Below are 72,089 nucleotides of genomic sequence, written 5' to 3'. Positions count from 1 at the left end.
CTCCTTTGAATCATAATCCTCGGGATTCGTATATATTATGCACTTCTTTAGCCGAACAATGCTCTGTCGCTGTTGGCTCTGTACAAAAGAGCGTCCAACAACTCCAACATTTTCAATTCCATTAAATCCCAACTTTTAAAAGGAATAAGCATGCGCAACCGAAAATCCCCGGCCAGGCCTCCATCACGAATGTTTTGGTTGCGGATTTCCTCGTTGCTGATATAGAACTCCACGCAGCCACATGGAAGTCCATTCTTTCCTTGTATTTTCACCCTGTGAAATACTCTGAGGAGTCAGGGGTACCTTCCCAACGGGTCTCGTAGCCTGTGAACAAGCTATACCCCTTGGTGATAAGTCTCAGTTTGGGACACAAAACCTGGCGAAAAACTGTCCAGTCTTCAACCCCATAGTCCACTCCTAATGTCTGGTCAGTATATTCTTCTCCTTCGGCTACCCTATAGAGGTTCACTCTACAGGCAAAGTAATCAAACAGATACCCCCATTGCTGTCCATTAGACATCAGCACTTGATCTTTCAGCGCAGTTGCGGTCGGTATCTGGGTTCTATACACACTTAGAAACCGCTTTTTTGGAGCATCGTATATTGCGGCATTATACTTGGCCCTTTCTTTATGTTTCAGCCGCAGTCCTGCTTCAGTTGTTACAGTCATCACAGCTTTGCCACTGATCGCAAAATCCATGTTTAAAAATCTTGTTTACTGTTCTGGGATTGCATGCCTTGTTCTGGACATTTATTTATAATGTGTCTGCCACAGCCAATACCCCGGACATTCCTGCTTCATCAGATAACAACCATAAGGGCAATAAAACTGGGGGCTGGGGGCCATACATGGTCAAAAGTTCAAACACTGAACCCCCCCCCCCAGTTCAACCAGGTCCCTAGACATCAATCAGCATGACTACTTCAAAGAATATAAGATAACACACCCTCTAACACGTGACCACAGGAACAGGATGGCCTGGCCGGAGGCCCATATTTGGACATGTACACGTCATCATGGACACAGGGTCATCAATCAAAATTTTGACCCGTGCCGTCTACTTTATTCTCTCTTATGGTATCATAAAGTAACCAAAAAAAGTGTTAAACAAATCTAAATATATTTCATATTTGAGATTCTTCAAAGTAGCCACCCTTTGACCTTGATGACAGCTTGGCACACTTGGCATTCTCTCAACCAACTTCATGAGGTCGGCACCTGGAATGCGTTTCAATTAACAGGTGTGCCTTGTTAAAAGTTCATTTGTGAAATTTATTTCCTTCTTAATATGTTTGAGCCAATCAGTTGTGTGTTGACAAAGTACGGTTGGTATACAGAAGATCGCCCTATTTGGTAAAAGACCAAGTCCATACTATGGCAAGAACAGTTCAAATAAGCAAAGCGAAATGACAGTCCATCATTACTAATGAAGAAAATTTCAAGAACTTTTAAAGTTTCTTCAAGTGCAATGACAAAAACCATAAAGTGCTATGATGAAACTGGCTCTCATGAGGGCCACAGGAAAGGAAGACCCAGAGTTACCTCTGCTGCATAGGATAAGTTCATTAGAGTTAACTGCACCACAGATTGAAGCCTAAATAAATGCTTCAGAAAGTTCAAGTAAAAGACACATCTCAACATCAATTGTTTAGAAGAGACTGCGTGAATCAGGCCTTCATGGTTGAATTCCTGCAAAGAAACCACTACTAAAGGACACCAATAAGAAGAAGAGGCTTCCTTGGTAACAGCATGTTTGGTTCCCGCTGTAAAGCATGGAGGAGGAGGTGTGATGGTGTGGAGTTGCTTGCTGGTGACACTGTCAGTGATTTATTTAGAATTCAATGCACATTTAACCAGCATGGCTACCACAGCATTCTGCAGCGATACAGCGATCTGGTTTGCGCTTAGTGGGACTATCATTTGTTTTTCAACAGGACAATGACCCAAAACACACCTCCAGGCTATGTAAAGGGCTATTTGACCAAGAAGGAGAGTGATGGAGTGCTGCATCAGATGACCTGGCCTCCACAATCACCCGACCTCAACCCAATTGAGATTAGTTGGACCGCAGAGGGGGAAAAAACCAGCCAACAAATGCTCAGCATATGTGGGAACTCCTTCAAGACTGTTGGAAAAGCATGCCAGGTGAAGCTGGTTGAGAGAATGCCAAGTGTGCAAAGCTGTCATCAAGGCAAAGGGTACCTACTTTGAAGAATCTAAAATATATTTTGATTTGTTTAACACTTTTTTGGTTACTACATGATTCAATATGTGTTATTTCATACTTTTGATGTATTCACTATTATTCTACAATGTAGAAAATAGTCAAACAAAATGAAGAAAAACTCTTGAATGAGTAGCTGTGTCCAAGCTTTCGACTGGTCCTGTAGGTCTAGATAGTGTTTTAACCTTTATGTGTTTTAACTTTTTCCAAATTGTAGGCTACTACCTTTAGCACATTTTATTGTTCAAATATTTTAATTGTTTTTTAAGCACTACCTCACTGCTTTAGCACACGGCCACCTTCACATGTTCCAACGTGAATCCTTTAAGAGATGGGTGGGTCTAAGGCTTTAGAGGGTGTGAAAGATGCTAAAAGGTGCATAAACAAAGAACAGCACTGTAACTGTTCAATGTGAAAGGTTATCTTTATTATACAATGGCATAGGGTTGTGAAGATGAGCATCAAGGCACTGGAGTGATGAACCGCTATTGCTGTCTCTGCCTGGCCAGCTCCCCTCTCTCCACTGAGATTCTCTGCCTTTGCCCCGATTACGGGGGCCGAGTCACTGGCTTTTTCCCCTCCCAGAGGACCTGAGCCCTAGGACCATGCCTCAGGACTACTTGGACTGATGACTCCTGGCTATCCCCATCCCCATCCCCAGTCCACCTGGTAGTGCTGCTGATACAGTTTCTGCTATTTTGCCTGTGGCTATGGAACCCTGAACTGTTCACCAGATGTGCTACCTTGTCGTGCCGCTGCTCCAGTTTCAACTGTTCTGACAGCAGCAGCTATGGAGCGCTGACCCACTCACTGGACGTGCTACCTTCTACCGGACCTGCTGTTGTTGACTCTCTCCCTCTCTCTCTACTGCACCTGCTGTCTCAACCTATTAATGCTCATCTATGAAAAGCCAACTGACCTGTTGCACCTGCTATAACCCTGCAGGTCATCTATGAACATCTTGAAAAACCATCTGGCCTTAATGGCCATGTATTTTTAGAATCTCTATACCCAGAAGAGACCACTCCTCAGAGCCTGGTTACGCTCTAGGTACCTTCCTAGGTGCCTGCATTCTCTCTAGTTTTTCCTAGCCACCGTGCATTGCATCTGCATTGCTTGCTCTCTGGGGTTTTAGGCTCAGTTTCTGTATAAGCACTTTGTGACAACTGCTGATGTAAAAGGTCTTTATTAAATAACCAGGTCTTGATTTCAATAAAAACTGTAAGTCAGCCACCCAGGAACATTCAGTCTTCGTGGTAAGCAACAGCAGTGTCGATTTGGACTTGTATTTTAGGTTATTGTCCAGCTGAAAATTGAATTCCTCTCCCAGTGTCTGGTGGCAAGGAGACTGAACCAGGTTTTCCTGTAGAATTTTGTCTGTGTTTAGCTCCATTCCATTTATTTTTCATCCTGAAAAATACCACAGTCCTTACAAGCATACACATAACATGATGCAGCCACCACTATGCTTGAACCTATGGAGATTGTACTCAGTAATCTGTTACATTAGATTTGCCCCAAACACTTTTTTTCAGGACAAAAAGTGAATTGCTTTGCCACAATTTCAGCAGTATTACTTTATTGTCTTGCAAACAGGATGCATGCTTTCGAATAGTTTTATTCTGTGCAGACTTCTTTCTTTTAACTCTGTCAATTAGGTTAGTATTGTGGAGTAACTACAATGTTGTTCCGTTTTCTCCAATCACAGCAATTAAACTCTGTAACTGTTTTAAAGTCCACATTGGCCTCATGGTGAAATCCCTGAGTGGTATCCTTTATCACCGGCAACTGAGTTAGGATGAATGCCTGTATCTTTGTAGTAACTGGGCGCCCAAAGGGATATTCAATGTCTTCTTTTTTATTTTTTACCCATCTACCAATAGGTGTCCTTCTTTGCGAGGCATTGGAAAACCTCCCTGGTCTTTGTGGTTGAATCTGTGTTTGAAATTCACTGTTCGACTGAGGAACCTTACAGAAAATGGTATGTATGGGGTACAGAGAAAAAAAATTGTCACTACTATTAGTCATTTAAAATCATGTTAAACAATATTATCCATGCAATTTATTACGTGACTTGTTAAGCAAATGTTTTACTCCAGCCATAAACAAAGGAGGTTGAATACTTTTTTTATTAATTAGTAAAACAATTGAAAAACATAATTCCACTCTGATATTATGGGGTATTGTGTGTAGGCCAGTGACCAAAAAAATCAATTTATAATCGGGCTGTAAAACAAAATGTGGAAAAAGTCAAGGGGTTTGAATACATTCTGAAGGCACTGTATGTTGAGTATGAAGAGTTGAGGGTACCAATTTATACGTTCTTATCACCATAGAAGGAGAAGAATAATGGTACCTGTGTGGTTACATCTGATTCATCCAAACAATCTTTTTTTTATATATATAAAACTCTAAAAGTAGGTCACTTTGTTCTAACAAACCAAAAAATGTCTGGCTCCCTTCCATCAACAAACTATCTTTTTCCGCTGGCAGTATTAGGATGGAGAATTTTATACTGTCAAACAGGTTGCTACAACAGTGAGCAAAGTGTCTGTATATACTTTATGTCTAACTTGTCAAGGCTCCTGGATTTTATGTTCTTACACCTTCTCGTGTAGCCCGGTTAAACCAGACTGAACGTTATGAATGCATTGAACAAGGCTTCCATTTGCAGCAAACACGTTCCCCAGTAACAATTTTCAGTTGGATGATTTGAATGAGTTTAGACCCAAAACAGACACCTAAGTTCATCACACACTACCTTCTCAGACTGTTAGCTAACACAAAACAATGGAATATATTTGCTAAGGTTAGCCTGAACACTGTGAACGCCAGACTGAAGCCAAGGTTAAACCAGACGGAACATTGTGAGCGCAATGTTCAGTCTGCTTTAACCAGGCTTCCTCATCAGATCAATGACTGTAAGGTTACAGGATATAATTCCATTGAGGACAATGCTATAGCTGTGGTATTTTATTAGGTAAGATACCGCAATGCATGTGATATCCTAATAAAGGCTAATGATGAAACAGATGAGGTAATGTACTTTAGACAGACTCTTAAAGACACGATAAGAGGACGTCATATCAAGACATTCCTTATCTTAGAGATGAATGTTGTTCCTTCTCTCCATCATGAAAAGACACTTTAAACTGAAAATAAACTATTACATTATAGTTTAATACAGATCATGTCTACAGAATTAGTTCATGTCTTTGGGGGGGGGGGGGTTCCAGCTAGGACCGGTGTGATGAGATAACTGGGAATGTGGAACAAGATGGTACAAGTGCTAATTGCAAAGAGCGCACGTAAACCACGCCCAAGTGGGCAGATCTACAGTAGGCATGATGCACTGGGACACATTTTAATATGGAGATTGACCTCTCACTTCAGAATGGGTCCACAGTGGTTCTGTGTAGTTATGCTAATATATTTGAGACAAGTTTGCAGATAATTTTGTCTTTGACTTAATAAGTAAAATATCTTTGGGTAGGGTAACAGGGTTGGTTATGTTTCCTCTTGCCTCTAAAGAAATGTGTATTTAATATTCATGTATTTTTATTGGTAGGTTCAATTCCGATGACAATAAGGCGTGTTATTGGCACCGCTTGCATATAGTGGGAGATCGCGAACGTCAAGTCTCCCCAGTATGAAAATGTGATGCAAGGGGTAGGTCACGTTCTGAATACTGTATTATTTTGATATATTTTACAATGAGTACAAGTTTGCTGTACATTCCTGATTTATACATGTGTGGGTATATGGTACCTGTTAGGGATTGAGGGGCTTTTTGGGATGTGCTTTGTTATATGATTGCTGTATATGAGTGTTAGCTAGCATGCACCGATGTAACGGTCACATAAGCTCACTGCTATAACACAGTTGTTTACATGCTACAGATTTGACCATCGACAGCCATCAACATGTGAAGCAGCACAAATATTGGCACAGACCCATGCATATACACACACACAAACACGATAACATACGCACTATACATACACATTGATTTAATACTGTAGATATGTGGTAGTGGTGGAGTAGGGGCCTGAGGGCACACAGTGTGTTCTGAAATCTGTGAATGTATTGTAATGTTTCAGAATTGTATAAACTGCCTTAATTTTGCTGGACTCCAGGAAGAGTAGCTGCTGCTTTGGCAGCAGTTAATGGGGATCCATAATAAATACAAATACAAACAGCATTAAGCCCTGCAGAACTAATTTTACATTTTGAATATGCCCAGTATGAAAATGTGATGCAAGGGATTTTACCATCGACAGCCATCAACATCATTAAGCCCTGCACAACTAACGTGCTGTTTCCTATTTAGCTACAGATAATAATAATGCTCAACTGCGACCACTGGCTGGGGTGATTCCTTTGAACAAAAGTATGATTAACATCTGTTACACGATAGCAAACAGTGAAACAATGAGATCCAGACAGTTCACGCTAGAACATTTTCTGGGTGAGGAGGGTGTTGTTTACTGCCTGAATTAATTGGGGTGGCAGGGTAGCCTAGTGGTTAGAGTGTTGGACTAGTAACCGGAAGGTTGCAAGTTCAAACCCCCGAGCTGACAAGGTACATATCTGTGTGATTCGTTCTGCCCCTGAACAGGCAGTTAACCCACTTTTCTTTTCTTTTTTAATTAAAAAATATTAATTGGGATTATCTGGTTACCACCAGTGTTTGGAATAAATTGTGCTTGTTGATAAAACAGACCTGGGGTGCCTTTTCACACAGATATTTATTTGACAAAGGTCCACAGTGGGTCTGTGTATGCAGTTTTATATTGGAGACATGTTTATAATTGCAGTGAATGTTATCTATTAATTTACTCTTAGGCTATAGTATTTCTGAGTAGGAACCATTGGTAGCAGCTAGGGAAACAACAACTTGTTCTCACTTTAGAGGATAGAACATTCCAATTTATCTGCATGACTGGCGCACTTTACCTGAATATTTGGGATCATCTTGACAACACTACTTATTTTGCTTGACTAGAGGTTGAAATAAATGGTGTTTCTTTGAAAAAAATTGGCCTGGCTGAGAATAGAACAATCAGACATAGAACAAGTCTTGTTCCACGGCCCGAGTTATCTCATCACACCGGTCGCAGAGATAGCTTATTTGTATATGCATCCATTTTCCAAATTAAAGTGAAATTCTTACCACAACAGTGAAATCACTTTTCTGGCACTGTCTCTTACTGTAACAAGTGATGTAGTGGTAAAAAAATATAGGTGGGTAAAATCTTATAGATGGGTGAAAAGTAATGCTTCCTACAAAGGTAGGTAAACTTTTTGGCAAAAGAAAAAAGGTGGGTAAACTTTGTTTACTTGCGTTTACCCTCCACTACTCCATTGACTGTAACATGCACTTACTCATACTGTCATCTGACGTTTGCCACTGTTGCCAGGAAACTATCCACGTACCTTGGAGCCGAGTGCAGAGAGAGAGAGCCAGGCAGGAAGCTACTGGGTCTGTCTCCTCAGATAGTTTGTAAAGGTGAGAAGGATTAAATGTCCTGGTGACGAAGTCTCTCACTCAAAACCCTTTTCTTTCCTCACTACGATATCTCAAACATAGATGATGTTGATATGATGATGACACCCGGTTATGTTCAGCCCAAATCAAACTGAGGTCATTGTCAGCTGCTGACGTCTTCAATCTGACATGATTATACTATGAGTAATTCTATTATGATTTATAGGAATCAACATCAGACTTCTAAAGGGACCATTGTATTGTATCAACACAGTAGCCTGGTTCCAGATCTGTTTGAGCTGTGTTGCCAACTATTATCGTCTTTGGCATGACAATGACCATGGGAGTTGGTTGACAAGACAGCACAAACACATCTGGGACCAGTGTCTTCTCAGGTCAAAATCTCCTGGCTGCTTTGGCTGTGTTTTAATGAAAAGTAACAATATTTGTGTAATAGACTTTTAACCTGATATACTGGATCCAATTGAGTATTTCTCCAACATTTCATAAACTACAGTATAATTTCATAACACCTATCAAGGTTTCAAATTGATTTCAAACAGATGTTAGATAATAAACATTTGGATCACATATCATGCTTGATTTATAGGGAGCTACTTTTGTGGGCTTCAAGCTCAACTGGCACAATGTCTTTTCCATTGTCACAGAGGAGCGGTGTGATTTTTCATGAGGACAATTGTCCTTTATTTCGCTTGACAAGGATTAAGTATCTCATAACTGTGTCCTAATGTTGCTGATAGGCCAAGCCCTGTGAAATAAGTGATAGGTTATATATATATGTTGTTGTATGTTCCATTCTTTCATGAGTAGTATGCTCAGAGATTTCTCCATTGCTGTTTTCCATTGCACATTTGTTGTGTGATGTGATCATTTGCGACGATCTGACACAAATGACAACATCACACAATAACAGTGATATTTTCCAACAGATCTGAATTTGTAACTGGGGGTGTGGTTGGTGTTGGAAATCTAGAGAGCTGCCCTTCTAATCAAGGTGAGCTGCTGTCAACAATACAGGCAATTACAGTGCCGTCAGAAAGTATTCACACCCCTTGACTTTTTCCACATTTTGTGTTACATATATATTTAATTGTCATAGAATTATTATTTTTTAAACACTAATATATCTTCATTACATAAGTATTCAACCATTCAACCATTGGAAGTGACTGCAGCTGTGAGTGTTTCTGGATAAGTCTCTAAGAGCTTTGCACACCTGGATTGTACAATATTTGCACATTATTCTTTTAAAAAGTCTTCAAGTTTTGTCAAGTTGGCTGTTGATCATTACTAGACTTTGAAGTCTTGCCACAGATTTTCAAGACGATTTAAGTCAAAACTCTAACTAGGCCTCTCAGGAACATTCAATGTTGTCTTGGTAAGCAACTCCAGTGTATATTTGGCCTTGTGTTTTTGGTTATCGTCCTGCTGAAAGGTGAAATTGTCTGTTGGAAAGTAGACAGAACCAGGTTTTCCTCTAGGATTTTGTCTGTGCTTAGCTCTATTCTGTTTATTTGTATTTTTTATTTATTTATCTCCAGTCCTTGCCAATTACAAGCATACCCTTAACATGATGCAGCCACCACCATGATTGAAAATATAAAGAGTTGTACTCAGTGGTGTGTTGGATTTGCCCCAAACATAATGCTTTATATTCAGGACATCGAGTTTATTTCTTTGCCACATTTCTTGCAGTTTACTATAGTGCCTTATTGCAAACAGGATGCATGTTTTGGAATATTTTTATCCTGTATAGGCTTCCTTCTTTTCACTCTGTCATTTTGGTTAGCATTATGGAGTAACTACAATGTTGTTGATTCATCCTCAGTTTTCTCCTATTACAGCCATTAAATTCTAACTGTTTTAAAGTCACCATTTGCCTTATGGTAAAATCCCTGAGAGATTTCCTTCCTTTCCGGCAACTGAGTTAGGTAGGACGTGTGTATCTTTGTGGTGACTGGGTGTATTGATACACATAATTAATAACTTAACCATTCTCAAAGGGATATTCAATGTCTTCTTTTAATATACAGTGGGGCAAAAAAATATTTAGTCAGCCACCAATTGTGCAAGTTCTCCCACTTAAAAGGATGAGAGAGGCCTGTAATTTTCATCATAGGTACACTTCAACTATGACAGACAAATTGCAAATGTATTTGCAAATTATGGTGGAAAATAAGTATTTGGTCAATAACAAAAGTTTATCTCAATACTTTGTTATATACCCTTTGTTGGCAATGACAGAGGTCAAATTTTTCTGTAAGTCTTCACAAGATTTTCACACACTGTTGCTGGTATGTTGGCCCATTCCTCCATGCAGATCTCCTCTAGAGCAGTGATGGTTTGGGGCTGTTGCTGGGCAACACGGACTTTCAACTCCCTCCAAAGATTTTCTATGGGGTTGAGATCTGGAGACTGGCTAGGCCACTCCAGGACCTTGAAATGCTTCTTACCCATTCCTTTTTTGTCCTCCAAACACGACGAGTTGAGTTTTTACCAAAATGTTTTATTTTGGTTTGTTCTGACCACATAACATTCTCCCAATCTTCTTCTGGATCATCCAAATGCTTTCTCCTTTCCTCTGGTGAGACTGACCAGAGAGAGGGAACACGTCTCTCACGGTGCCTGCTCTCTCCTTTCCTCTGGTGAGACTGAACAGAGAGAGGGAACACGTCTCTCACGGTGCCTGCTCTCTCCTTTCCTCTGGTGAGACTGACCAGAGAGAGGGAACACGTCTCTCATGGTCCCTGCTCTCTCCTTTCCTCTGGTGAGACTGACCAGAGAGAGAGGGAACACGTCTTTCACTTGATAGCGAAACTCGAGTAGCACACATTACTTCTGCTTCTTGCACAAATTCATGTTGTTCCTATGACCAAAGAAAGTGAAATATTCCTCGATATTAAAATAAAAACAATGAGCTGCTAATTTTTAAAAAATTCAGGCCTATCGATACACTTGGCTTCTCATTAATTGCAGATGCAGAGCTGGATGTAGCACGAGTGGCAGTAGGTAGAAGTGCATTTTATGTTTTGTAAAAGTGCTGAATAAGTGCTCTTTGCTGTATTCTTTCATGATTTTAAACGTTCTGAAACATCACTAAGGCTAGTATCAAACTTTGCTGTCGGGTCATGGAAACTGTAGGAATGGTGATTTGAGCTATCCGATTGGCCTGCACAGTAGGCACACTTGATTTAGCCCTCCTGGTTCACCGGGTAGGCAGAGTTAGTCCCATCAGACAAATTAAATGGTTAAAAATGGGAACACTTTGCATACCCGGCATGCAGGCCTTCTGAATAAAGTGCACCTACCGCCAACTGCGCAAGACAAATTCCAAAGGCTTTATCGTTGGCTTTTATACAGAAATGTTTGGTGATTGACTAGGAATGCCTTGAAGATCGATCAGTCGATCGATTGACCGGTTGGTGACCACTGTCCTAAAGATGCAATAATAACCACCAGATGAAATAGGGCTCAGTTTCTAATGTTGCGGGGACTTCCATGTAACTTTCATGTCACCAACTTCCTTGACATCTTCCTTCTCTACCAGCAACCCCAGCAGCTGATAGACGAGAATGTATAAAATGATACCCATTAAAACCTATCACTTATTTTTTGCTCTGAAAATAACTGGAAATGCCAAACCCCAAAAAAAGTCTGTCTGACTATTAAATGTTGAGGGGGGGGGGATTTAAAAAATACAGAAAATTTAAATATCCCTTATTGTTCTCTTTTTAAAGAGACAAATACTTTGTTCCATCAAAGGAGCGAGTCAATATTTGAAGAAAAAGAAAGGAACAGGTGCACTGTACCCAGTAGCGGTGCGTAGGTAAAAATCACTGGGGAAGCCAGAAAAAAAAGCTATATTACAACCTGTGTGATAATTGCATTGTTGTTCCCTCTATCTCTGCCCTCAGGTTCATAACATTCTTAATCTATCACTCAACTTCTTCAACACCATCCCTCAGCTAATTTTCACCCCCCAATAAACACTCCCTGATCCTGTCACATAAATACACTATAACCCAGACAGGGGCCAACATAATCCTTACTCAGACAGGGGTTGTCACGAGTTCGACCAAGGGTGTTTCCCCTTCCCGGGCGGGTGGAGCTCGGCGGTCGTCGTCACCGGCCTATTAGCTGCCACTGATTGTTTTTCCTCCCCCTCCTTGTGTGTTTAGTGGTAGCACCTGATTTTGTTAATTAGTTTGTCTTTATTAGTCAGCCAGCCCGGCTGGTTGTTGTGCGGGATTATTTCATTGTAACCTTCGGCTCTGTTGTAAAGGTACGTGTTAGTGCCTGGTCGTGTATTTTTCCATTGTATTTTTTGATTCCCTGTGTTTTGGGAACGTAACTTTTGTGAACACCCTGTGGTGCGTTGGTGCTATTAAAAGACGCACAGCATTGAACTCTGTCTCCTGCATTTGACTTCACACCCACGACACCCGGAGCATTACAGGGGTAATGCAAAGATGGACCTTGTCATGTGTGTCCTTGTCTTACACCCAAAATAATAGCACAAGATCAGTAGCGTAGTGAAGGGTATATGCAGGTATACACCGCATACTCACTTATTTTTCAGTGGGCATTGTGTATACTGACTTCTCAATCCCAACGATATGTATCAAAGTAATCAATTAATAATGCAGATGTAACAAATCAGAATGTTTAGCTTAATATGTTAATAAACTATTATTTCTTCACATTTTAAGTACAGAAATGTGCACACAGCAGTAGGCCTACAAGCAAATGTTCCAAAATGCAATTAGTTGGAAAACGCCGTTCTAAATTGCGCACTACACATGCAAACAGTTTCATGGACAGAGATGGAACAACTTCATGGGTTACTAATATGACTTGGATAATGGCTTTGCCTGCTAGACAATGAAAGAAAGTTGATTTGAAAACCAATAGAACAGGAGACCGCATCTGAGGAAGTCTTTATAAAATGATTGCCTCCATATTTCTATGGTGGGATTTTGTCTAGGCTACATTGAAGCGAAGATATTCCTCATAGTAAAACGTCCAGGTTTCAAACAAATAAGGAACAGGAAAAATATAGTGAGGCTAATGATAGGCCTAACCGTCTTCTGGTAGATGGAAAGGCTTTCCCAAAAACATTCTCAATTAAATGTTAACTAGCTACAAAGTAGCCTATGCTTACCTGGCAGAATAATATCATGATTATTAACATCGACGTGGACAGAAGTGGAGCGGGTCAAGAGTTGAGTTCCTTGGTGTCCACATCACCAAGAAACTATCATGGTCCAAACACACCAACACAGAGGGCACAACACATTTTCCCACTCAGGAGACTGAAAATATTTGGCATGGGTCCCCAGATCCTCAAAAAGTTCTACAGCTACACCATCCTGACTGGTTGCATCACCGCTTGGTATGGCAACTGTACGGCGCTACAGAGGGTAGTGCCAGTACATCACTGGGGCCAAGCCTCCTGACATCCAGGACCTACTGTATATATTAGGCAGTGTCAGAGGAAGGCCCAAAAAATTGTCAAAGACTCCAGTCACCCAAGTCATAGACTGTTCTCTCTGCTACCGCACAGCAAGAGGTACCAGAGTGCCAAGTCTAGGACCAAAAAACTCCTGAACAGCTTCTACCCCAAGCCATAAGCCTGCTCAACAACTAAACTAATCAAAAGCCACCCAGACTATTTACATTGACCCCCCGCCCTGTTACGGTTTGGTTTATTAGATTTTTTTTTTTACTTTAGTTTGTTTAGTAAATATTTTTTAAACTCTATTTCTTGAACTGCATTGTTGGTTAAGGGCATGGAAGTAAGCATTTCACGGTAAGGTCTACACCTGTTATATTACACGCATGTGACAAATACAATTTCATTTGATTTTGATCTCAAGTGCACAACAGAAATATCGCTAACCAAACAACAGTGCAGGTGCCTGCACAGTTGAATTAACTACACTCAAAACTCTAAATATCTTAGATTTTTTTCCAGGCCTCAAAAGTGATCTCCTAATGTGGTTTAAGCATGGTTGTAGAATTGTTGTAGAACATACAATTTTGTTGTTTTCTATTAATAAAGTTTGACTCGCAAAACTAATGAAAAATCAGAACCCTGTGAATTTCTGAATCAGTTGACAGCGTAATTTACCTAATTCAAAAGTAGCCCTACTATTAGCCTGATTGCGCAGAACAGCTTGGGTTGGCCTGACTGTGAAAGACCAATATGGGATTTATATCATTCTTTTTGGTCTTTTAGAGTGTATTGTGTATTCAGACCACTAGACTTTTTCCACATTTTGTTACCTTCCAGCCTTATTATAAAATGGATTAAATCATTTTTTCCCCTCACCAATCTACACGCACAATACCCCATAATGACAAAGAAAATAAATACAACTGTAAATATGACATTTACATAACTATTCAGACCCTTTACTCAGCTATTACAGACTCAATTCTTCTTGGATATGATGCTACAGCTTGGCTCACCTGTACATGGTGAGTGTCTACCCTTCTTTGACCCAGTCTGAGGTCCTGAGCTCTCTGCAGCAGGTTTTCGTCAAGGATCTCTCTGTACTTTTCTCTATTAATCGTTCCCTCGATCCTGACTCCTAGTCCCTGCCACTGAAAAACATACACACGGCATGATGCTGCCACCACCATGCTTCACCGTAGAGATGGTGCCAGGTTTCCTCCAGACGTGACACTTGACATTCAGGCCAAAAGTTTCAATCTTTGTTTCATCAGACAAGAGAATCTTGTTTTTCATGGTCGGAGAGATCCTTTAGGTGCCTTTTGGCAAATTCTAAGCAGGCTATCATGTGCATTTTACTGAGGAGTGGCTTTCATCGGTCCACTCTACCATAAAGGCCTGATTGGTGGAGTACTGCAGAGATGGTTGTCCTTCTGGAAGGTTCTCCCATCTGTAGAGAGGAACTCTGGAGCTCTGTTAGAGTGACCATCAGATTCTTGGTCACCTCCCTGGCCAAGGCCCTTCTCCCCCAATTGCTCAGTTTGGCCAGGCAGCCAGCTCTAGGAAGAGTCTTGGTGGTTCCAAACTTCTTCCATTTAAGAATGATGGAGGCCACTGTGTTCTAGGGGACCTTCAATGCTGCAGAAATGTTTTGGTACCCTTCCCCAGGTCTGTGTCTGAACACAATCCTGTCTCGGACAATTCCTTTAACCTGCTATGACATGCACTGCGGGACCTTGTATAGACAGGTGTGTGCCTTTCCAAATCATATCCAATCAATTTAATTTACCACAGGTGGACTCCAATTAAGTAGAAACATCTCAAGGATTATCAATGGAAACAGGATGCATCTGAGCTCAATTTCGAGTCTCATAGCAAAGGGTCTGAATACTTATGTAAATTCTAAAAACCTGTTTTGGCTTAGTCATTATGCTGTATTGTGTGAAGATTGGTCAGGGGAATTTTTTTTCAACTCCATTTTTAAATAAGGCTGTAACGTAACAACATTTGGAAAAAGTAAAGTGGTCTGAATACTTTCCAAATGTACTGTGTGTCATATAATTTCTCACAGGGGGGGCCTTTCCTTCTCTGGGCAGACAGTAAGGCAAAATGTTTGTATACCCACTTCTCCAGGCACCACTACACCGCTGGACAAGACCAATCATGGCAAGGAATTTAGGTCATGAGTCTTTAAAATATATTTTTTTTACTTAACTAGGCAAGTCAGTTAAGAACAAATTATTTGTTATATTGACAGCCTACCTTGAATGACCAGACACAACTGGGAGAAGATCTCCAAAAGCACTGCCTTAGTAGCCGAGCCACAGCAGCAGCAGAAAATAGCCAAGTTCTGTCTCTGATCTGATAAAAGAATGTCACCATGCAGCACGATCCAAAGTCTTGGACGTAAAAAGCCCGAGCATTTCTCCAGCCTCTGGCTTCCAAGGAAATGTTTGTTACCATGGCAGGCCAAACGAACGCTGCTCTGGGACAGACAGAGAGACAGATGGTGGAGAGGAGAGCATCATCCCATCATTTCCTGGCTGAGTGGGCAGAGCAGAGGAAGATTCCAGTCAGCAGCTTTTTTTCCCTTCTTATTACATTTTCCTCAGTGTTTGGATACAGATGCAGCTTAGAAATGTATGACATGAGTGGCATATAGCACAGAACATGTGCACACACACACAAACAACCACCATCTCCCCTCCGCAGTGTGGCTGCATGAGGCTGGTGTTGGTGGGCTAGGCAGTGGGAAGAACAATTCACTCCCCTGTCCTCTCAATGAGCCTAATATCCTCCATATCAGCCCTTCCAGTCTCCCCGTCAGTCTGTCCGAGTATAGACATATAAAAATGGCTGTCTGTATAAACTGAGTGTGTTCCTTCCCAGGGTTCACTGACTGTTACATTTTTCTGCCGCAGTCAGGTAGAAAGAACACAGAGTCCAAGGCCTCAGAGTGACAGTCATATGCAGACCAGGCCAGTCCAGTTACCTTTTATTGGAAAGGCTTTTATACAGCCTCAAGGTATTTGAACATTATTTCTAATGACAGTAAATAGGAGACAGATGGCAACTGAAGCCATATCAAAGAGCTAGATAGTCATTACTTTGGTTCGTCTCAGTATATCTTAACCGCATATTTATGGCATTTTAACAGAGGCTGAAGTTGGAACACCCATACAATAACGTTGTATAAAAACCCTAGTAGAGTGATTTTACACACATGCACGATTAACAGGGGTCGATCTGTGGGTCAGATTTGCACACATACTTTTTCTCTTTTACAGACAAACATTTATGACCATAATGTCAGTTTCTTTTAAATTGGGTCCTCCACTCATCCCATTTCAATCTCTCAGAGGACCCACTCGCCCCAAGTAGACACCCAACAGGCACTATACTTTAATTGATAAGGTAATACAAACCAACCACAGTACTTAAGTGGCAGTCATTCTTCAAATGTATGTACAATGTATGTATTCACATTTTTTGGGGTACTTAAGAAGTCGGCACTAAAATGTCCTAATAAGGCATAGCACCTCAAGTACAAAAAGGTAATTTTCTTAGTTTTTTGTTAAATGTCTGCTCAGCCCACGTGCTGTATATGTCATGTATACAGTAACTATGTATTTATACTACGAACCTCCCATTCTATGGAATGCCCACCACCCTCATATGTCATGTCTGCTAAAATGTTTTCCTTGGTTCTTCAATGATAAGGTTTGATTCTATACAAGTAAAGACCAACAAAACCCAATGTATCACATGGAATGTGCACTGGCTCCATGATGGGAAAAAAAGCATATGGTTCTCTAACACTTAGAGATTGTCAGCAGAGGTGGTTTTCTTGTAAGTTACATTTAAAGAAGGAGAAATTTAACATTTAAAGAGGAGCTGTGTTGGAGAGGCCCATGCTAGTGTAACAGATGTGAAATGGCTAGCCAGTTAGCGGTGGTGCGCGCTAATAGCGTTTCAATCGTTGACGTCAGTTGCTCTGAGACCTTGAAGTAGTGGTTCCCCTTGCTCTGCAAGGGCTGCGGCTTTTGTGGAGCAATGGGTAACGATGCTTCGAGCCCGGGTATGGGTGAGCGGACGGACTAAAGTAATACTGTTACACTACCACCTACTGTAGTAACAGCATAAGTGTAGGCATCCTGATAAATAAGAATACAAAATTTCCCCATATATCCCAGCACCGGGACCAAGGAGGCCATTTTCTAATTTTGAATTGAACCTTACATGGTGAAAAATACACATTGATTTCATTGTATATCCAAGGGGAAATCTGGAGTTTTTAGATTGAATTTGACACCTCTTGGGGATGTCATTCGAAAACATAATGTTAACTTTCACTGCTATGTGGATGACACACAGCTGTACATTTCAATGAAACATGGTGAAGCGCCAAAATTGCCCTCGCTAGAAGCATGTGTTTCAGGCATAAGGAAGGGGATGGCTGCAAACTTTCTACTTTTAAACTCGGACAAAACAGAGATGCTTGTTCTAGGTCCCAAGAAACAAAGAGATCTTCTGTTGAATCTGACAATTAATCTTAAAGGTTGTACAGTCGTCTCAAATAAAACTGTGAAAGACCTCGGCGTAACTCTAAACCCTGATCTCTCTTTTGAAGAACATATCAAGACTGTTTCGATGACAGCTTTTTTCCATCTACGTAACATTGCAAAAATCAGAAACTTTCTGTCCAAAAATTATGCAGAAAAATGAATCCATGCTTTTGTCACTTCTAGGTTAAGACTACTGCAATGCTCTACTTTCCGGCTACCCGGATAAAGCACTAAATAAACTTCAGTTAGTGCTAAATACGGCTGCTAGAATTCTGAATAGAACCCAAAAATGTGATCATATTACTCCAGTGCTAGCCTCCCTACACTGGCTTCCTGCCAAGGCAAGGGCTGATTTCAAGGTTTTCCTTGCTAACCTACAAAGCATTACATGGGCTTGCTCCTACCTATCTCTCTGATTTGGTCCTGCCGTACATACCTACACGTACGCTATGGTCACAAGACGCAGGCCTCCTATTTGTCCCTAGAATTTCTAAGCAAACAGCTGGAGGCAGGGCTTTCTCCTATAGAGCTAATTTTTATATAATGGTCTGCATACCCATGTGAGAGACGCAAACTCGGTCTCAAACTTTAAGTCAACACTGAAGACTCATCTCTTCAGTGGGTCATATGATTGAGTGTAAGGTGAAAGGAAAGGCTCTGGAGTGTGAAGGTGAAAGGAAAGGCTCTGGAGCAACGAACTGCTCTTGCTGTCTCTGCCTGGCCGGTTCCCCTCTATCCACTGGGATTCTCTGCCTCTAACCCTATTACAGGGGCTGAGTCACTGGCTTTACTAGGGCTCTTTCATACCGTCCCTAGGGGGGGTACGTCACTTGAGTGGGTTGAGTCACTGATGTGATCTTCCTGTCTGGGTTGTGCTGTGGCGGAGATCATTGTGGGCTATACTCGGCCTTGTCTCAGGATGGTAAGTTGTTGGTTGAAGATATCCCTCTAGTGGTGTGGGGGCTGTGCGTTGGCAAAGTGGGTGGGGTTATATCCTTCTTGTTTGGCCCTGTCCGGGGGTGTCATCGGATGGGGCCACAGTGTCTCCTGACCCCTCCTGTCTCAGCCTCCAGTATTTATGCTGCAGTAGTTTATGTGTCAGGGGGCTTGGGTCAGTTTGTTATATCTGGAGTACTTCTCCTGTCCTATCCGGTGTCCTGTGTGAATTTAAGTATGCTCTCTCTAATTCTCTCTTTCTTTCTCTCTCTCGGAGGACCTGAGCCCTAGGACCATGCCTCAGGACTACCTGGCCTGATGACTCCTTGCTGTGCCCAGTCCACCTGGCCGTGCTGCTACTCCAGTTTCAACAGTTCTGCCTGTGGCTATGGAACCCTGACCTCTTCACCGGACATGCAACCAGTCCCAGACCTGCTGTTTTCAACTCTCTAGAGACAGTAGGAGCAGTAGAGATACTCTGAATGATTGGCTTTGAAAAGCCAGCTGACATTTACTCCTGAGGTGCTGACCTGTTGCACCCTCTACAACCACTGTGATTATTATTATTTGGCCCTGATGGTCATCTATGAACATTTGAACATCTTGGCCATGTTCTGTTATAATCTACACCTGGCACAGCCAGAAAAGTACTGGCCACCCCTCATAGCCTGCTTCCTAGATTCTGGCCTTTCTAGAGAGTTTTTCCTAGCCACTGTGCTTCTACACCTGCATTGCTTGCTGCTTGGGGTTTTAGGCTGGGTTTCTGTACAGCACTTTGTGACATCAGCTGATGTAAGAAGGGCTTTATAAATACATTTGATTGATTATCCCGGAAGCTTATCGTACTACACCGACTCTGACACTCTTCGGATGTGGCAGGGCTTGAAAACTATTACAGACTACAAAAGGGAAGCACAGCCAAGAGCTGCCCAGTAACACAAGCCTACCAGACGGGCTAAATAAATTATATGCTCGCTTTGAGGCAGGTAACACTGAAATATGCATGAGAGCATCAGCTGTTCCGGACAACTATATGAGCATGCTCTCTGCAGTCGATGTGAGTAAGATCTTCAAACAGGTGTTGAAGGGTTTTTATCAAATATGACTAAATAATGTATACATTGGTCGTAGAGTTATAATATAATTCACAGAGTGGTCTGTCGTCTGTTAAAAGAATATGTTGGTACATAGGCCAAGAGGTAGGGTCAACAGACAACTCGTGATCACAGTGAAACAACAGGAAATATGTCTGGTCCTCAACCAGGGAGGGGAGAAACCGTTGGGCTGCAGTAGACATATGGTAGCAGAAGATAAGCAATGTGTATGTGTTGGAATTGAATTGAAAAGCAGCTTTGTCATTGTCTGAGAGGAGGAGGGACATTTATGACGAAATGAGAGTTATATAAACCAATGTACAGGAAATGATAGAGCTCTCGAGGATTAACATCACTGACTATTTTTGGCTGGTCTCCGTCTGTTTAATTTCCCCCAGAACCTTACAAAAACTGGGTACAGACTGAGTATTTTAATTGAATTGGTTAATGAATACATAAGAATTAAATTAATCTAACAACAGGTCAACATTCAGGCCGCAGGGCCAGACGGATTACCGGGACGTGTGCACCGAGCATGTGCTGACCAACTGGCAAGTATCTTCACTGACATTTTCAACCTGTCCCTGTCCGAGTCTGTAATACCAACATGTTTCAAGCAGACCACCATAGTGCCTGTGCCCAAAAACACTAAAGGTAACCTGCCTAAATGACTACCGACCTGTAGCACTCACGTCTGTAGCCATGAAATGCTTTGAAAGGCTGGTCATGGCTCACATCAACACCATTACACCAAAAACCCTAGACCCACTCCAATTCGCATACCGCACCAACAGATCCACAGATGATGCAATCTCTATTGCACTCCACACTGCCCTTTTACACCTGGACAAAAGGAACACAGATGTGAGTATGCTATTTATTGACAACAGCTCACCGTTCAACACCATAGTACCCTCAAAGCTCATCACTAAGCTAAGGACCCTGGGAATCTGCAACTGGTCCTGGACTTCCTGACGGGCCGCCCACAGGTGGTGAGGGTAGGTAACAACACATCCTCCACGCTGATCCTCAACACGGGGGCCCCTCAGGGGTGTGCTCAGTCTCCTCCTGACTCCCTATTCACTCATGTTCACTCACTCACGACTCCAACACCATCATTAAGTTTGCTGATGACAAGAGTGGTAGGCCTGATCACCGACAACGATGAGACAACCTATAGGGAGGTCAGAGACCTGACCGTGTGGTGCAAGGACAACAACCTATCCCTCAACGTAACCAAGACTAAGGAGATGATTGTGGATTACAGGAAAAGGAAGACCAAGAGTGCCCCGATTCTAATCAACGGGGCTGTAGTGGAGCAGGTTGAGAGCTTCAATTTCTTTGGCGTCTACATCACCAACAAACTAACATGGTCCAAGCACACCAAAGACAGTCGTGAAGAGGGCATGACAAAAAAAGATTTGGCATCGGTTCTCAGATCCTCAAAAAGTTTGGGAATTGAACCTTTACTTAACTAGGCAAGTCAGTGAAGAACAAATTATTCTTTACAATGGCGGCCTACTGGGTTAACTGCCTTGTTCAGGAGCAGAATGACAGATGTTTACCTTGCAAGCTCAATGATTCAATCCAGCAACTTTTCGGTTACTGGCCCAACGCTCTAACCACTAGGCTACCTGTCACCCCAAAGCTGCACCATCGAGAGAATCCTGATGGCTTGCATCACTGCATGGTATGGCAACTGCTTGGCCTCCGACCGCAAGGCACTACAGAGAGTAGTGCGTACGGCCCAGTACATCACCGGGGCCAAGCTTCCTGCCATCCAGGACATCTAGAACCAGGCGGTGTCAGAGGAAGGCCCTAAAAATTGTCAATGACTCCAGCCACCCTTGTCATAGACTGTTCTCTGTTACCGCACGGCAAGAGGTTTCTAAACAGCTTCTACCCCCAAGCCATAAGACTCCTAAACAGCTAATCAAATGGCTACCCAGACTATTTGCATTGCCTGCCCCTCCCCCCTCATACGCTGCTGCTACTCTGTTATTACCTATGCATAGTCACTTTACTAAGTCTACCTGCATGTACATATTACCTCAATTACCTTGACACCGGTGTCCCCGCACATCGACTCTGTACTGGTACCCCTTGTATCTAGCCCCGCTATATTGTTATTTACTGCTGCTCTTTAATTATTTGTTATTCTTATCTCTTACTTTTTTTAAGGTATTTTCTTAAAACTGCATTGTTGGTTAATGTAAGTAAGCATTTCACTGTAAATGTCTACAACTGTTCTATTCGGCGCCTGTGACAAATAACATTTGATCTGTTGGGGTGGTATGGAATTGGAGTGGGTCTGGGGTATCCGGGATAATGGTGTTGATGTGAGCCATGACCAGCCGTTTCTAAGCACTTCATGGCTACCAACGTGAGTGCTACCGACGGTAATCATTTAGGCAGGTTACCTTCGCTTCCTTGGGCACAAGGACTATGGTGGTCTGCTTGAAACATGTCGGCATTACAGACTCGGTCAGGGAGAGGTTGAAAATGTCAGTGAAGACTCTTGCCAGTTGGTCCACGCATGCTTAGAGTACATGTCCTGGTAATCAGTCTGGCCCTGCGGCTTTGTGAATGCTGACCTGTTTAAATGTCTTGCTAACATTGGCTATCGAGAGCATTATCACACAGTCGTCTGAAACAGCTGGTGCTCTCATGCATGCTTCAGTGTTGCTTGCCTCTAGGCGAGCATAAAAAAGGCATTTAGCTCATCTGGTAGGCTCGCGTCACTGGGCAGCTAGCGGCTGGGTTTCCCTCTGTAGTCCATAATAGTTTTCAATCCCTGCCACATCCGACGAGTGTCAGAGCTGGTGTAGTAGGATTCAATCTTAATCCTGTATTGACGCTTTCCCTTTTTGATGGTTAGACTGAGGGCGTAGAGGGATATCTTATAAGCTTCTGGATTAGTGTCCCACTCCTTGAAAGCGGCAGCTCTAGCCTTTAGCTCGATACGGATGTTGCCTGTAATCCATGGCTTCTGGTTGTAATATGTACGCACGGTCACTGTGGGGATAACGTCGTCGATGCACTTATTGATGAAGCTGATGACTTAGGTGGAATTCTTCTCAATGCCATTGGATGAATCCCGGAACATATTCCAGTCTGTGCTAGCAAAACAGTCCTGTAGCGTAGCAGCCGCGTCAACTGACCACTTCCGTATTGATCGAGTCACTGGTACTTCCTGCTTTAGTTTTTGCTTGCACACAGGAATCAGCAGTATAGAATTATGGTCAGATTTGCCAAATGGAGTGCCAGTGACAGATTTGTATGCGTATCTGTGTGTGGAGTAAAGGTGGCCTATAGTTTTTTTCATCTGGTTGCACATGTGACATGCTAGTAGAAATGAGGAAAAACAGATTTAAGTTTGCCTGGGGATTTCCCGAGAAAGCAGTATATCCCTTGAGTCAGACTTATTATAGAAAGTGAGTAATCGATGTTCTGATGTCCAGAATATGATTTCGGTCATAAGAGACGGTAGCAGCAATATTAAGTACATAATCATTTCAAAAACGCGGGAAAAAATGAACAAAATAGCACAGTTGGTTTGGAGCCTGTAAAATGGCAGCCATCCCCTCCGACGCCATTCTAAGACAGTAGTGAAATTACTTTTCACAAAAATGTACGCTTAATCCAGTACAAACTGTTGAGTATAATATATTATACAAAAAAATGTATTATACAAAATTTGCAAATTCTACAGGACAACACTAGAGTCAGATGTCTTAACCTCTTGCTCCTACCTTGCTCCTACCACGCAGGCGTCCCATCTAGAGCTCTGGAAATGCAAATGCGCTACGCTAAATGCTAATAGTATTAGTTAAAACTCAAACGTTCATTAAAATACACATGCAGGGTATTGAATTAAAGCTACACTCGTTGTGAATCCAGGCAACAAGTCAGATTTCTAAAATGTTTTACGGCGAAAACATAGCACATATTTATGTCAAACCACCACCGCAGACATAGCTCATTAGCATAGCCAAGTAGGACAAAATATGCAATCAACAAACGCAGGATTAAAAAAAAATCATTTCACTAGCCTTTTGAAATCTTCATCAGATGACAGTAATATAACATGTTACACAGTACGTTCATTTTTCTTTCAATAATCTGCAATATATATCCATAAATCTCTGTTTACAATGACGCATCGTTCAAAAAATGCTACTAAATTGTCAGGAGAAATGAAATAGCTCCGGCAGATAACGTCAGCTAACAAGGAATACACATCATAAACTTTGACTAAATATGCATGTTTTACATATGTATAAGAAGATACACTTGCTTGTAATGCCAGGGTAGTGGGTTCGATCCCCGGGACCACCCATACGTAGAATGTATGCACACATGACTGTAAGTCGCTTTGGATAAAAGTGTCTGCTAAATGGCATATATTATTATTATTATTATAAATGCAATCGCTGTGTTACATTTATTTTTAACGTTACAGGTTGCGTTCATTAGGCTATACTAGGAGGCGGCGCTCCAAAGGTATCATTATGCCTCCTCTATCTTGGAGTCGACAGAAACCCAAAATTAACACATAAATATTCCCTTACCTTTGCTGTTCTTCCATCAAAAGACCTGGAAGGGATTATACTTACCAAAACAGCGTTTAGTTTTCAAGTCTGCGTCTTTCGGTTCTCAAAATAGCCACATTTCGGTCGAAATGTAGGCAAAATTCAAGTGGATGCGCACCAAAACGTCGAAAATATATATTATATGTCGAGTAAACTTGTCAAACTATGTTCATAATTAAGCTTTAACATGTTATAAAGGTGTACAGCAATTGTGAGGACGAAGCGAAACACACACGTCTTTTAATCGATCCTGAAGAAAAGACTTCACCGGAGCAGAGCGCGCATAATCGTACACTTTTTTTTCGCGTGACCGAGACCTTTCGGCACGCTCAACATCTCGTGAGCGCGCGATTCTCACAATGAGAAGCCCCATTGAAAGCAGGCTTCGCGCTGAACACGTACAGACTGTTCCCAGAGCGGTAGTTGTTTGGGAAGGCGTATACGATGACGTCAAAGTTGGGCCAACTTTTTCCATGACAAGAGAGACTTTGGGAGAATGCATGCCCTGAGACTTCTGCTTTACATAGAGACAAAATTTAAACTATTTTAGAAGCTTTATAGTGTTTTCTATTCAATAATATTTTTTATATGCATATATTAGCAACTTTTGACAAAAATTTATCCTGTTTTATATGGGTACCCAATTCCTCCAGAAGGGGCAGTAAACAGGGGTAGGCTTAAGAAGTTAAGTGGGACGCTAGCATCCCACCTCGCCAACAGCCAGTTAAATTCTAGGGTGCCAAATTCAAAACCACAGAAATCTCATAATTAAAATTCCTCAAACATACAAGTATTAAACACCATTTTAAAGATAATATTCTTGTTAATCCAGCCACAGTGTCTGATTTCAAAAAGGCTTTACGGCGAAAGCACACCTTGCGATTATGTTAGGTCAGTGCCTGGCCACAGAAAACCATACAGCCATTTTCCAAAGAAGGAGAGGTTTCACAAAAGACAGAAATAGTGTAAACATTAATCACTAACCTTTGATGATCTTCACCGGATGGCACACCCAGGACTCCATGTTAGACAATAAATGTGTGTTTTGTTCAATAAAGTTCATCTTTATCTCCAAAAACCTCATTTGAAATTGGTGCGTTATGTTCAGAAATACATTGTCTCAAACAAACATCCGGTGAAAGTGCAGAGAACCACATCAAATTACAGAAATACTCATCATAAACATTGATAAAAGATACAAGTGTTAAACATACAATTAAAGATAAACTTATCCTTAATGCAACCGCTGTGTCAGATTTGACGTTTTACGTAAAAGCACACCATGCAATTATGTTAGGTCAGCGCCTAGCCACAGAAAACCATACAGCCATTTTCCAACCAAGGAGAGGCGTCACAAAACTCAGAAATAGCATTATAAATATTCACTTACCTTACCGATCTTAATCGGAATGCACTCCCAGGAATCCCAGTTCCACAATAAATGTTTGTTTTGTTCGATAAAGTCCATCATTTATGTCCAAATACCTCATTTTTGTTTGTGCGTTTAGTCCAGTAATCCAAATGCACAATGCGCGGGCACTAAGTCCAGACGAAAAGTCAAAATATTTACAATAACGTTCATAGAAACATGTCAAACGATGTATAGAATCAATCTTTAGGATGTTTTTATCATAAATCTTCATTAATATTCCAACCTGACAATTCCTTTGTCTTTAGAAATGAAAGGGAACGCAGCTGGTGCTCACAGCCGCGCGCGTGACTTAGCTCATGGCATTCTGCCAGACCCCTGATTCAAACAGCTCTTATTCACTCCCCCTTCATAGTAGAAGCCTGAAACAATGTTTTAAAGACTGTTGACATCTAGTGGAAGCCTTGGGAAGTGCAATATGACCCCATAGACACTGTATATCACTTGAAAAACTACAAACCTCAGATTTCCCACTTCCTGGTTGGATTTTCTTCTCAGGTTTTTGCCTGCCATATGAGTCATGTTATACTCAAAGACATCATTCAAACAGTTTTAGAAACTTCAGAGTGTTTTCTATCCAAACCTACTAATTATATGCATATTCTAGCTTTTGGGCCTGAGTAGCAGGCAGTTTACTCTGGGCACCTTGTTCATCCAAGCTACACAATACTGCTCCCCAGTCCCAAAGAAGTTCAAACTAACAGTGATTCAATAATCAATGCTTTTTGGGAATGCTACAAAGTCCAAAAGTTATGGGCGGCACTAGATAGTTCGTTGTCAGAAGTATTGCAATGTAAAGTTACTTTTAATCCGTCTGTCTGCATATTTCAAGACATGACATGAGCTGGACGATTCTCTTCTCATCACTCATCTTGAAAAAAAATGTATATTAAAAAAATGGACATCAATTAATCCGTCATCATGAACAAAATGTAAAAATCGAATGATTAATTATTAAAATAGCATGGGGGAAAAACGAATTGGTACAATTTAAAGCCATGTGGCAAACAATAATGCAGGCACTAGTGATGGAGGTGTAAGCATTTTTTCACCTTTATTTAACTAGGTAGGCCAGTTGAGAACAAGTTCTCATTTACAACTGCGACCTGGCCAAGATAAAGCGTGACAAAAACAACATCACAGAGTTACACATTGGATAAACAAACGTGCAGTCAATAACACACAAACAAAAAATTACAGTGAGGTGCAGAACTGGGCAGAGGAGATGTAGTAGTTGTTTATGTGCGTCTGTATATTGTTGTTTGTACGTGTGTGATTGTATTTGGTGTGGAAAAAATAAGACAAATAAATTAAAATAAAGAAATCGGCCGAGTCGAATGACAAAAGCGGGCCAGGCATGGGGAGACAATGATAGAACGTAGGTTCTTGTTATCTGTAAAAGCTATTGTAAGGGATTTAAAGAGACTTGGATTTAAAGAGACTTGGAGAGAGAGAGAGAGAGAGAGAGAGAGAGAGAGAGAGAGAGAGAGAGAGAGAGAGAGAGAGAGAGAGAGAGAGAGAGAGAGAGAGAGAGAGAGAGAGAGAGAGAGAGAGAGAGAGAGAGAGAGAGAGAGAGAGAGAGAGAGTGCAGTCCACAGATGGTAGTGTCATCAGGTTTAGCTAGCTCCTGGTCACTGAGTTGGAGTCCAGAGCCCAGTAAGGCAGCTAACACTTATGCTTATTTATGATGGGAAGGAAAGGACCAGACTTAACTACTCCTGGCTTGGTTCTCTCCTCCAGGAACCCAGCGCCATGGCTGACCTCTCAGTCACTTCCTCATGCTGTGACGTTCGTCTGTTGGTCCCCTGGATGTTTATTAATGATTGCTATCCCAGAAACAACAGAAGCAGTTATCACAGAACCTCGAAAGTGAACAATGAGAATCTACTGTATACTGCACAATACCTAACACCAACATTCATTGACAATACAGGACTGTTTTGCCAATTTCTTTTGAAATAATAATTGGCGACTTTGGGGGTGAAAAATGGGGAATGGGGAGGAAAGAAGAGATCAAGGATCAGAGGAGGAAGAGGAAAGATGGTGGCGTAGAGAGAGAGAATAAAATCAGAAGAATGGAGTGAATGGAGTGTATTTACAGCTTGTTGTTATGAGAGGATGTTGAGGTTAACCCTAAGCCTAAGAGATGAGGTGATGGAGGCTGACGGTGCAGGTTGATGTCATGGTTGACTCCTGATTGTAACTCCAGACTGTGTGTGTGTGTGTGTGTGTGTGTGTGTTCATGCGTGCCTGTGTGTGTCATCTAGACACAATGGATGAGACAGACAGAGCCACATATCCCAGGCTCCACCACCATAACCTCTCTCGTATGGTCAACATATCCCAGGCAGTTTCCTGGAAAGCAACAGGATTCTGGATGCAGATAATATGCTGTGAGCAACATTTTTTATTTATTTTATTTTATTTCACCTTTATTTAACCAGGTAGGCAAGTTGAGAACAAGTTCTCATTTACAATTGCGACCTGGCCAAGATAAAGTAAAGCAGTTCGACAGATACAACGACACAGAGTTACACATGGAGTAAAACAAACATACAGTCAATAATACAGTATAAACAAGTCTATATACAATGTGAGCAAATTAGGTGAGAAGGGAGGTAAAGGCAAAAAAGGCCACGGTGGCAAAGTAAATACAATATAGCAAGTAAAACACTGGAATGGTTGTTTTGCAATGGAAGAATGTGCAAAGTAGAAATAAAAATAATGGGGTGCAAAGGAGCAAAATAAATTAATTAATTAAATACAGTTGGGAAAGAGGTAGTTGTTTGGGCTAAATTATAGGTGGGCTATGTACAGGTGCAGTAATCTGTAAGATGCTCTGACAGTTGGTGCTTAAAGCTAGTGAGGGAGATAAGTGTTTCCAGTTTCAGAGATTTTTGTAGTTCGTTCAAGTCATTGGCAGCAGAGAACTGGAAGGAGAGGCGGCCAAAGAAAGAATTGGTTTTGGGGGTGACTAGAGAGATATACCTGCTGGAGCGTGTGCTACAGGTGGGAGATGCTATGGTGACCAGCGAGCTGAGATAAGGGGGGACTTTACCTAGCAGGGTCTTGTAGATGACATGGAGTCAGTGGGTTTGGCGACGAGTATGAAGCGAGGGCCAGCCAACGAGAGCGTACAGGTCGCAATGGTGGGTAGTATATGGGGCTTTGGTGACAAAACAGATTGCACTGTGATAGACTGCATCCAATTTGTTGAGTAGGGTATTGGAGGCTATTTTGTAAATGACATCGCCAAAGTCGAGGATTGGTAGGATGGTTAGTTTTACAAGGGTATGTTTGGCAGCATGACTGAAGGATGCTTTGTTGCGAAATAGGAAGCCAATTCTAGATTTAACTTTGGATTGGAGATGTTTGATATGGGTCTGGAAGGAGAGTTTACAGTCTAACCAGACACCTAAGTATTTGTAGTTGTCCACGTATTCTAAGTCAGAGCCGTCCAGAGTAGTGATGTTGGACAGGCGGGTAGGTGCAGGTAGCGATCGGTTGAAGAGCATGCATTTAGTTTTACTTGTATTTAAGAGCAATTGGAGGCCACGGAATGAGAGTTGTATGGCATTGAAGCTTGCCTGGAGGATTGTTAACACAGTGTCCAAAGAAGGGCCGGAAGTATACAGAATGGTGTCGTCTGCGTAGAGGTGGATCAGGGACTCACCAGCAGCAAGAGCGACCTCATTGATGTATACAGAGAAGAGAGTCGGTCCAAGAATTGAACCCTGTGGCACCCCCATAGAGACTGCCAGAGGTCCGGACAGCAGACCCTCCGATTTGACACACTGAACTCTATCAGAGAAGTAGTTGGTGAACCAGGCGAGGCAATCATTTGAGAAACCAAGGCTGTCGAGTCTGCCGATGAGGATGTGGTGGTTGACAGAGTCGAAAGCCTTGGCCAGATCAATGAATACGGCTGCACAGTAATGTTTCTTATCTATGGCGGTTAAGATATCGTTTAGGACCTTGAGCGTGGCTGAGGTGCACCCATGACCAGCTCTGAAACCAGATTGCATAGCAGAGAAGGTATGGTGAGATTCGAAATGGTCGGTAATCTGTTTGTTGACTTGGCTTTCGAAGACCTTAGAAAGGCATGGTAGGATAGATATAGGTCTGTAGCAGTTTGGGTCAAGAGTGTCCCCCCCTTTGAAGAGGGGGATGACCGCAGCTGCTTTCCAATCTTTGGGAATCTCAGACGACACGAAAGAGAGGTTGAACAGGCTAGTAATAGGGGTGGCAACAATTTCGGCAGATAATTTTAGAAAGAAAGGGTCCAGATTGTCTAGCCCGGCTGATTTGTAGGGGTCCAGATTTTTCAGCTCTTTCAGAACATCAGCTGAATGGATTTGGGAGAAGGAGAAATGGGGAAGGCTTGGGGGTGTAGTGCTGTTGACCGGGGTAGGTGTAGCCAGGTGGAAAGCATGGCCAGCCGTAGAAAAATGCTAATTGAAATTCTCAATTATGGTGGATTTATCAGTGGTGACAGTGTTTCCTATCTTCAGTGCAGTGGGCAGCTGGGAGGAGGTGTTCTTATTCTCCATGGATTTTACAGTGTCCCAGAACTTTTTTTGAGTTAGTGTTGCAGGAAGCAAATTTCTGCTTGAAAAGGCTAGCCTTGGCTTTTCTAACTGCCTGTGTATAACGGTTTCTAGCTTCCCTGAACAGCTGCATATCACGGGGGCTGTTCGATGCTAATGCAGAATGCCATAGGATGTTTTTGTGTTGGTTAAGGGCAGTCAGGTCTGGGGAGAACCAAGGGCTATATCTGTTCCTGGTTCTAAATTTCTTGAATGGGGCATGTTTATTTAAGATGGTTAGGAAGGCATTTAAAAAAAATATCCAGGCATCCTCTACTGACGGGATGAGATCAATATCCTTCCAGGATACCCCGGCCAGGTCGATTAGAAAGGCCTGCTCGCTGAAGTGTTTCAGGGAGCGTTTTACAGTGATGAGTGGAGGTCGTTTGACCGCTGACCCATTACGGATGCAGGCAATGAGGCAGTGATCGCTGAGATCTTGGTTGAAGACAGCAGAGGTGTATTTAGAGGGGAAGTTGGTTAGGATGATATCTATGAGGGTGCCCGTGTTTAAGGCTTTGGGGGGGTACCTGGTAGGTTCATTGATAATTTGAGTGAGATTGAGGGCATCAAGTTTAGATTGTAGGATGGCTGGGGTGTTAAGCATGTTCCAGTTTAGGTCGCCTAGCAGCACGAGCTCTGAAGATAGATGGGGGGGCAATCAGTTCACATATGATGTCCAGAACACAGCTGGGGGCAGAGGGTGGTCTATAGCAGGCGGCAACGGTGAGAGACTTGTTTTTAGAGAGGTGGATTTTTAAAAGTAGAAGTTCAAATTGTTTGGGTACAGACCTGGATAGTAGGACAGAACTCTGCAGGCTATCTTTGCAGTAGATTGCAACACCGCCCCCTTTGGCAGTTCTATCTTGTCTGAAAATGTTGTAATTTGGAATTAAAATTTCAGAATTTTTGGTGGTCTTCCTAAGCCAGGATTCAGACACAGCTAGAACATCCGGGTTGGCAGAGTGTGCTAAAGCAGTGAATAGAACAAACTTAGGGAGGAGGCTTCTCATGTTAACATGCATGAAACCAAGGCTATTACGGTTACAGAAGTCATCAAAAGAGAGCGCCTGGGGAATAGGAGTGGAGCTAGGCACTGCAGGGCCTGGATTCACCTCTACATCGCCAGAGGAACATAGGAGGAGAAGAATAAGGGTACGGCTAAAAGCAATAAGAATTGGTCGTCTAGAACGTCTGGAACAGAGAGCAAAAGGAGGTTTCTGGGGGTGATAAAATAGTATCAAGGTATAATGTACAGACAAAGGTATGGTAGGATGTGAATACAGTGGAGGTAAACCTAGGTATTGAGTGATGAAGAGAGAGATATTGTCTCTAGAAACATCATTGAAACCAGGAGATGTCATTGCATGTGTGGGTGGTGGAACTAATAAATTGGATAAGGTATAGTGAGCAGGACTAGAGGCTCTACAGTGAAATAAGCCAATAAACACTAACCAGAACAATGGACAAGACATATTGACATTAAGGAGAGGCATCCTTAGTCGAGTGATCAAAAGGGTCCAGTGAGTGGAGTGGTTGGTTTGGGGGTCACGGCGATTTAGACAGCTAGCCAGGACATCGGTAGAAACTAGCATAGGATGGAGGTCTGTTGTTAGCCACCTCTTGCGTCCCGTCAGTAGATTAGTGGGGTTCCGTGTGGTAGAGGGGATTAGTCCAAATCACACAACAACAACAATAAAATAAAAACAATAGATATAGTTATAGAGGCCCAAGAAGAAACATAATAATAATAAAAATAAATAAATTGTCAGATTGTCTATTCTGAGAGCAGCCGGTAAGACAGCTAATGGTTAGCAGGCCGCAGATGGGCGTTCAGGTAACGTTGCGACGAAGGAGCCAGCCGGATCTCCTTCGGGTAGATAACGTCGGCAGTCCAGTTGTGAAGGCCCGGTGGGGCTCCGCGTAGGCAGTAAAACGGGTCCGGATAGGTGACTGCAGCCCAGGAGTGATTGACGGAGCTCAGGAGTGATTGACGGAGCTGGCTAGCTCCGGAGTAATTGATGTTTGCTCCGGAATCGACGAGAGCAGATAGACACACGGATAGCAGCTAGCTAGCTGTGAGATCCGGGAATGAATGTCCAGAGAGCAGTTGAAATCCAAGGACATGGAGAGAAAAATTGGTCCGGTATGTTCCGTTCCGAGCCGCGCTGCGCCGTACAAAACTGGTGATAGATTTTCGAGCTAAAGGATAGCTGATGACCACAAACCGTGGTTAGCTGAATTACTAACGATTTGCCAGTAAAGAAGCTAACTAGCTTCTGAACTAGCTTCTGATTAGCTTTTGGCTAGCTCCTGGCTAGCTTCTGGTTAGTTTCTGGCTAGCTTCTTGGAGTTTCTGGCTAGCTTCTGGCTAGCTTCTTGGAGGATTGCAGATTTGAGGTAAATAATACTTATTTATAAATATAAATTGGTGAGGCGGGTTGCAGGAGAGTGTTTAAATAAAAATAAAATGTATGTGAAAAAAAGTTGTAAACATATATATATACAGGACACGACAAGACGAGGACAAAAGACGTCTGAACTGCTATGCCATCTCGGGACGAGATTATTAACATGCATGGGGCTCATTCAAAAGTTCCATAAGCAAAGGCTGTGCTCAGGTATTTCAGAAGACTATTGGATTTTGGCATGTGGCCTCCTGGTTCGGATATCAAACTGTGTGGCTTGTGGCTTGGTCTTGTGGCTCCCTGTTTAACCACCTGAGACAGTCAGACAGATTTCGCCTACTGTAAGCAAGGGGAATACTGACACCTAGTGAAGGTAAAATAGAACTAGAGGGATATTTTACAGTTCTCCATTACCTTGTACAGTAAGTATATCAATAACGTGGGTGTTACACTGTTTTTAACGCAGAATGTCAACAGTGAGACATAGGTTGACTGAAATTAAAGCTCCTTAACCCGATGTTTATTTATCTTGCCCTGTCACCCTACCTCATCTCTCAGATCCAAAGGCCCATGAGTGATCCAATGACATTATTTATACTTAGGATTTATAAATAGGATGACACAACCGTATGAATGAAACAGCATAGCAACGGAGTGTGTACTGATCAGATCACCCACACAGCGGTAAACAGACAGATAAATGTAATGTTATTGTAAGCAGTATTGACTCCTCAACTGTTGGGTGTGGTCACTAAGCGAACATAATACCACTACAGGTGAGGTGACAGTTGCCTCTGACATCATCCCCAAGTGAGGAAACACAGGTAACTAACAGTAACACACCTTTGGGAAAAGGTGATGCTACAGTATTCTCAGTTGGATGACGACACCTATCTACCTGGTTTGGATAAACAGGTAGGTTGTTAGGCATTATTGAATTCTGTCAGGATCTGCCCTTAGCTTGGCTCCCCAACACAGCATCATGGAAGGATAGCAACACGTTGTCATCTGACTATAAAAACTTGGCAGATGAGTGATTGCCTTTAGGGGCAGAGTTTCCTGAACAAATCCGTCAATGAAAGTAATCAGCAGATGTCATCTACTGTATGTACCTGTATGTGCTCTATCACTGTCTTTACATCATAGAAATTAGTCAACCAACAGACAGCAATGACGGCTTTCTAATAATTTATCTTGCTCTAAATTAATGAATTAATGAGTGAACGAACAACTCGTAAATCGTCACATAAAATGAAATGTTATTTGCCACTTGCGCCGAATAAAAAAGGTGTAGACTTTACCGTGAAATGCTTGCTTACGAAAAAATAATAATAAAATAAAAAATATAGTAACACAAGGGGAATAAAATGCACAAGAATGGAGCCATTTACAGGGAGAACCAGTACCAAATCAATGTGCAGGGGCACGAGGTATGAGGTAGATACACTAGATGAACAAAAGTATGTGGACACCTGCTTGTCGAAAAAAATGGGCATTAATATGGTGTTGCCACTGCCCCTTTGCTGCTATAACAGCCTCCAGTCCTCTGGGAAGGCTTTCCACTAGTCTTTGGAAAGTTGCTGTGGAGACTTCCTTCCATTCAGCCACAAGGGCATTACTGAGGTCGGGCACTAACATTGGGCGATTAGGCCTGGCTCTCAAACGGCATTACAATTCATCAAAAAGGCGTTCGATGGGGTTGAGGTCAGGGGTCTGTGCAGGAAAGTCAAGTTCTTCCACACTGATCTCTACAAACCATTTATGTATGGGCCTCGCTTTGTGCAATGGGGCATTGTCATGATGAACAGGAAAGGGCCTTCCCCAAACTGTTGCCACAAAGTTGAAAGCCTAGAATATCATTGTTGCTGTAAGGTTAAGATCTTCCCTTCACTGGAACTAAAAGGCCTAACCCAAATGATAAAAAAGCCCCAGACCATTATGCCTCCTCCACCAAACTTTACAGTTGGCAATATGCATCTAGGCAGGTAGCGTTCTCCTGGCATCCGCCAAACCCAGATTAGTCCGTCTGACTGTCAGATCGTGAAGCGTGATTCTTTACTCCAGAGAAGGCGTTTCCACTGCTCCAGAGTCCAATGGCGGCAAGCTTTACACCACTCAGCTGACGCTTAGCATTGTGCATGGTGATCTTAGGCTTGTGTGCGGCTGTTCGGCCATGGAAACCTATTTCATAAAGCTCCCGACAAACAGTTATTGTGCTGACATTGCTTCCAGAGGCAGTTTGGAACTCGGTAGTAAGTGTATCAAACGAAGACAGGCGATTTTTACGCGCTTCAGCACTCTGCGATCGCGTTCTGTGAGAGTATGTGGCCTACCACTTTGTGGCTGAAATTTGACAAACTGACTTGTTGGAAAGGTGGCATCCTATGACAATGCCACATTGAAAGTCACTGAGTTCTTCAGTACGGGCCATTCTACTGCCAATGTTTGTCTATGAGTGAGAGTGTCAGTGTAGTGTGTGTGAGTGAGTTTCTATATACTGTGTATGTATATAGGAGTGTGAGTGTGCATAGAGTAGGTGGGAAATAGACCCAGTGCAGATAGTCCGGGTAACCATTTAATTTATTTAGCAGTCTTATGGCTTGGGGGTAGAAGCTGTCTCGTAGCCAGTTGGTCAAAGAGCTGATGTTTCATAAATATATGGTTCTTACAGCCGTCTAACCTGCTGTTTTGTTGATTTTGACTAATATATCCCCATGGTCATCTAGTTTAGTGGTGATAAGAATAAGAATGCCTTAGTATATTGAATCCTGAGCAGTGATTGGCCCATTGCCAGGAAGGAGAGAACAGTGATTCACCCGTAGCCAGGAAGGAGTGAGGATGGGATTTCCTGTTGGCTCCTTTGTAGTGTCAGACAGATACAGGGCCCAGTGTGCCTCGGGTGTCAGTCCTGCAGTGTCTACAGTACCCCACCTGCTATAAGACCAAGGCCAGACAGTAGCCTGCACTATAGGCCAGACAGTACTCTCAGTACCCTCCACTGATTAAAAGAGATTAGAGAAGAGATGGCACTGACATTGACTGAGAATATCATTTTGTAGGTCTATTGAGGCTGTTTTTTAATCAGGGATCCATTTATGTGGGCTTAGGAAGTAATAAGGGTCCTTTGTTTCTGAAATTAGTTTTTTCATGTGGTTTTTATGATTAAAAAATAGGCTAAAGGCACAGATACTTTACATCCTGTGGATTGACTATCAGAGGATGTCTCGTTCTGATATGTTTATGAGTGTCAGATGCCTGTGCTGTCGGTGGCCTTAATTAAAGATGGATGCTGCAATGTTAGGGATTTTTTGGTCAGTTTTCCAAAATGATTAACTGGTCTGTCTCCATCCCTTCTCTCATTCTATGTTCTAGGATGCTCTTTGATCTCTCCTCTGGTTGTTTGTCTCTTTACGATGTCAGTCACAACCATCCCTCTCTCTCTCACTCTGATGACATCCCTCTTTTGAAGAAGGGGACATTTTTGAAGCCACTGCTACTCCTTGATAAGAAGTTGAAATTCCACTGCAACAAGAAAAGGTCCTAAAACACAAAAAGTTACATTTTCTCTCTGCCATCAACACTCTCTCACACCTGAGCTAAGCCCACATCACAACACAAATCACCACTCTCCTCAAGACTTCAAAGTCCATTTTGAAGTCAAAGACCACGGCCAGGTGAGAAAGGAATCAACTCATTATTCATCTTTTGAAACCATTTAGTTTAAACCCATGTAATTTTGTGCCCCAAAGACAAACTACAAAGCCATGATCAAATTAACTATAAAGAGAGTTTGATGTCACAGGTTCATCTGTTGTGTTCTGCTGCCAGCCAGCCTCTCTTAAACCTCAAAGGCTGCCCGGCCTGTCGTAGGTGTAGACCATGTCACACTGCCTCTGCCCACTTCCTCCTCGCTCCGATAGCCATCGACACACAGAGCCTGCGGGCCTAGTTAGTGCTCCTTTCTGTATTTAATTAAGAGTGCTGACAGGTCAGGAGCGTGAACGTCCTCATGCGCCTCCTCCTGCCATCCTCCTCCTCTCAGCTGCCCGAGACGCGGGTGGCTGCGTGTCAAAGTCCACTTTGTTCACCCACCATATTGGATCTGCCATGAAGCATCCTGAGCCAATGCCTGTCCCTACTGACCTGAGAAATTGTCTATGGAATAAAGTCAATGAAGACCAAGTCCTGCAATGACTGTTGCTTGTGCCTACCTGTGTCTCTCTGTCTGTCTGCCTGCCATGGAAAGAACTGGAGCAAAGAAAAGGTCAAGTTGTGCTATTAATACTGTACTGTTATTTTGAACGAGATGCTATCTCTGATCGACGACTCCCACCTAACTGTCTGAACGCAACTGCACTTGTTGATGTACCACTCAGACAATAACGAACACCCAGCGCCTTAGGCTATACTCCACTCTGTCAGGCCGTCTCTAACCCACAGGCCTCTACCCCCCACATCAACCATGACCCAATTACATTGGGTACAAAACATGTATCATATTAACAAACATGCACAAGTTTGAGGTACCCAGGCTCCATTGATATTGAGTCTGTTCAATGTCTTGCTTCTTCTGCAAACCAGCAGACAGTGGCCACTGGCCTTTGTAGCTCTGTGTTGCCAGAGAGAGATAAAGAGGGCACTGCGTTATCAAACTGTACACACAGAGCATGGGCAGGGGGTTTCTCTCTAGGAGAGGGTGGAGTTAGTTAGCCTGATTATAATGTTCCCATGAAAACAGAAATGCAGCTTGAAACTATAATGATTCACTAAGCCTGGCCATTTCCATTTCTGTGGAAAGAGATGGTGCTTTCTATATAGGCTCCCCTGCAGGGGGTTACAAAAGTGGTTAGTTGGGCGGCAGGTCATTTAGTGGTTAGAGTGTTGGGCCAATAACCAAAAAGTTGTTGGATTAGCAATGCACACTGGTTAGCAGTGCACACTAACCAAAGTTGCCAGGCGCACGGTGTTTCCTCCGACACATTGGTGCGGCTGGCTTCCGTGTTGGATGCGCGCTGTGATAAGAAGCAGTGTGGCTTTGGTTGGGTTGTGTATCGGAGGATGCATGACTTTCAACCTTCGTCTCTCCCGAACCCGTACAGGAGTTGTAGCGATGAGACAAGATAGTAGCTACTAAACAATTGAATACCACAAAAAAGGGGTAAAAAATAGAAAATAAAATATATATGCATTTTAGAAGACAACATTTTAACCCAAGCAAATGACAGTTTGACATAATAAAGGACTTTTACAGGACTTTTACCAGAGATTCATATTGGACAACTGTTTAATCCCCTACCCAGTGTGGGGTCATCAGGTCTACCCACATACAGCCGTTTGAGTCCTGGGAAAACCCCCTCTACTAGAACAAGTTGGCTTTGTGAGATATACTGTAGCTTGACAGGTGAACAAGCCTGACTTTTCAGTTAGGGCTTAAAAAAAAAAAATGATGTTGTAGTATTCATCATCATAAGTTGTTGCCCTCCTCTTTCTCTTACCGATCTCATCTTCTTCCTCATCATCAACACCATCATCTCCACCATCACCAAAACAATTCCCAAAAACACATCCCCCTGCATCAGTACGATGGGAAAGGTAGGTTCACTCTAATCTGGAATAATGATGCAAATGATTTTTTTTTAAACGTCCAGCCAATAATTTGCATTTACACAAAGCAAAAAGACTGCCTCAGAGGCACTTCAATGACTGGGTTATCACATCTGAACTTCTATAGGACTGGCACAGAGTTAGATTGTAAGGGGTTGAAGTTTGGTATCATGAACACTGTTCACTTCAACTCCTGGATACATTAAGAGAATACCCTTTAAGATCCTTGTGTGGATAACTAGGCCTACAAGATGGAAGCAGGTGCGCTCATGGAGGGTACGGTACAGTATATTTTCTCATGTTTCATCTCAACGTGGAAAGGCCTTTGTGCAAAACATCTTCAAACAAGAATGGTTTATGTGTAGTGGCCGTATAAAAGAGCCTGGCTAAGTCCTTATTATAGATTTAATTGACGTTGACCTAATTGATGTTAGGGTACAACTGAGGAAAAACAACATGTATGTTTTGTGTCCTGATAGATTAGCCTATGGCATTTGTTCAATGCCTTAAAATATTTTGCTTAAGGTAGGTAGTTTAGCATATTATATTACTGGTATCTGGTAACTTTGAAGTTTAAGCCACTAGGGCTCAACTGAATAAATCAAAATGACATTTTCCATGTCAATATTTAATTTATTTCTCAATTTCTTCCCCATTACACTTTTTTATGGATGTGTAACATTTCTGAGTAGCAAGAAATAGCCTACCATTTCATAGAATGACTGCTGACATCACTGTTATATCAGTGATGTACGGCCTAGTACATCACTGGGGCCAAGCTTCCTGCCATCCAGGACCGATATACTAGACTGTGTCAGAGGAAAGCCCCCAAAATTGTCAAAGACTCCCAAGTCATAGACTGTTCTCTCTGCTACCGCACGGCATTCGGTACCGGAGCGCCAAATCTAGGACCAACAGGCTCCTTAACAGCTTCTACCCTCAGTTATAAGACTGCTGAACAATTAATCAAATGGCCACCCGAACTATTTACATTGACCCCCCCCCCCCCATTTGTTTTTATACTGCTGCTCCTCGCTGTTTATTATCTATGCATAGTCACTTCACCCCTACCTACCTCGACTAACCTGTACCCCCGCACATAGACTCGGTACCAGTACCCCCTGTAATCTAGCTTCGTTATTGATATTTAATTGTGTTACTTTTTATTATTATTTCATTTGGTAAATATTTTCTTAACTCTTTCTTGAACTGCACTGTTGGTTAAGGATTTGTAAGTAAGCGCTTCACAGTAAGGTTGTATTCGGCGCATCTGACAAATAAAGTTTGATTTGATTTTGTTTAGGCGTATCTTGCATCTTCTAGACTGTATTATCTGAAATGATTTTATCTGAAATTAAATCATATGACAGGGTGGGTTCCATCTAACTTCTCTCATGATCTCATGGTATGGAAACTAGAACATCACAAGGGATGAAAGAAATCAGATTGGACAATGCCAATGCACGTTGTAGCCATTGTTAATATAATATCTCAAATAGGGACTTTCTGTATCATATCTTTTCTTTTGACAGTCCTGAGGAAATTATGCTGCCAAAAAAAGTATTACTTTGTCCCGCAGCTCTTGCATAATTATTACATTTGGAGCTACTAGACTGAGCAGATTTTCCTTTTCATTTGATTGTACAATGTGTCTAGAGAGAGAGAGAGAGAGAGAGAGAATATCCTGCCTGTAGGCTACTAATATATTGACCAATACATACAGGTCAAATGTTTAATAACATTATCATAACAATGATCACTATTTATATTCTCTGGATAAACAGGTTATGACTCTCCCGTGGTTTCTTTGCAGAATACTCCAAAAGAGTGTACCAGGGTGTCAGGGTCAAACACACTGTCAAAGACCTTCTGGCAGAGAAGAGGCAGAGACAGACAAGTGTTCCCAGGTTCAACGTGAGTTTACTTTTCAGGCTTGTCCTCTTTTGCTCCCATCCATTTTCTCTGTTTCGGTCTTTCGCTCCCTAGTCGCCTCTCAGATTATTTACATTCTGTATCGTCTTTCTTTCAATTAAACAATCAACGCGACCACCACCGACCACACAAAGGAAATACCCATGGAGAGAGTGTGTGAGAGAGTGAAAGTGTGTGCTCCCAAGAGGCTTCGGTTGACAGTAGGCTACATCCCTGCTGGGCTTTCTGTGGTAGCACTAGCAGGTCACCTATCAGAATCCTGAAATCAGACACACCTGCCAATGCTACTAGCCTTCTCCCCAGCAGATCATTTCAGACAAGCAAGCCATTGTTGGGCCCCAGGCAGTTAAGCTGAGGTTAGGCCATCTCTAAACCCAGGCCTAGATCAAACAGGGAAAGACAACAAGCTCCTTTCATCAGTCACCACCAAATCATAAAATGGCTGCTCGTTTTCAGTTGGGGACAGGTCAGTCTGATGACTGATCACAAAGAGCTCGACTCTTGTTCATTAACTCTCAATGGGAATGGGGACTGTTTAAATAAACTGATGTACTGTCAATTGACATATATTTGTATTCTCATAGATATGGTTGGTCATTGTTGGCTGGCTGAAAAGCTTGGTTCACGCACCTCTATGAAAATAGAATGCAGATATATGGTTGGTCATTGTTGGCTGCCTGAAAAGCTTGGTTCTCATTATGACTGTCTTATGACAGTTTATGTGAAACCATTTCAAATGGTTCATGCAGCAGAGCATGAGGGAATTTACCTAGTTCTGCTATTACCCTGTAATCATTACCGTCCAAACAGTTGAGAAGAATAACAAAACCTGTGTGAAGGAGAATTTTGGTGGTGATTTGAATAAAATGGACTAAACTGGAAGGACAACTGATTTATTCTAAATGGAATGATAGACTGGGGTCATTTTTCCCGTGCATTGCTACTCAGAGTAATTGGAAAATACAAGTCCATTTAATGCTCATATATTTTTCACTGGTCAAGTGTTTAGATAGGTATGGTATAATTAAATAAACCAGTCCAACTCTGCAGATGTGATGTCTTCTCAGCCATCAGGCCCAGTCAGTATTGGCTCTGTATTCTGTCTGTGCTGTAGTATACTAGTTTGTGTATCAAACACGTTTATTTATAAAGACATTTTTACATCAGCAGATGTCACAAATGGTTTATATAGAAACCAAGCCTAAAACCCCAAAGAGCAAGCAACGTGTACTCACTAGGGAAATGGCACTTGGAGGGGGTAGGGCACATCCCAATGGCGAATTGGCAAATTACATTCAAATTTTTACCCACAACATTTGCCTGCCTGCCTGCCCTCCATTCCGCCTCCTTCCCTCCCCCTCTGTCTCACTCAGTCTCTCCCATTCTCTCTCATGCTCATTGCTTACTTCCTCTCACTCTGTCTCACCGGAATTGTGCTTGATCCAAGTTCAGTGCATTGTTTTGCATAATGCGCGCACACACACACACACACACACACACGTGGTGCCAGTGTGGTAGGTAGTACTCATCAGTCTCTGTCTCACCAGCAGGCTGGGACAAGTAATTCCCAGGCGGCCTTTGTGCAGATGCCAGGTGAGTCTATTGCTGGAGCCTATTGTAATACTCACTATGGCTGAAGCTTTTACAACAGCATACAGTATGTGGGGTTCATATGTAAATATACCTGCTCCTATATAGCTCAATTGGTAAGAACATGGTGCTAGCAACGCCAGGGTCATGGGTTCAAGTCTGGCTGGGATCACATATACTAAAATGTATTACACACAGTAATTTAAGTCTCTTTGGATAAAAGTATATTCTAAATGTTATATATTATGGGGGGGGGTTACACTGGAAGCTTCACCTCTAGACTCTTTCTACAGGATCCCATATGCTTCCTGGTTACTATAGCATGAGGAGGCCCCCCTACCTGACTGACTCAGACTTCAGCCCGTCCACTAAACAGTACTCCTCAGATCCCTACAGCTCAGCCCTGGGGGGAAAGGCCCTCTCCTTCGACCACACCTCCACTTACCCTGCCTATATTGACAGCTACTATACACCCGAGTCATTTGGGGACTACCGTGGTGCCACAGCCTTCTCTACCAGCGGAGGATCCCTCTTCCCCACCTCGTCTCTACCTCATCTGCTACCACCTCTCCCTGGGGAATCATCAAATCTCCTCCTGGTACAAACACATTTCACCTTAACTGCTATGGAGACCGTTTCAAAAATAATACAGAGACAGAGAGTCTTCCTTCAGTGTGTCACAGTGCATTTGAGCTGCTGTCTTATAACACGTAAAGGTCTCCATTTACGGTCAAGTCAAGTGTAAGACCTTTAAGTTGTAAAAGACACCAGTCAGTCCTCAAATGCTTCTCCATTACTTTCATATTTGTTTTATCATCACAATTATGTGAATACAGTAGATCTGTGTTGCTCTCTTAACCTTCCCCTCACTGTTCTCATATGTCTTCCCTCAAAAGAGAGACTCTTGGGAGCAGTCTGACGGACACTCAGTGAGCCAGGATGAGGTCCCAGTGCCCATCACAGCCACCTCTGGCCTGGCTTCACCTGACACTGACAGCCCCTCCCTCTATCGGCTGATACCTGGCCGTAGTGGAGGATCCACCCTGTCCGGCTCCCAGCCCTACTCTCTACACCCCCTGGAAGAGGTGCACTACCCTGGTGCCTCGTACAGCCCCTCATCCAGCTACCCCTCCAGTTACACATATTTGACATCCCCGGGGGAGACTTCAGGGGTCAAGGTATCACCTGTGCCCTCAGAGGACCCTGGCAGTGTAGCCGTCACCCTCAGTGATGCCTCGTGGGCCAAGGATGACGGGACTGGCTCTTGGTTGCCATATGAACCCAGGAAGGCCTATTGATACGCATGGACACTGAATGAGACACAAACTGACATGTTGTTGTGGACATTAATGGATAGCTACAGTACAGTTCATTTCAGAGTCACTACCACAGAGAATGTGGCTGAATGTGGATGTGGGTTTGTTATACAATATAATTATATACTTTGTATTCCGTTTGACCTGTATATAAACATTTAATTGTGCAAATGATAAAATACAGATATAAATCTTTGATTGGGACATATGTGTCTGTGTTTTACAACTCTCTCTCTGTGTGTGTGTGTGTGTGTGTGTGTGTGTGTGTGTGTGTGTGTGTGTGTGTGTGTGTGTGTGTGTGTGTGTGTGTGTGTGTGTGTGTGTGTGTGTGTGTGTGTGTGTGTGTGTGTGTGTGTGTGTGTGTGTGTGTGTGTGTGTGTGTGTGTGTGTGGCCATTTAAAAACATTATTCAAGAAGCTAGTATGAAAATGCACCATTAGGCCTACCTCTTTTGGGAGCATTGTAACTACATGGATGAGACAATAGAGGTCGCCTTAGACCAGGAAAAAGCTTCTCTTTTTGAGATGCATATTTGAATATTCAAATGCATACCCCACAATCATTGTTAATCGTTATGACGACAAGGTTGTACACTGTGTATATATAGGAATCACAAAACGCAGAAGTAAATACAGAATAAATACAACGGACCTGTATTTCTGGTTCACGTCTTAGCCACGTTTGGAGGTCCTACCTCGTGTTTCGTTTGTTTCCATTGAGTGAGTTGATCCAGCACCTTGGCGCTGTCCACTGACTGAATCCTCTACCTGATCGGCTTTGAACTGCATTCTTCTCAGTTTTGTGTGTCCAAGCAAAATGTCGGGTGGTGAGTTATTTTATATTTTGATAACTGTGTATTGTTTGGCTGAAAAAGCATCAGCAAGTAAGTAAGTGAAATAAAATAAATTGAGGACGTTGTTATTCTCATGCTCAAACTCATGTAAATGGACCATTGGCGGGAAATTACTGAAGTGTAGCCTAATGTTAAGATTCGGTCGACAATAAGGCTGGCGGCATATTCACCAATTAAGGATTTAAGTGCGCAAAAAAAGAAACTACGCACATTGCGTAAAATGGAAAGGCTATCAAACTTCAGCACCTGCGTAAATGCATGTGTGAGAGGGCCGCGGGAAAAGCCATTTTCCTATGTATAAATCTACTAATTTCCTTGACACAGAAAAGCCAAAGGTCTACGAAGGTGTTCGGGTGAAGATCACGGTAAAGGAATTGCTGGAAAAGCGCAGAGCTCGTCAAATGAAATTGTCATCGGTAAGCTGAGATCCTTCGTTCCAAAACCAGAGAAAGAACACACATGCTCGCTCTCGCCATCATCATCATTTCCACTTTAAATAACTTTGCAAAAAAGTAACGTGCAAGTAAAATACGATAAGATAAACTTCACAACGCACCTTTACTATGTGGTATATTAAACATACGATTTTGAGTAAAATAACACATTTTTTATATCTTACAGGAATGTGCAAACTCTTGGTATCAAGATGCTGTTGCCACACCTTCCTTAAGTCTGGTGCCAGAGCCAAGTGCACAACCCTGGCCCTGTGAGGACAACCCCAGTGACTATGGGACAGAGTGTCTCTCATTATACAGTGATAACTTCAGCTCAGCTCAACAGACTGAACCTGCAGCATACAGTGAACCCTGCAACTACACTCATCAACAGCCCTGGTCCCTTGGACTTATATTGCACAAGGACTATAGGGAAGGACAGGTACGCATAATGGCCATTCACACAGTGATATCCTTTAGCTTCCTCCCCTGTTTTTTTCCCCCTTCTTAAATGCTTATGTGGTGGATCTATCGCTAATTCCCTCTGTTCTAGCTGTAGGCTAATTGATTATCTTCTTAGATGTCTAGGACTGTTAAATAGCCTCTTTGAATGTTCCCAAGTCTTGAATATCCCTTTTAGAATGTGGCGCCTTGAAAGCGCCTTGGCTAAGGCATATTTGGTTGTCTGAAAGGACACACTACCACTTTTTAAATGCCGCAGCGAAGACTTCTCTGGAAATAGTGTAGTTTCGAAGCTCCACCGAACAGGGGTGTAAACGTGTCTGGGAAGGAATGATGCTTCTAAAGGGGGTCTAATGTCCATCAAGGCATCCAGCACTGTCAATCAAATTATATTGAGCTGTCTGCATGTTGCCTGCGTGCAGACCACTAGATCCTAAGAGAATTACTTTGAAGTTCGTTAAATACAATGACTTTCCAATACATTTAGTAAGAAAGAAAACACATATCTACCCTACCATTAAAAAAAAACGGAAAGGCAACACAACAGCACATCAATATGTAAGGTTTATTGTTGCCGTGGATACAATCCCGAACATTCTATGAGGAGCAGAATTCTACAGTCTAAAAAGGTACAGAGGCTTCTGATGCAGCCCTTTTTGTAATTGATTCATTTTCGCGATTGACCGTGTCTTGTGCATGAAAAGGGTACAATTGGATGCATATTCTCTTGAACATCATCTTTTCATGTTTTGTTGCAGGCCTCCTGGTCCTCATTAGAGACTTGGACTCCGGCCTGCACACCAGAGAAAATTTATCCTTTGGACACCCGTCATCTCCCCTCCTCACTACAAGAATACTCAGACCCTGTGGATCCCACTTACATATCGCTTAATACAAATGTCACTCAATATGATACCTCTGTGTACTCAAACCCTACTGAATCGACCTCTACAATACAGTGGATGCCCTGACCTAAGTAGCACAGGTTATTATGGGTCAACTTTGGACAACTGTTATTATAAATGGCAAATGTCAAGCATGAGTCATGTTTAAATACAGAGTTTCTGGAGGGTGGCTGGCTGGGTGCACTCTGTTCTGTGCCCCATCTGGAGATCAACCTGAGGTTTAGGGCTGGCAGGGTCTACCAGCTGTGTGTGTGAGTGTATGAGAGAGAGAAAGTGTGATAAGGAACTTTTTTTATAGATTGCCATAATTATTTTTCAAGTCAATAAAATGAAACTGAAAAAGGTTGTCGTTTTTGATCATCCAGAGCTGTAGTTTATCCAAATATGGTTTAGAAACTCGTTAATCTATGTTTTTCCACATCCATCTATTCATTATATGTCTATGGCCCAACTCCACCGACAGCATCGGTTACTGAGACGCAAAATCGGTTGTTAGGCTAAGGACCCATGTTCAATTTGCTGTCCTCTCAGTAGCCTGCCTTGAATATGTATTACGGTTTAATACAAACCATTCAAAGTAACGTAATGAAGTATTTTACCAATAATTATAACAATTTGTTATGAAATAATTCATGCGATGTAGTAATAATAATTAGTATTGTCCCTATGCTTCTTTGTGAGACTGTTTTTAAAACGGCGCTTTCTTTAGACGCAACAGGTGGCCAAGCGCTCTTTGTTTTCTTCCTCTCTGCACATTGGTTAGCACTTCATTGCAGAAAAATAACAAATATTCATATATTTTATACTCATGGAGCAAATTTAATATATGTTAAGGTCCTTCAAATAACTAGTCTCTGCGACTCACTTCACCTCTCTATCATTTTTCGAGGGATAACGTGGATATTACAATTTTGCTAGCGAACGTTAACGTCGTTAAGCGAGCTAGCTAAGTTCTCAAACACTCTTCAGCATGGACTTGTATCACGTTTTGGAGATGATAGGAGAGGGCTCGTTTGGACGAGTGTATAAAGGACGTAAAAAGTTCAGTGGCCAAGTGAGTATATGGTATATTGGGGAAATATAAAGTTACACACTGACCTTTCTGCTGTACGTTAACATCAGCTTTGTCTGTCATTTATAGCTTGTAGTGCTCCCTTTCATTGCGCATCCATTTTGTTTTGGTCCGTTGTAGGTCGTGGCACTTAAGTTTATCCCCAAGGTGGGCCGTTCTGAGAAGGAGCTGCGCAATCTCAAAAGGGAAATTGACATCATGAGGGGACTTGAACATCCGAACATTGTCCTGCTCTTAGACAGCTTTGAGACCGAAAGAGAGGTATGTAAAAGCTGTTGTCTTCACCTGCATATAATGTCATCACTTATACGTTACATTATTACTTAGTATGGAAGATAAATGCTTACAATACATTTTAATTTCATTAATAACATGATGATAATGCTAACTATTCATGGCAGGTTGTTGTTGTGACAGAGTATGCAGAGGGAGAGTTGTTCCAGATCCTTGAAGATGATGGTAACTTACCAGAGAGCCAGGTAAAGCCATTGACTCATGATGTAGTAGGTTATTTCCCAACGTACTACAATAAGAACGACAAAGTACTGTGAAATGAAACATTATCAATCAAACAGCAGATATTCATGCATGTATTTTTCATCCTATGCAAAGGTCTGTGATATTGCCTGCCAGCTGGTCTCTGCCTTGTATTATTTGCATTCCCATCGGATTCTCCACCGTGACATGAAACCACAGAACATTCTGCTGGGTAAAGGAGGGGTGGTGAAGCTGTGTGATTTTGGGTGAGTATATTTGGTGCTGAAAGGACAGCCTTTGTGTTGAAGGAGAACTTTGTGATGTTGAAAGCTGTGACATTCAATCTGGTAAGAAAAGCTCTGGCAAGGCCAAAAGGCCAAAACGTAAGCTTGAATAAAAATAGTGATAGCTATTAGCAAGAACAGTGTGCGGGTTTCTCTTTTCTTTCGAGTATTCTCATTGTTACCATGCACCTGCAACAGACAGCTCAGATGTGCGAGTGCTTTTTTGAATTTTGATTCAATCAGTTATAGAAATCTCACTGATGAGGGTATACTCTTCATTATATGTATGAGAAGAGGAAACTGTGGTGGAGTGGAGAATGATGCCTAATTATACCCTATAGCAAGTCTGTCTGTCTGTCTGCCTTTAACTGATGTCCTATCCTCCAGATTTGCTAGAGCAATGAGTGTGTCCACCCTGGTCCTGACCTCCATCAAGGGGACGCCCCTCTACATGTCCCCAGAACTGGTAGAGGAGAAGCCCTACGACCACACAGCCGACCTCTGGTCTCTGGGCTGCATCCTCTATGAGCTCCACACGGGGGCGCCACCCTTCTACACCAACTCCATCTTTCAGCTGGTCCAGCTCATAGTCAGAGACCCGGTCAAGTGGCCGGACACCATGAGCCAGACCTGCATGGTACTACAGAGTCCCTGTTAACTCTGAATTAATCCAGTGTTTTAACTTGAAATACAAACTGAATCATGCTACATTTCACAGTGAAACTATAGTGAAACTAATAGTGAAACATTTAGTTTGTGTCATTCAATTTGGAATTTAAACTATTGATTTTAAGCTCATGTATATTAATTAAGATAGCATTTAGAGTCCCATCACCACATGGCTTGTCTATAATCTTTCCATGCCAGACTTTCCTGAAAGGTTTGTTGACCAAAGACCCACAGAAGAGGTTGTCATGGCCACACCTCCTAAAACACCCATTTGTTGCTGATGGAGTTCTAGGTAAGACCCTTTTTTTATTCTATATTCTACTTTTTATGATAGACCTTTTTAAATAACAGGCGTCTATAGTAGACATAGAGACCTCGTCTATTCCTTGTGTTGTTGTTGTCTGTAGTTCTCTCAGACCCCGTTGTGTCCAGCCCACTAACAGTGGCCGCCAGCCCAGACCTGCAGGTGCTGAAACTACAGCAGGCAGTACAGAAAGCAGCGCCACATGGTGGAGAGGGGAGGTTACTGCGCAAGGCCAGGGAACAGAGGGACAAGAGGAACAGACAGGTAGGTAGACTGGCCCTCACTAGTTTTAAGCACCAGCTGTCAGAGCAGCTCACAGATCTCTGCACCTGTACATAGCCGTCTGTAAATAGCCCATCCAACTACCTCATCCCCATACTGTATTTATTTATTTGTCTTGCTCCTTTGCACCACAGTATCTGAGGCGGCAGCGTAGCTTAGTGGTTAGAGCGTTGGACTAGTAACCGAAAGGTTGCAAGATCGAATCCCCGAGCTGACAAGTCTGTCGTTCTGCCCCTGAACAAGGCAGTTAACCCACTGTTCCTAGGCCCTCATTGAAATTAAGAATTTGTTCTTAACTGACTTGCCTAGTTAAATAAAGGTAAAATCTCTATTTGCACATTCATCTTCTGCACAACACTCCAGTTTATTAATTGGTATATTGTAATTACTTTGGCCTATTTATTGCCTTACCTCCCTTATCTTACCTCATTTGCACACACTGTAGACTTTTTCTACTGTATGTTTGTTTATTCCATGTGTAACTGTTGTTGTATGTGTCGAACTGCTTTGCTTTATCTTGGCCAGGTCGCAGTTTATAAATGAGAACTTGTTCTCAACTAGCCTACCTGGTTAAATAAAGGTGAAATAAATTAAATAAAAAATGACAAGTAAAAAAAATATTTAAAAAATAGCTAGATTTAAGTAGACCGAATGGACAAGTTAAAAAAATCACACAAATCTCTATCTTAAACAATATATTACTCTGATCAGAATGTCATCCGGATGCAATGATTTGCGCACTATTCTTCCAATTTCAGCAGAGCGCATCGGAGTAGAATTGTTTTGCAATGACAAGAACGAGCCGTCTTTTTCAATCACCAATCACTGGTTGCACCAGCCCTTCTATGAGTTACAAATTGCGCAAATTCAAAGACTAGTGGGGGGGCAGGCGTATGGTGTTAAATTGGGACTATATCATGATAGGCAAAGAAAATATTAGCAATCTCTTTTTTACGTGTCTCGGGTTCATATTGCACACACACTCTGCAGGCTTTTGGAGTTGCATATGCGTGAGGTTATTTAAGGTTACATTAGCAAGCTAAATGTTTCTTATCAGTGATAGATGAGACAACAAATAGATGAGCTATCACCTCCACTTATTTGCCCAGCTAGAGATTAATTAACCAAATACACAGACCGATTCAGTTAGACTAATCAATCAATGTGGTTTTGTTTATCAGACAAGTCATGGGTTTTTGGTTAGGAGTGAAGAAAAAATAATCCACTTGTTGAGATGAGCAAACTAGACTAAGGGTGATCATAAGCACTCACCTCAATTAAGCTAAAATTTTCCTGACCTAATTGCAACCAAATATCCAAATGGGGATTCAGTGAAAACTCAAGTCTGACATTGATTGATTTATCAAGACATGTCCCCCAAGCTTGTCTCAAAGCATCACGATGGCGCTGTCCCAATCAAAACAGTGCTGAAATTATAATATCTTCCACTATTGCTTTAATTTATTAACAGTTGGTGGCTTTGGGAGTTTCAGAATATTTTATCCTTACAAGGTTATATAGATAAACATATCTTAGTTACCTTGCTTTGAAGTAGCCTACCTTAGCCATTTGATCCCTGATTAATTGAATGAGGGAATTATTTTATAAAGACATAAAGTATTAGTTTTAATTGTAGTGTAGCAATATTTAATAGGCTACTTAAGGCGTCAGAATGCTTCAGTTCGGCTGGTGCCTAGTGTGCGTGCATATTCCCTTAAAAGATCTTTCTTTGCTTGAAAAACTAGAACAAAAACGGCAAAAGTACACTTTGTCCGTTTTGAGACGAAGTAGCCAGTATGCACTTCCTCAAAGGAGTCCGAATGAATTTAAGAAATCTGTCATGAATTTTTTTTTTTAAATTTGCCAAAGAGATCTTAGTTTTTACATCTAACAGATGTTTGGTGCAGTATTTTTCTATGAAAGAATGTGCATGAAAACAAGTTGTCTCTCATTGAACGACAACACTTTATTGAAGAATCTCTACTGTTGACCAATCACTGACGAAGGGGCATAGACTTTTTGTGTGCCTGATAAGCCAAGAAAACCCTTAAGTCCAAAACAAACAAAAATGTCACAAAATGTCATCATAATAAATTCACAAACTCCACTAAACTCGGAAGCATGTGGACGCCTTTAGGGTGGCCAACCAAGGGAGCCTTGTTGTATTTTGATAGGCAGAATGTAGGCTAAAAAAATATATATTTTCTATGATAATAATAATAATGATAATGCATTTTATTTTGTAAAGTGGTTCCTTGCATCATACAATGATGTAAAAATTGTGTTTCAAAAATCTGTCCTACTTGTCTGAAGGTTAATGTCAAACACTGTGTGCACAAAGTGACAGACAGAGCTGTTGAATCAACACACAGTATCAGGCCAGAATGTTGTAAAAGTAAAGTATCATGTGTATCATAATTGTGTGTGTCATAATCATGAACGTACATAGAAATGGAAAGGAAGGACAAGCTGTTCTATTCACTGTAACTTTAACACTCATGTACACTCTATGCTCAGGTGGGAAACGGAAAAACTGAATCATCTAGTCGGGCACTTTCAAGGACAGCCCCTGTAGTGAAGCCCCTGTCCAGTGACAGCCTGGTGGCTCCCGCAGATGGTTTGGATCAAGATCTGTCACAATTAACCGCCAATCTGAGCCTTACCCCAAAACAGTCTGCCATTGAGATTTCCACTAACAGGTACAATGTGGCTAGCCTTTAAAACTCCAGACAGTCTACTCCCCACAGACAGGTGTGTTCTATGAAAATGATCAATGGAAAGCACTCACACATCTGAGGGTTGCTTCTCCAGGTGCATTGTAAATGTTCAAAGCTTTGACAAAGGATGTCAACCTGAAACGTTACTAATTTATAAAAGTCGTTTATGTAAATGTAAAGGGGTTTCCCCCGTGTCCCCAGCAGGGGTCAGATCAGCCGGGACTACGAACAGGAGTTCCCCTCTGTGGAGGTTGGGCCCCGACAGGCCCTGAGGCGACCTGAGACTCAGGAGCGGGGCCAGGCCAGGACCAGCCTGAGTGCTGTGAGGCTCCACAGCCAGGTTAGTGTCACTGCTGCTGGAGAGAAGTGCTCTTTGAGTGACGAAGACACAGTCTAGGATAGGGTTTTGGGTTTCATTCGTTTTTCTTGGTTTGTAATTCATTGTTGGTTCTTTACTACTTTTTTGTTAGGATGTTGACAGTGATGAGGAGTGGGAGAGGTTGATCCAGCAGACCTCCGTTTCCAGCGGCCAAACCATACAAATCATACCTCGATTGAAAGAGAAGTTGCTGACATCCAAAACCCTGGTAACTACTACTTACAGGCAACTACAGTAGAATCAAGTTAGTTGAATTCAAGTTGGATAGAAAAAAATGTATTTGGTGTGATTTGAATTCAATGACACCGTAAAGTGTGGGATGTCTTCTATGCTGGTGACAAATCCAATCTCCCCTCTAAGGATCAATAACGTTTATTCAAATGTTTTCTTTGACATAAACCCTGTGGTTCTGTGTTCTTGGTCAGCTATTGGATGGTATCCTGGAGGGGGCATGTCAGATCCGTCAGCCACTGAAGGTCCTGTCCAACCTGATCTTGACCTCCGACTCAGAGGACTCCCATCGACTTAGACAGGAAGTTGGACTACCTCATTTCCTGTTCAACCTAGTCCAGGATATTGTGGAGAATCCAGTGGTCGTTAAGGTTAATTTGGTGATATTAACCAGTATTAATATTTTACCTTTATTTCAACAAGGAACACAGACTGAGACCAAGGTCTCTTTTACAGCTGGGCCCTAGGTATACATGTTATATTTTCATAGATCAGGACTTGGTCTTCAATAATCCAATGAGATTGTGAGAACTATTTGATGGCTGTTTTATTCAAGTAAATATGTGCCAGTAAGGACTGCAATGTTAATTTCGGTGGATATCCCCTCAACTGCTAACTCGCTTTTTCTGTCTCTCTCATCATGTTAATAATCTCCATCAGCAACCATGGAGTGTGACAGTACTGGGGGAAGTTATTGTTCTACTCTTGAACTATTGGGAGAAGCACCGTGACTGGCAACAAGCAGAGAACAGGTTTGTTTCTTTATTTCTTCTCCCCTCTTAGTGGTTTAACATTTTTGTATTTAGCACATTTACATAATTAGAGGTCGTAGTTTAAAATGACAATGTTTAACAATATTTCAATGTCATATGACACAAAACCTTTTCTCACTGTAGACTGGAAGATTACGCCATGCCCTTTTTCAAGATTCTTCTTCGGCCTGACCCTAACCCATTGGCAGTAAGTATGAAACCACTCAAAGAAATGCAGTAGGCTAGTCGTGTTGAATTGGCTCTGGACAGACTCCTTTTCTCCTTCTCTCATCTAGCCTCTGGCTGCAGCCATTCTGGCCATATTCAGCCAGTGTGGAGTCTCTGTGGTTGTTAGCATGGACAGGATCACTGCCCAGCTCAACAAGCTTCTCTCAGACTCCGATGAGGTAGGATATGACTTGCATAGCTAAAGTGTATGATTGTGTATGATTGAATGGTGTTATCTTTGTGTGTAAATATTTATACAAATTATTTGTATGACAGCTTTTTACTTCTAGAAATAGTTTTGCAATGAAAAAAATCTATATGATTTGTTGTGTCTGACTAGACTGTTCCCTGAAATGTTCTCTCTTCCAGCCACGCGTCCCGTTACCATCAGGCTGGGGGTTCTGTGATGGCTTCTTGTCATTGGTTCTCCACACCCTAACTGAGGTTAATTGTGCCTGCATACAGATTTGTCAATAACAAAAAATATTTTGATCCATTTAAAAAAAGATCCCTTTTTATTCTCTGAACAGCATGAAAGTCCTCCACACTCTGCTTCTTTGGATCCAAGCGTTCTGCGCCTCCTGTGGGTGAAAGTTGGTACTTCACTGGAGGAAACATCAGCCAGAACAAAGTTCTGCTCCTCAAATGGTATAAACTACACTACCTGATGATGTTGGTCTCTCACCAACGTTGAACACAATGAAGAAGGCTAAAACCAAAACGTCTGTCAAATCTGTTTCCCTGCCTACTTAAAAAATACTTTGAACAACAAACAATTATTTTCTGGAATTCTGTCTTATTGTTATTATTATTACCCTTCATTTTTTGGCAAGTTTTGGGTTGAGCTCTCACCAATCTAATATAAATGGTTTCCATCTCCTCTCCCATCAGGACTGTATGTGTTCCTGTCCCTCGCCCTTTTTGTCCTTACCAGGGACCCGTACTGCTGTGTTCCCCTGTTCTCAGACAGCGACACAAACTGCATACTCACCCTGGGCCACCTGCTCACCACTGATTGGTTAGTGTCCTCTCCATCTCTTTCTCGCTCTCTCTCCGTCTAGCTGTCTTCTTGCATAGCACATCTTCTTATTCACTTGTGATTGTCCTAATAATACTTATAGCATATCAGCAGTCAATCAATACCATACTATTACGTTGGTGATATGTGGAGAGTGCCTCTTTTCCAGTGTTTCCAGGCCGTCTGACGAGACTCACGGCCAGCTTTGGGGTTGTGACTCCAGTGTGAACAGCCTATCAGTGTTGAGCTGCCACCTGCTGTGTTTCCCCTTTGCCCTGGACCTGTCCTCAGAGACCATGGACAGACTACTCCAGCTGTACCACAGTGCTGGCATTGTCTCTGGCCTGCTGCAGGTCAGGCTCTCCCCTTACAGCACCCTTACAAGAACATTGTTAAGCCTTTGGATGTATGAGTATATATTGACAATGCGCAAAAACCCCACTCTTAATTAATCTCCCTCTGTTGATATGTCTGTCTGACATACCGAGTGACTGAAAACCTTACAGTTTTTCTGATGCAATTTAAGCTGCCGCTTGCTCAAGTCACACATCCCACAACTGCTACTCCAACACACTGCTGTCTTGACACCATTGTGAGAACATTGTGTTGTTCAATGTCTGGTGTCATTGATGGGTTGAACTGGATTGTGTGTGTTTGTTTTTTTCTGTTCTGGATCAGGTTATCCAGTCCGTTCCTCCATCTCTCCTGGAACTGCCTCTCTCTCTGCTATGTCGCCTACTGCTGTGTGACCCCGGCCGCTCTGTCCCCTGCTTCACAACCGCCGCCAGGGCCCAAGGCTTCTTCTCTCCACCCAGCAGTGACCCCAAGGAGGATAGAAGAGACCAGACCCCAGCCTCCAGGGTCAGGGACCAGGCTGGGCACCCAGTGTCTGTATCTAGGACTGCCAGCTCCCTTCTCTCTGACCTGCTAAAGCCTGAAAGTGAAGCCCTGTGGGGTTCGGCCGTAGAGCTCTTCACCCTACTATCCCAGGTTGCCCGCTGCTCCCCCAGGTCCCGACCCTCCACCCCTCATCTCTACCTGGATCCTGCTCCCCTGCACCAGGCCCTGGCTCACCCAGACGACAGGGTCAGAGCTGCTGCCTGTAGCCTGCTAGGTAACCTGGACCCATTTACACCTCATACTCCTCCCTCCACCAGTGACCCACAATGGACCCGGCTGCAACCCGCCATCCTCAGAGACATAATTGGCTGTCTCCACGACCCCTCCACGTCTGTACGGAGGATGGCCTGCAAGGCCGTGGGCAATTGGCTGGGGCTTATTGGAAAGGCAGAGTTTAGAACACGGCGAGCCAATGGGAGAGAGAACAGTAGTGCCCCTATTACTGCCCGGGACAGGAAGAAGGGCAAGCCAGACAAGACTGTGTCCTCCCAGTCCCTGATAGGAGACGGAGGAGACTCATCCACAACACTCAAACAGCAAGTAGCAGACCAGGAGGATGGACGTGGATGGGTCGCGGAAGCCAATTGGGCAACAACTGAGCTACTCTCCCTCATAGCGGACCCTGATGCCCTGACGCGCCGCCACTGCTGCGCTGCCCTGGGCAACATGGCTGCTGTGGAAGGGGGTGTGGCCTCACTGCTGGAGGGAGACGTGCCCCTTCTCCTCCTACAGGCCGCCTGTACCGACTCCCAGCATACAGTCCAACAAGCGGCTGTCGCTACCCTGAGCTTATACAGCCAACAGGATGCACTACGACAGGTAATAGAGGGTGATATTACCAAGGGGTAGACATTGAAATAAATATAAGCACCATAGAATAGTTTAGTCACAGTGGATCAAATTTCATTTTTTTTTGTAAGAAAAATGGGTTCATATCCTCCATGAGATGGTGAATGTCTATCTAACACACATTTTAAAATTTTAAAATAATAATAATAACTGTGGCTTGTTATCTAATTTAGAATGCAAATAATACTACTCTTTGAAGTGTTTATGTAGTTATTAGACTTTCTACATTTCTAAAACCTTTTTCAGTGTGTTGAGGCCAGGCTGTTGTAGAATGTTATCCCCTCTGAACCCATTGCTTACAAAAAAGTTTTTATTTAGTCTTTCTATTATATAATTTATTGAGTTTCTTAAATGTTGCCATATGTCATGATCAAACACCAAAACTTTCTTTACTCACCATTGCCTTTAGTCATTTAACTCTGGATGCAACACTGCATGTCTGCTCACACACACACATTCACTCTCTTATCACTCTCATGCTTACACAGATACACATACTCTCTCACACAAACATACTCTCACACACACACACACACATTCTCGCTCTCTCTAACACATACACAAACAGACTAACTCTGTCTCTACTAAGACCATATTCCAACCTCTTTCATCTCTGCCTTAAGGCTCTGCTGTCCCTTGATGCACGTGAGAAACTTCGTCAGGCTTCACAGCATGTCGCACCTCCACAGTGTGACTACTGTCAGATCATCAAGCTGCTATGAAGTCCAATGCAGCGAGTGAGAGAATAGTGTGTCTATTTGGTAAGATCAGACTTGTGGATCAGCCCGTCTGCCATTGCCTTAATACCGGGATTCAATGTATAAGCTGGATGCCGGATGTTATATCCCCTACCCATAACTCATCGGTGAAGCACGCTGGTTGATAAAATTATTGCCATCAATATTTTATGTCTTTGTTTTAGAAGATAAAAGTAAATTTCATTACAATTGAGGGATTGTCATTTGTAATTTGGGATAACTTGTTAACATGTTTTACTCTCTTGAATTGAAAGGTGCGTAATTGATTTGTTTAGTTTGGGCAATGTGGTCTGGACTTGTACGGTGTAAGTCAAGTTTTTTGAGTGTAATGTAATTTGTAATGCTTTGAATTTGAATAAAGTATGTAGTGTAAGCCTAACATAAATTGATAGATTTTGTTTAACTAGGTAAAAAGGTAATTTCAAGTAATTCTTGATGAACACTTTTGATTTGTTATGCACTGCTATTAATAAACCCTCCTGTGTGTAATGACAAGGGTTAAATTTGTGATAGTTTGGCTCAAAAGCAGGTAAAACAATATTAATAATTAGATAAAAATGACATGCACACACTATCAATGCATTCATTCAAATCATAATTTAACTAAGTATAATAACTCAATTGTAAAACAAAAAACTACAGGTGGCCAAGTGAGCAAGTTTTCAGAACAAAATAATATTCTAAAAATCTGTTTATTTTGATTGCATTATTAAGATGTTGTCAACATTTAAATTAGCCCATTTTATGAGACGGAATATCATTCATGTATGAATATAAAGGGATTTAGAACATTGGCATTGCACATGTTGGTTGTACAACATTCTTGCCAAAGTGCAGTTTGCGGCAATTACCAGGAAGAGAGAGATCATGTTGTGGATTTCCTTGTGGCACAAATATGTTTCGTATGATCCAATTCCATTTTAGATGGGCATAAGGTCTCTTGTGAAAATGTCTCAAATTAGTATTTGTCAAAGTAAATGTTTTTCCCCCGGAGTATTATAAATCAATATTTGAGTGTAATGCATCCCCTTAAAACATCATTTTTGAGGAGATAAAATATATATAAAATACTGTTGAACATTATATGCTTGATAACATTTGGTCCTAGGCTGTGTGATATAATGTGACTGATAGAGTCGATACACACCTTCAATGATAATTTAATATATGTTGTTGAGTAGGCTAGTGCCTGATTCCGTGCTGAATAGGGCCTATATGACAGTTTAATATGTATGTAGTAACACTATTTTATATTTAAAATGACATGTTGGGATTTTTAGCATGTCATTTTTTTATATATATGTAGGTCTACACCACTTAAAACGTGTCTTCTTTTCACAGAAAATGACACCCTCTGGGGTGAATACTGGGTCCATCTCACATGGAATGACTGGTTGCACTTGTTTGAAAAAATGTATAAATATATATGTTACAGGTATGTATGTCAAAGACAATCCTGTCGTGTATAAAAATGGCTTGCCCTCCATAACAAAAATATAGACAGGTGTTTTTGGCCTTACCCTCCGAGGAGCAGATTGATGAAGCAATAAAACGTTAAATATATTTGAAATCGTGCCAGATTCTGTACAACAGTCCATGTAATCCAAGCTGTGTAAAAGACAACAACATAGCCTAAGCATCCAAAAAAAAAAAAACTTTTAATGCCTCATTTCGAAACAGTTCCAAGAAGTATCCTAATCTATCCGTTATTACATTTATGTGGGCTAAATCTCCCCTGGCTTTTCACCAGAAATTACCCATGCATAACGGAGATGAGCTCAAAACAAGAATAAACTGTTAGGCTACTGTGTAGACACAAATCACTTTATTTGAATAAAACGAGTGACATGTAACACAAAGGAAATATATTGAGAGGAAACATTGGAATTATTTCCAAATTACTAAATGGTTGGTTATTTTATCTGGTGTCATTTATTGGTCGTAATCGTGTTGCTGAAATGCGTGAGGCTTAATATTGAAAGTAATAGAATCTCAATATCACAAAATAACGTTAATACACATTGCATTAAAAGCTGTATTTCAGAAACATGATTGTATATCGCCAAGATAACAGACCATATTTGAAAAAGATGCAGTGTCCTACTCATTCATCCAAAAGATTGATAACAGATAATTACATTATATTAAGATCTTAACTATTTGTTAGGACATTTAAGAGTTATTGCATTTCAACATAAATTCATTCAAAGAGCAACAGCAATTCAATTGGATTAATTCACAAAAGATGCAATTAGATTTTCAAATTTAAAGATGATTATATTGTTACATTTGCTTAAAGCAGATTGAACGTTTTTAGAAAAATGTAGAATTGTACCTAATTATAAAATAAAGGTTTATACTAAATTAATTGACACTGCATCCTCGTAGACAAAAGCGGGAAACAACATGAAAAGCTATCACAAACGTTCTAGTGAAAAATAGTTTTTTTGTTCTTTTTAGAAAAAACCAAAGGCTAACTACCTACCATCTCTCCTTCAAGACACAATTGAAAAAGTCTTTATAAATCAGACGAGCATACCCGCCATATAAAATCACAAACCCTGATTTTGCTTTTACAGCAAGTAAAGAGACAGAGGGTCCCACATTGATTTCTGAAATCCTATACCATCTAATCCAGTGAAGAGAAACAACTAGGAAAGAGCTAGAGACAAGTGAATTTGCTGAGAGAGAGCATGGAATGTGAGGCTGCTATGGAATCAGTGCACAGTAGCTATACAGCATCATATAGACAGACAGAACTCGTTAATTTTAGTAGCCATGAATGTCTTTGCCATGCAAAAAAATCTTCAGTCAAGAATTACCAACTTACATACTTCTAGAACTTTGGGCATGAATTGCATAACCTGAGCTATAAAACTGATTGTATCATATTGCAATTAGCATTTAAGGGGACAACACTTTCAACAAAATCTTAAGTCTTCCCTAAAGGCTGTTTTTGCATTCATATTTATATTAGTTTGCTTTCAATTATTGGAATAATAATTTGGGAAAATATACAAATAGTGCAAAGCTCCCACAAATAAACAAAGATTGTCTTTTGATAAAAAGCTAATGAGTATATTGAACCAGTAGCTAAGTTATTGACATCAAGACCAGTGTAAGGCCTTAGTTGAATCACATTAGTCTAACCAGTATATAAAAAACACCAATGGTGGAAATCAAACCCATCTCCATTCAACAGGAAACCCATTCAGAAATTGATTGTCAGCTGAGACATTACAGCATCACAGTGCAGGCTTGCTTGGTTAGTGCCGATTGCCGAAACAGTGGAAGTATAAAGTAGTTGTTTGACTCGTAAAAAAAAAAAAAAAAAACACGTCATCAAAACATGCAATTGAACCCCTTTGTTGCCCCCCACCCTGACCCTCCCAAAGAAAAAGAAAAATGAATTATTCAATTTCAAAACATTGAAAAACTAACATTTCCCTGTCATTTTTTCTTCAAATCTACTTGCAGAAAGTCTTCGTCATCTTATCTTCATCATCAGGCGTCGGTGTCCGGTTGCTTGAGCCGCTGACTGCGGGCCTTGTACACTTCGATCAGTAGGTCTTTAACATACTGGATCTCCCTCTCCACTGACTCTGCTTTGTCCCGAAGTTCCCGGTTATGCCCCTCCAGACCGTGCAGCTGCTCCTCAAGGCAGTCCAGCTCTGCCCTTTTACGTTGGCGATACCTGGTAGGGTGGTGTCAAACGGGAGAAAATGGGATTAATCTGAGTGAAATCACAGTAAAAGTCCAAAAGTGGCAATGTTCTATTTAGTTCTGTTATCAACAAATCAGACAACAAAATTTGGATAACCACAAACCTGTCAATTTAGAGTTGAGAGAAGCACACACAACTCAGACTTTCGCTAAAATCATTTATTGATGTCAATGGGAGACTTGTGTAGAAATTGTGCGCAGAGCTCAAATTTGAACACCACCTTAAGTTTTCAGTGCTTGGTTGAATCATCATACCTATGAGCGGCAGTCTTGTTTTGGTCTCTCTTCTTCTGCTTGCGCTCTGGTGGGTGGTGGACCTCCCCTGGCATTGTTTCGTCCAGCTCAGGCTTCGCGAGGGGACAGGAGTCCTCCTTCAACCCCAACATCACCTGCCTGTCAAGAGCCTCCCTATCCATTGCCAGACACTCAGAGCCCTGCTGGTCCTCTAGGAACCCACCACAGTGGAAGTCATGATGTTGACGGCCCATCTCCAAACCCTCTGCCTTGACCTGCTCGCTGACCGTCCCTTGGAAGCCGTGGTGGTAGGAGGCCTCTGATTGGGACGCTGCCTGAAGATAACAACCCTCACTAGTCTCTGTCTTCCAAGGAATAGTGGACATCTTGGAAGACAACTCACCGACTACGCCAACTTTGACATTACTACTCAACAATTCTATCTCACTGCTACTAGCACATCCTCCACCACCAGAACTGACATTCACTTCTCTCATGCCATACATCAACAGCTCCTCTTTCTTGTGTGGGATATCCAGCGGCCCGCCAAAGCCACCATACCCACTGCCAACAGCTATGACCTCTTCCGCGAACTGACAATTTTTCTCTTCCTTGGGTAAAAAAGGGCATCTTCGAATCTCAACTCCGCTGCCTAGACAGTAACCTTTCCCGACTACCCGCTCGTCCTCTACACAGCTGTAACTGCCACTTAGAGTCACAGATGGGTTACTTCCTTTGGAACTCCATATGCTATTCTCGTAGACCTCGCCCACCCTCACCGCATCTGAAACTCTTTTGCGACTACACCCATTGGGGCGATTGCTACAACTGTAAGGGGTGTGTCTAGGCAATTTTGATCGCCCAATTGGCCCACCTCCGCAAAAGCTCAGCAGGTCTAGTTCCCCAGTTGCCAGGGTAACAAGTAGAGGGCTGTGTTCCGATTGGTTGGAGGTGGAGTATGATGACGCATGAAAGGGCAACTGGTAGTATGACTGGTGGGGACCCACTGCCGCTGGACCCTTGTCGCATTTTCCCAGTTTTGGTCCTTTCTCCGGCAGCGGTTCAGACAGGAAGTAGTCCTCCAGTTGAGCGAGTTCCTCTTGCAGCAGAGAAGTCATGACCTCCAAGTCAGAGGGCACCTGGATGTCATGCTGGAGGGGTGAGGGAGGAAGGGAGGAATTGGGGGAGGGAGAGGGGTGAGGGTTTGGGAGGTACGAGGAGAAATCCACTTCTTCCGTCATCCAGTCCGTGAGACCATCACCTATTGAGAGAAGAAAAATACAAAATGTCATAAATGCAACAAACATCATTGTTAATTGATTGTAATTAATTAAAACTACATAGCAATGGTAATGAAATCTTAAACGTCGATAATGGAAAAACAAATAATGTGTTTGTATTTTAAAGCTTGGACATTAAAATGAGTGAAAACAACTTCAATCGTATAATGTAGCTACATTTCAACAGGAAAAAACTTCAGACGTTAACTACTTTATTACTCACTGTTCGAAGGAGAACGAATGTGCTGCAGTGCGGTGCCCACCTGAAATGTGGAAAAATAAAAAAGCGTACTCTGCAACTCACCAATTAAGTGCTGGCTCTCCTCTGGCACCTCCCCCCTGCACTCCTGTGATTGGCTGAGGTTAGCCTGTGGGTGAGAGAGAGCGAGGGGGTCTGCCGGGCAGACGCGAAGAGTCTTCCAGAGAGGAGCTGCTGACATTGCCATCATTTTGTCTATTGGTCTTTTGATTCAATCCGATTAGTCCGATCGTACAATATGAGTTGGTGGGGTCTGAGAGTTGAGCCACAGTGAGCAGGGCTGGGTGAGCATAATGACACCTATAGGAGATAAAGAATGAGTAGGGAGGTGTTTAAAGCGAGTCATTAAAAACTATAAACTGACACTTTGGGTTGCTGATCATCATCACAAAAACAGTGGCTGAAACATTTCTTAAAACAGTATGGGTCACTCATCATACAAAAAGAATAGATGTCCCACTTAACAAAGGAACAAGAAGAAAACATATTGGGATGAACCCATTCAGTCTCTAGGTGGCTAGGTAGGTAATGACCTCAACAGGTTTGCAAGCCCAACACTTACAACATTACATAAAAAAATTGTGCTTTTGACTAGCAGGCAATCGCAATAAATAGAAATATAACCTAATGTTACACTATTACCATGTTATCATATTGTTATTAGTGCAAGTAACACATGTCCTCAAGGTCCCACTCCCAACTGAGGTTATTGGGTTTTTGAACGTACCTATCTGACCTTACAAAATCTTAAAGGTTCAGATCATAAAGGTGAGATAACCGCCCAAGCCAAACCCACAATACAGACAGCAACATTCACACATTATGTTCACTTACATACAGTAAAAAAAAAGAATACCTGTATAATCGTCAGAAATAAAAATCTCTCAAAAGTCAGAATAACTTCACAGGAACTGAGAATCCGTGGGTGTGCTGTCATACTGACCACACCACAAATGTTATGTTGATGCACTTGATGCATTCAAAGCACGTGGGCTGAAGCAAATGACATAATGCACACCTGTTTATGTTCTAGGATAACCCAGACTCATCTGGAGCACCGTTACTTCCTCAATATGGTTAACTAATTGGCCTACTCTAAACAATCAGTTTTCACATGCACCATTTTAGGACTTCATTAATAATAGAGAAACACCTTAGCCTAATGGTTGTCTAACTATAACAACAGCTTAATTAATGGATACTCAGACAAAGTGAATACATTTTTTTTAAAGAAACCTATTCCCACATGACAACACCTTTTGCCAAGGCAGACTCAAATATACTGAGCCAATAACGTTTACAGTATTGGCCATACTGTACATTTATCACAAAAATAGTGTGTTCAAAATTTTTACCAGCAATAACATAGCATACTGTTATTATTTGCCTTTTGCCTGTAGGGGGTTGGCTTGAAGGAATCTTCCGTTGCCGCCTATTTCTATTGTAGTGGTGTGATTACTGTTGTTATTGACAAAGTTTTCAGCAGTCATCACAACAGTGTAGCTATTATAAGCACTAAAACCGTTCGGTTAAACATACCACCCGTAGATTACTTTATTGAGTTAAATGTATCTCAAACAGATACAATGTCATATGCACAACAGTTCAGGTGAGTGGGCTGGCAACAAAGTTTCGAACGCTTCAGAAAGGATACAATGTAACAAGTTGCACTTACTCCATTCTTGCTGAAAATTCTTGTGAGTTTGGGGTGCGTTGCAAGAGCAAAGCACGGCTTCTTTCGGGGGTCCGAGTTCTTCTCTGATTTAACAAGCCATGGCTCCCTTGGAAAATCCGGGACAGAAGTGAAGTCTTGTTGTTGCTTCTTTGTTGTGATGAACTTGATGACTGAGAGACGATTTATTGAGTGAGAGCATCAGTTCATTCACACCTAGCAACCGGCTGCGTCACGATGGGCAGGCAAACCATGCTGTGGATTCCTCCGCCCTCTCTCTCCAACCTCTTGTTTTCGAAACATCCACGCACGTTCCAGTTTTTAGACTTGAAGAATATCTATTCAATATATTTGCTATTGGTGGAGATGTCTTTACAATTATATTGAAAATCGATGTTTAGGTGGGAGGAGGAGGAGGTAGGCTACAGCTGGTTCCCTATCAGAGCAGGTGCACAGGAAATGTAAACATGCCTGATGCCAAAAATGTGACTTATTCTTGATGCCACGAGGCGTAAACACACGTATGCGCCTCATTGTTTACATCGGGACTATTTAATTTTATGCTGCGAGGAAGGACACCATATGCTATACAGGGGATGCTTGGTTGCTATTGCAACTCAGTTGCATCAGCGCTTCAGGCAGAGCGCAGATTCGCTGGATGCACCGAACCTGTCGCTCCGCTATTGGCTGTGGAAGGAGAGATATGTTGCCCGATTGGCTACCCGGTGCTATGGATTCATCCCGGTGGTTTTTCAGTTTACCGCTCTGTGTGCACATGCTCCAGGTAAACAACATCCCGAGTGTAAACGGAGGAAGAAGGAACGTTTCCAAAGAGGCGGCTGCGGCACATCATCTATGTTTTGAAAAGGGTTAGCATGTTGTATTGGGATTCCACTATAAACTACGTTGTAGCCCAAGCATTACTCATTTAAAGTGGATTATACCTGGTTTGTAACATTGTCATAAAGATGTGCTACAAAGAACGTGTGAGAAATGTAGGCTATGGGAAATTATTCATGCGGCCCAAAATCCCCAAATCCACGTTGAAAAAGATAACACGGTCACACCGATTAAACACCTATTAAACTTGTATTCAATTTCAATTGTCTTATCTAGGCTATAGACAACTGCTTGATGAGTAAATGAACAACAGACGAAGAAAAACAACCACTCCAATCACCCCATCCCTTGTTCGTGCGTAGCCTAATGTTGTATCATATGTAGACCAATTTACACTCTAGACCCACAGGGTGATGTGGAAAGTGTAGCTACCTACTGTGATTAAACGATAGCAAGTGGAAACGACTCATTTAATCGCATCTTCAGCACATTTTATTTAGCCTGTAGGGGGTTGGCTTGAAGGAATCTTCCGCTTCGCACCCCCTACTCCCCTCTGCCTGTTGCTGCCTTGGCACACCTGACACGCGCGCTCCTGTAACTGATAGGTTGTGATGTAAACAAACCGCACTGGATAAGTGTTAGGCTAAATTCTTTGTTTTGGTAGTATCCTAATTCACTTGAAAATGGCATGCATCTCATGGGGGGTTATGTTTAGGCATAGGTTTATGTCTGTACTTAGAAGCCTAAAGGCTTGCCCTGGGAGACACAGCTGGTCTAAACAAATTAATACACTGATACATTAAATCCAGCTAATGACGATTATGAAAAGAATAATGCCTTGTTTTTCGCCCCTTTCAGCAAATCCAAAAGCTGATTTGAAGGAGCGGTGTCTTCCTGTTGCTATAGTAATAGCGAACACTGCCCCCTATTTTAGACGTGTTTTCTGGTTGCTGTTGCCATGGGATTTGCAGTGCTTGCTCTCTTTCCTTTCCTCTCTCCTCTTGTCTCGAGCTCGAACCATGTTTCCCCCTCTACCAGCTCACACCTGCTGAGTTGCATCTCCGAAAAAAAGTTTTCATGTTCGCAGTATTCTTTTGCCACATCCATAAGGACAAACTGCTTATGTCTGTGTACAATGTCTAAGGCTCTTGAGTCCTTGTGTTTTGGATGTCTAACTAAAAACATAAAATAACAACATATGGATAACGTGGACCTCACCTTATGTAATCTATTCAGGGAAATAGTTTTAAGCATCACCACATTATGGTTGGTCGCATAGCCTACCTATATTGTTGTCTAGAGGTAATGTTTTCAGGTGATCATTTATTAACTTGTCATCTATAAGCTTCCCGATAACCAGCAGCCCTACCCAGAGAGTTAGAGTAGCCTAACTCAAAATAGAGTATTTACTAAAGGTCAATGGGGTATAATCTGCATGGGAAACACCCTGTTTCATTGAGACAAGTAGACTAATTACAGCCAAAGGATGGAGACAACCTCTCTACACCTGCCGTCCCAAATAACACTAAACCTTCGAGTATCATAGCACGTCCTTTGAAGTTGTAACACTGTACTAACGCACATGACGGTTCACAGTTGAGTTGTAGAAGAGCGACCTGATGCAATCTAGATAAGCGCGATCGTAACGGAGACGAGAGTGAGATATAATAATGGTTGTTAAAGTGAGTATGTCTCACAGGAAAGCGCTGACTCCTCTCGCGGGCGGTGTTAATTGGTCCACGGAGAGCACTACTGTTTGCGCAGTGTGAGAGGTATCCAGTGTACCGTACCGCACATGGCCTTGTGCTGGATTTGTTCCCAAGTCTCCACTCCACTAAACCTAGATTTAATTCCCTCTGTCAATATGTTTTATCTCCAGTCTCCACAAGTGTATACAAGTGCAGCAAATATTGAAGCTTTAAAAAAAGAAACGCAAGGTAGGCCTACTTAAAGTAGCATAGTCTACAAGGGGGAAAAAACTGTGGATTTTCTTATTTGGCCTTCCATTTGAAAACACAACGACTACAGTTGGTTAAAGAATGTTGTTACAAATCGATAGGTCTACCAATCAATCTATTCTCAATGTATAGTTTCTGTCAATTAACTAAGCAACCGTATGCCTACATCACACGTCACCCATCCAAACAAGCTTCAGGTGAAATTAGAAAATTATAACCTAATTAATGTCCTCAACATTGCTCCCGTCGCTATTTGAAATAGTCAAAGCCAGATATAATGCCTTGTCTGCGAGTTATTTAGTTTATTTGTGAGTCTAAAGTGAACATACAGCACATGAAGTAAGCAAGTCAGAAAGCTAGGAGCACAGCATGCCAAGTGCATGTATGGCACATTAGTACGGGTTTCATCACCATTTCATCACACACCAACCAACTCTCTCTGAATTCATTGTTGTCTACAACTTTTACATCCCCCCATTGAACATACGATCAAAACATTTGAAACTGAAAAAATGACTGACTTGTGAAGGGTGTGCATGCATTTCAATAGAGATTTGTGATTTTAACATTAAGCTGTGTAGCTTGCATGTTTTTTTTTCCATGTCTGTATTAATGAAAATATTACTCACGATGAACCCAAACAAAATAGGTTTGAAATATATAATTAAAGCTAAAATCTTCAAATTTGTTTCCATCATATCATGCATGCTTGAGTAAAAATCACCGTAAAGTAAGCTGGACTGGTGTAACCTATATTAAAACCGTGGCACAGCCAGGGAGGTTGATCTGTTTAATATTCCACAAGGAGACCGTGGTAAATGAGAACTGTTTGATTTTGAGGACGAACATTTGTTTTTGTCCTCCTTTGGGATGGCAGGGTGTTAGTTATACGAGAGCGCTTCTTGCATCCCAAATAAAAGGCGCGGCCATAGCGCGACAAGCATGAACCCGAAACCACAGTGGAGCCGGGCTCAATAAGGTGCAAAACTTCCAAACCTCGAGATCAGTTGTTCTTTCATCCTCACAACGTATATAATTGGCAAAGAAGGAATATAATGGCCATGAATTAATTATGTATCAAGTACACTAATGACAAACAATTTCACAAGAGGTAGGGGCCCTATGGGCCACAGGTCTATGGCATCTTATTTAACCTTCTGTCAGCTTGAGGCATGACTGAAATCTATTCAGTGAAGCAATGTTTCACATTCAAGTGCAATCTTGTCCCAGGTGTCCCCTCTGTCATCAACTGCGCTCGTGATTCGTCAGGTTGATATTCACATTCTGAGACCGCGAGAGCCCTTGGACCCGCTCGTCTCTCACCTTTGAGCTCGGGCATATAGGGTATAGGCCTATACATCTCATTCAAAGGTAGGGAAATTACTCAAAGTAGAATAATTAGAAAATTGTCATTTGTCTTTTTTGTACATGATCTAGGCCTACATTTGGCACCCCCCTCCCCCATTTTAAAAAGTCATATAAATAATAATACATCAATTGTGTTGTAACTCAGGTCTAAAAATGTAGCCTAACAGTAGCCTATAATTGTCGACATATAGGCTATGCCTCCATGATACATTTTCTGTTTCTTTGGTTCAGTCATAGGATTTAAATAATTAATGTTCAAATGTAAAGCATGCAAGTTAAAATAGTGTAAATACAATCGACATGACACAGATAAATACAAATAAATATTACATACATTCCAGTAAACTTTGTGGTAGTCCTGAAAAGTGGTGGTAAATGTGGTGGTAGAAAGACAATGATTAAGTGTTGTGGAAAACTCACTTGGCAACAGTCTTGACTTTCAGTTAGTAATCTTATATGAAACTAGGCTACAGTAGATTGTAAAACAGATAAATTGAATGATATTGGACATATGTTGCCCTCCTCTGGCCAAGGTGGGATTTGCACTTTAGGTTGCCATATGCCAGTGTTTCCCAACTCCAGTCCTCTAGTACCTCCAACAGCACACATTTTTGTTTTAGCTCCTTGACAAAAACAACTGATTCAACTTGTCAAGGGCTTGAAGAGTAGTTGACAAGTAGAATCAAATGTGCTTGTCCATGGCCACAACAAAAATATACAATGTTGGGGGTACTCGAGGATCAGAGTTGGGTAACACTGCCCTATGCTATGAGAAATATTCACCCAGCATGGACATAGTAACTTTTGAATTTTTCAGTTTTTTTTTCAGCACACCTATGTATTTTTGTTATGCAGTACTATATTGTTCGAATGCCAAATCCTTAATTTCACCATATTGTCAGGATGTTTTTTAGCCCGCCTTAACATTTTCCATGAATATTGATTGACACCATGCCATCCTATAAGATGCAGCTTTGCTTACTCAGAACCAGACCCTCCTATTAATGCGTCTCTACAGCTCAAGGAGGGACCATGTCAACGCGTGCGTGTGAAACTGGAGAGAGATCACTCACTCACTGCTCATCTATATTTCACCCACACTGAATCTGGGTGTCACTCAACACCTGCTCGCCTTGGTAATGAGCGTAGACGGGCCTTTTAAAGAACCTGTTTATTATTCAATATGGCATCCTCACAGGTCTCTGAAGCCTCACAGGTATTACTTCATGTTGGCATGTGGAATTCTCAATGTCAAACAAAGACCCACTATAGGTTCTCAAACAGCTCTTATTGTTATTCACAGAGACATGTAAAAGAGACAGAACCTGTTATGGTTGATAAGCGTTTTCAGGTAAGGTTAATATGGCTGTTGGAGTGTAGGTTTATAGCGTCACCTGTGCTGAACCGAGGGGACTGTATGTGTGCCATGTACCTGTCGGACTCTATCACCATCAGAGGAAAGAGCATTAGGGTGTTTTTCAGTTGCACCTCTGCTCCATTTCTTGATCGCGACAAGTTGACTGGGTTCTTCAGCAGCGCTAAATTCCATCTAATCTACCTCTTAAAATAAAGTATTTGCCTGTTAACCTGCACTAAGTGTGTGCCTTTGATGACCTGTTTCAGCCTTACTAGTCTTTGGGGATCTGTGTTCATACATTAATCGAATGTCACACGCTAGTGTGACACAATAGAATGTCACACGCTAGTGTTCGTCTGTCAACAACACCTCCCCCTTTAACTCTCTCAAATTCAAGCCAGATTTTCCCAAAACTCCCTCTCCTGAAATAATCTACATGAACACAAAGGGGTGTTCAACCTGGTACTAGATGGGTGTACCTAATAAACTGTATGTGTGTACATTGTACAATCAAATGGTGAGAGAGTGACTCATATCATACTTATTTGTACATATCCACTGTATAAATAAAGTTCGGCAAAGTTGGTTCCTGTTTCAGTCACGTCTTTGGTCACGTTCGTGTGGGTCAAACAAAACACCCTAATGATTGCTTGACAATAGAGCCTCTCATAATACAGTGACCTTTGATCACGTTTTTTGCAACGTTCATGCAGTCGAACATGTAGATACAAAACTGATTTTTTAAATCCCCATAATGCAGCACCCTTTGAAAGGCGCCACCGACTTGACAGAAGTGATCCGCTCGAATGCGCCCACTGACATGACTTGTGCATGCGTGTTTCTACCGTGTTTGATAGGATCAAAACCTCAATGTATCAGAGGTAACTTGTGACTGACTGACAGACAAATAATGAGTCGTTATTTATGATGCAAGGTGACTTGTAGATCAGTCAGTCGGCAGTCGCCTGCAGTCGTTTTAATGCTCTCAAGTAAGGCCAATATGTCCCATTACTTTTCATTGCACTCAAATAATAAATGTGCATGCATGGGATAGGAAGGAGGACTGCCGACTATGGACGTCACACGTCATCTGCTTCCTTTTGGTGATCAGTATGGCGAACATATTGTATGTGAAACATCTCCATTTGTGTGAATGCATCTGAAGACTGGGGTGTAATTCCTTAGTGAAGACCATAGCCACCATAGGTTTTAACCAGGGCAAGGTGACCGGAAACATGACCAAATACAAACAGTGTAGCTATTCCCTCCGCAAGGCAATCAAACAAGCTAAGCGTCAGTATAGAGACAAAGTAGAGTCGCAAATCAACGGCTTAGACATAAGAGGTATGTGGCAGGGTCTATAGTCAATCACGGATTACAAAAAGAAAACCAGCCCCGTCGTGGACCAGGATGTCTTGCTCCCAGACAGAGTAAACAATTTCTTTGCTCGCTTTGAGGACAAAGTCCCTGGGTCTTGACCCCGCCCTGTGCAACTGGGTACTGGACTTCCTGACAGACCGCCCCCAGGGTAGGTAACAACATCTCCACCCCGCTGATCCTCAACACTGGGGCCCCACAAGGGAGTGTTCTGAGCACTCTCCTGTACTCCCTGTTCACCCACGACTGCATGGCCATGCACGCCTCCAACTCAATCATCAAGTTTGCAGACGACAGTGGTAGGCTTGATTACCAACAACGACGAGATGGCCTACAGGGAGGAGGTGAGGGCAGGAAAATAACCTCACACTCAACGTCAACAAAACAAAGGAGATGATCGTGGACTTCAGGAAACAGCAGAGGGAGCACCCCCCTATCCACATCGACGGGACAGTAGTGAGGATGGTAGTAAGTTAAGTTCCTCAGCGTACACATCACGGACAAACTGAATTGGTCCACCCACACAGACAGCGTGGTGATTAAGGCGCAGCAGCGCCTCTTCAAACTCAGGAGGCTGAGAAAATTCGGCTTGTCACCAAAAGCACTCACACACTTTTACAGATGCACAATCGAGAGCATCCTGTTGGGCTGTATCGCCGCCTGGTACGGCAACTGCTCAGTCCACAACCGTAAAGCTCTCCAGAGGGTAGTGAGGTCTGCACAACGCCTCACTCCCGGGGGCAAACTACCTGCTGTAACGGGGTTCTTCGTTTGTGGAAAGAGAGTCGGACCGAAATACAGCGTAGTGGTTACTCATGTCTTTAATGAAAGGAAAAAAGCGATACATGAAATAACTATACAAATACGAAAACAACAAACGGAACGTGAAACCTATTACAGCCTATCTGGTGAAACTACACAGAGACAGGAACAATCACCCACAAAATACACAGCGAAACCAGGCTACCTAAATACGGTTCCCAATCAGAGACAACGAGAATCACCTGACTCTGATGGAGAACCGCCTCAGGCAGCCAAGCCCATACAACACCCCTACTCAACCGCAATCCCAATAATACAAAAACCCCAATACGAAATACAACAACATAAACCCATGTCACATCCTGGCCTGACCGAAAATATAACGAAAACACAAAATACAATGACCAAGGCGTGACACCTGCCCTCCAGGACACCTACACCACC

The 72,089-nt window shown here is 42.2% G+C and overlaps 3 protein-coding genes across 6 annotated transcripts; 2 read left to right on the top strand and 1 right to left on the bottom strand.

Annotated features, from left to right (window-relative positions):
• The first annotated feature begins 32,867 nt into the window (after positions 1–32,867).
• Positions 32,868–43,445, top strand: lg02h11orf53 (linkage group 02 C11orf53 homolog). 2 transcript variants are annotated; one of them, XM_046314391.1, is made up of 5 exons: positions 32,868–38,679; positions 40,217–40,317; positions 41,883–41,928; positions 42,219–42,523; positions 42,822–43,445. In XM_046314391.1, exons 1-5 carry the CDS (start codon positions 38,655–38,657, stop codon positions 43,221–43,223), a joined length of 879 nt encoding a protein of 292 aa, XP_046170347.1. In that variant the 5' UTR covers positions 32,868–38,654; the 3' UTR covers positions 43,224–43,445. The 2 variants fall into 2 exon arrangements, with proteins under 2 accessions (XP_046170347.1, XP_046170357.1); XM_046314401.1 differs by having other exon boundaries at positions 32,870–38,679; positions 41,886–41,928.
• Positions 43,446–46,589: 3,144 nt separating this feature from the next.
• Positions 46,590–57,329, top strand: stk36 (serine/threonine kinase 36 (fused homolog, Drosophila)). Of its 3 annotated transcripts, none has more exons than XM_046314380.1 (20): positions 46,590–46,949; positions 47,088–47,228; positions 47,369–47,446; positions 47,580–47,710; positions 48,116–48,365; positions 48,596–48,689; positions 48,805–48,965; positions 51,501–51,682; positions 51,905–52,040; positions 52,171–52,287; positions 52,505–52,681; positions 52,971–53,062; positions 53,207–53,270; positions 53,359–53,469; positions 53,660–53,734; positions 53,821–53,938; positions 54,182–54,308; positions 54,478–54,661; positions 54,987–56,027; positions 56,681–57,329. In XM_046314380.1, the coding sequence occupies exons 1-20, from the start codon at positions 46,866–46,868 to the stop codon at positions 56,777–56,779; spliced, it is 3,462 nt and encodes a 1,153-aa protein (XP_046170336.1). In that variant the 5' UTR covers positions 46,590–46,865; the 3' UTR covers positions 56,780–57,329. The 3 variants fall into 3 exon arrangements, with proteins under 3 accessions (XP_046170336.1, XP_046170327.1, XP_046170318.1); XM_046314371.1 differs by having other exon boundaries at positions 51,902–52,040; XM_046314362.1 differs by having other exon boundaries at positions 51,881–52,040.
• A 1,289-nt stretch (positions 57,330–58,618) lies between these two features.
• atf5a (activating transcription factor 5a) lies at positions 58,619–64,501 on the bottom strand. Its single transcript, XM_046314351.1, has 4 exons — positions 63,987–64,501; positions 62,357–62,611; positions 60,794–62,033; positions 58,619–60,509 (listed from the first exon to the last, which is right to left on the bottom strand). The coding sequence occupies exons 2-4, from the start codon at positions 62,499–62,501 to the stop codon at positions 60,320–60,322; spliced, it is 1,575 nt and encodes a 524-aa protein (XP_046170307.1). The 5' UTR covers positions 62,502–62,611; positions 63,987–64,501; the 3' UTR covers positions 58,619–60,319.
• Positions 64,502–72,089: the final 7,588 nt, after the last annotated feature.

Source organism: Oncorhynchus gorbuscha, linkage group LG02 (assembly GCF_021184085.1).
Source record: "Oncorhynchus gorbuscha isolate QuinsamMale2020 ecotype Even-year linkage group LG02, OgorEven_v1.0, whole genome shotgun sequence".
In the NCBI taxonomy this organism is placed as follows: Eukaryota; Metazoa; Chordata; class Actinopteri; order Salmoniformes; family Salmonidae; genus Oncorhynchus; species Oncorhynchus gorbuscha.
Note: the sequence above shows the minus strand (reverse complement) of the source record. Positions and strands in the feature narration are given on the sequence as shown.

Coding starts and splice junctions, on each gene's coding strand:
- stk36 (XM_046314362.1), top strand. CDS start 46,866: ATGGACTTGTATCACGTTTTGGAGATGATAGGAGAGGGCTCGTTTGGA. Junction 47,711..48,115: donor GTGAAGCTGTGTGATTTTGG/GTGAGTATATTT, acceptor CCTATCCTCCAG/ATTTGCTAGAGCAATGAGTG. Junction 52,682..52,970: donor AGAATCCAGTGGTCGTTAAG/GTTAATTTGGTG, acceptor AATCTCCATCAG/CAACCATGGAGTGTGACAGT.
- lg02h11orf53 (XM_046314391.1), top strand. CDS start 38,655: ATGGAAGCAGGTGCGCTCATGGAGG. Junction 41,929..42,218: donor GGCCTTTGTGCAGATGCCAG/GTGAGTCTATTG, acceptor CTCTTTCTACAG/GATCCCATATGCTTCCTGGT. Junction 42,524..42,821: donor AATCATCAAATCTCCTCCTG/GTACAAACACAT, acceptor TTCCCTCAAAAG/AGAGACTCTTGGGAGCAGTC.
- atf5a (XM_046314351.1), bottom strand. CDS start 62,501: ATGATGGCAATGTCAGCAGCTCCTCTCTGGAAGACTCTTCGCGTCTGC. Junction 62,034..62,356: donor GGAGAGCCAGCACTTAATTG/GTGAGTTGCAGA, acceptor TTCTCTCAATAG/GTGATGGTCTCACGGACTGG. Junction 60,510..60,793: donor AACAAGACTGCCGCTCATAG/GTATGATGATTC, acceptor CCACCCTACCAG/GTATCGCCAACGTAAAAGGG.